Raw genomic sequence first — 60,948 nt, forward strand, 5'->3', positions numbered from 1 at the left:
TGGACAATGTCAGGTGTCAGGTGACCTTCGTTGATAAGATATTGATGGCCTAGAAGCATTGTGTCACCTTAGTCCGGTAGGTATGGAGGTGCAGCTTGATTCCCATATTCAATAGTGTTAATTGGGGAGTAGGGGGATTTAGAATATCTCTAATTTCAGGGTAAATACGACATTCTAAATGCTCTTACTGCTTCTACAGGCTCTTAATACATGGAGAACAGGACCCGTTCGGTCACAATTTTCCAACATTGTAAGGAATGCAACAAGAAAACAACGCTTGTATGGATTACCAAAGGTGAGGTCTCGGTGCACAAGCTATGAGTGTCTTCCATATACCCAAACTGTATAATAATCATAACTAGGCATCCGGCACCTCGAGGCATCCACATCCGGAAATTCTTTTCTTTGCTACAGGGTGATTGCAAAGGGAAAATCTTGTGCATTTTGACCCAAAGCCTTAGGCCCCATACACACAATGAGAATATCGCACGAACGATCGGCCGTTTTTTTTTTCGCCTGCTAGTCTCACATTGAAAGTGAAAAGGTTACTAAAGATACGAAAATTCTGTGAAAAAAAAGAAATTCGAAAGTGATGTCATGTATTTGTATTGTATTTTCAGATGACTACTGTACTGATTAAATGAAAATCGTACGATCTGGTATCATACGAGAAACATTTTTGCGCTTGTCCCTTCAGATATTGTCGTCCGAATTTTCGTGATCGGCTCTCAAAAGCTGTGTACTAACGATCCGATTATCGGACGATCGGTCCTCGTACGAAAATTTTCATATGATTTTCTTATAGTGTGTACGGGGCATTAGTCATAGCCAATGACTACGACTGGGGCTTAGCGCTGAAATGTGTAATCTTTTCTCTTTGTAATCACCCTGTAGCAAATAAAATAATTTTCGCATATTGATGCCTTGAGTTGCCTACTTTTTTTTTTCTTCTCAAAGAAGTTTTATTGAGAAAAACATAGGAAGAACATTTACAGGTTCCAGAGTAAAAACATTATTGAATATACAGAGATAAACTCCATCAAACACCAAATCCATAACACTGTATGTAAGTCCAGTAGCATTGTCTTTCAATGGTAGCCGAGGACAAAATACAATCAACTACACATACATACCAGAGATACAGCAATTTAAATATTTCACAATAGTCTGTCTAAAATTAGATCTGTTGGGGGCAACCCAGGTGTGTCCAACCCCGGGGACTATATATTGTTACATTTACTAGGACACCCTCTATGTTGGTAGATATATTTTTCAAGACGCAGCGTGTCACCTACTTGAGTAACCCACTTTTTCAGACTGGGTGTGTCTGCTGACTTCCAGTGTCTAAGAATTCGTTTCCGGGATTGAAAGAGAGCCCTAGCAATCATCTGTTTAGATAGGTTGAGTTGCCTACTTTGGCTATTGTGAGGAAAGGTCTGAGGAAAATTTGGAGAAACTGTAAGGGGTCAGATACCTTCTCCATAGAATTTTCTTGAAGACCTCCCAGTGGTCTATGTATCCAGACAAGGATAAGTTCACCTTAATGGCTGTCTCTCCATAAAATTCGATTTTAATTCCTCCTCCCATATACACATTGAGGGCAAATTGATTTGTCTTTAAAATTGTAGTTTACACATTGCAGTGCTGGCCGGCCTGATTATATAGGGAGGTGGAGTGCAGCACGGAAGTTTTATTTTGCAATTCATTGAATGAAAAAAAAACCCCCATAATGCAAGTAAGAGAATCTCAACCTTTCGGGACACAGTGGATGAGAGGTAAATCCTTTTGACCTATGTCTAGCAGAATGCTCCCTCTGAACAGGGTCTGTATCTAATACACCGGCTCTCATATGACTTGATTCTTTGTACACTAACAAAGGCACTTCAAAGGATGTGTTATCTACCAAGCACCCCAACACCAGCATCACATGGACCTCTCATTCTAATGCCTTGGAGCTTGACTCAGGAGGTAAGAGACCTCAGACCATCCACACAGGTTGACACATGCAACTTGACACATGGTTAGCATCCTACAGTACGGTGAGCGTTGTCACACCAGGTCAGGAATTGTGTTACTGGCTGGATCATCAGGTGAAAATAAGACTCGAAAAAAGTAGCACCCACCACATTCTAAAGCTGGCCATACATTATACAATTTTCTTATTCAATTTCCTTTAGATTTACCTTCAACTATGTAGTGCAATGACCTGCCTGACTGCATACAAATTGAAAGTGACTTCATATTATATGGTTTTGGTAAATCTAGAGGAAATTTGTACAAGAAAACTATACACTCACTGGCCACTTTATTAGGTATACCTTGCTAGTCCTGGGTTGGACCTCCTTTTGCCTTCAGAACTGCCTTAACCATTTCCATACCGGGCAATTTTACCCCTTCCTGCCCAGGCCAGTTTTCACGTTTCAGCGCTCTCACACTTTGAATGACAATTGCGCGGTCATACAACATTGTACCCAAACTAAAATTTTATCATTTTCTTCACACAACTAGAGCTTTCTTTTGGTGGTATTTAATCACCACTGGGGTTTTTATTTTTTGCTAAATTAACAAAAAAAGACCGAAAATTTTGAAAAAAAACACGTTTTTCTTTGTTTCTGTTATAAAAGTTTGTAAATAAATAAGTGTTCTTTATAAATTTAGGCCAAGATGTATTCTGGTACATGTCTTTGGTGAAAATAACCCAAATCAGGATGTATTTTTTAGTTTGTAGGAAAGTTATAGAGTTCACAAACTATGGGATAGATCTGAAAATTGATCAATCCTGAAGTACTGACAGCCAATCTAAATTCTTGAGGTCCAAGAATGTCAGAATAGTACAGATATCCCCCAAATGACCCCTTTTTGCAGAGTAGACAGTCCGACGTACTTCATAAGTTTTTTGAAGTTGTATTTTTTTTGTCATAATTTTTCGGAAAATTAAAAAATTAAAAAAATTATTTTCACTATTTTTTTTTACATACTGTCACCAGTGCAGTATAGCGTCATCATATAACTGGCATGGCGGTGATCAGGGACACTGACTGGTGACAGTATGAAAAAAAATATATATATTTTTTATTTTTTTATTATTTTTAATTTTTTATTACATTTTTTTTTTATTTTTTTTTAAGATTTTTTTTTTTATATTTTACTATGACCAAAGTAGTACAATGTTACCATAGTAACTTTGTACTACTTTGGGGAAGTGATCAGTATTTTTTTTTTTTTTACACAATTTGCTTATAGCAAAGAATTACTTTGCTATAAGCAAGCATTTACCTGAATGAAATCGATTCATTCTGGGTTTTCTTTTTTTGTGCTTAGCTTTGATTTGGCCACAGCTAATCACATGACATGTGCATGTGACCTGCTGTGACCATTCACAGCTAGGCACTAGTATACAATGGATGGCATGAATGAATCCATCCATTGTATACAACTGTCATGTGACCTGCTGTGATTGGTCACAGCAGGTCACATGGCACAGGTAACGGGGGCCGGTACTCAGATCTGTCATCGGCCGTGTCCGAGGTACACGGCCGGTGACAGATCGCGCCGCTGCGCGGCTCTGCAACCGCGCGAACTGCGCATGTGCGGGAGCAAGCCACATGGCGTGCACCCGGAATGGTGAAGCATTTTTGCCGCCGCCAAACGGCTATAGGCCGGGCAGCTAATGGTTAACTCTTCGTGGCATAGATTCAACAAGGTATTGGAAACATTCCTCAGAGATATTAATCTATATTGACATGAGTTACTGTTGCCTTTCTATCATCTCAAACCAGTCTGCCCATTCTCCTCTGACCTCTAACATCAACAAGGCATTTTCATCCAAACAACTGTCGCTCACGGGATATTTTCTATTTTTTTAACCATTCTCTGTAAACCCTAGAGATGGTTGTACATGAAAATTCCAGTAGATCAGCATTTTTTTAAATACTCAGACCAGCCCATCTGGCACCATGCCACATTCAAAGTCACTTAAATCTCCTTTCTTCCCCATTCTGATGCTCAGTTTGAACTTCAACAAATCATCTTCACCACGTCTAGATGCCTAAATGCATTGAGTTGCTGCCATGTGATTGGCTGATTAGCAATTTGTGTTACCAAGCAATTGAACAGGTGTACCTAATAAAGTGGCCAGTGAGTATATAATGTATAGGTAGCCTAGAGACTCAATGTTTGTTCTTGGGTTTAGACATGAGTATATAATGTATAGGTAGCCATAGATTCAATGTTTGTTCTTGGGTTTAGACATCTAAAGTACAAATGTTCCTTTTGTGCTGTATATCCTGGTCCAATTCTATCCGCCAACCTTTGGGAACACATTGTTAATTTAAAAGGTAAGCTAAATAAATTGAGTATTGGGCAAATCTCATCATTTCGGCTGAAAATGTTTGATTCTGAATATGTGCGTTCTGATATCTGATCTGCAGAGAATTGTGAAAGTCATGAACCCCCTGGCAATTACATTTCTTTAACTCAATCACCATTGCAGTTTAAATAGGAAAATTGGAAGCTCACAACACACCTATGCCATTCTTCAAATTTAAGGACTTACCTTTGAATGCAATGCCGGCATTATTGATCAGCACATCCAGCCCCCCGTACTTATCCTTTAGGAAGTCCCGCAGAGCCCGGATGCTGTTCAGGTCATTGATGTCCAGCTGGTGGAATAACGGGGACAATCCTTCCTTCTCCTTCAGCTCCTGCACAGCTTTTGCTCCCAGCTGAGTGTTCCTGGCTGTCAGATAGACATCCCCCTGGAACTGCTTACACAGAGCTCTGACTATGGCCAGGCCTATCCCTTTATTGCCTCCTGTGACCACTGCCACCCGCACTCCAGACATATTGGCAGTCACTGTGAAGGACAAAGCAAACTAATAGCACAGTGTCAACTGCATGTGATATTTAAGATGAAGGCTCCACCCCAGGCATGTAAGATAGGAAGATCAGATTCTGTTACTGTAACCAAGCACTACATAGACACTTCATGCAGCTTTATGGTAACACACTTGTACTGCCATCTAGTGCTGAAATAGTAAACTGTTGGAAATTACAGTAATGTTTTTCTCTTGATTATAAAATAATTTTTTGAACATGTTCTGATATAAATGTTCGAAAAAACATTATTTGTCCTTCTAAAGGGCCAGACTAACTATGGTTGGCAACATTCCTACTTCATTGCAAGAGACATGTTTGGAAGTTTAGTGATTATCAGTAGGGCTGAGGTTCAGGTTCGATGATACCATGAGTAAAGGCAAATCCTGCATGTTTACGATTTCCATTTCTGGCAAATTAAAGTGATTCTAAAGGCTTTTTAAAAAAAAAACAAAAAAAAAACATGTCTATACTTACCCGCTGTGTGCAGTGGTTTTGCAAAGAGCAGCCTACATTGTAAGCTCTAAGGAGCGGGGCCCTCTGTTTCCTCTTGTACCAAATTGTATTGTAACTGTTATGTATATTTTAATTAATGTGATTCTTGTGAGCTACTATGGTGTTGTCAGGGATGCGGGTGTGACCAGAAGTGTGTGGACTGACACAGGGAAACGCAAGCTTCAGATACGATAAATAATATAATTTATTGAGGCTAACAATACAAACATAAACGCAGTGCACCAAACCCCAAGCTAACACAAATACATACAACAAGGTGAAACAAACCCAAACCTAAACTGATACAGATACACAGGTACATACACATATAGAGCACAACGTAGTCAGGCAGGCCGGGTCGATAACTATCGGGCAGGTAGGTACAGGAGGAGCAGGCAGAGAGTAGTCGGGTCACGAGCCGGGTACAGCAACTAACGGACAGGTAGGTACAGGGGGTCAGGCAGAAAATGGTCAGGGTCACAAGCCAGGGATCAAACAGAAGTCAGCAGAGGTCAGGATCAGGCAGGGTCGGCAACAAGTCAGGCAGAAACAGGAACAGAAATGCAGGTTACAAGATACAGGGGCCCATGGAAAAACACACACCAAGGCACAGACTGCAGGTCTGGCCATCCCTTAAATATACCACCTGCAATCAGCCCCAGGTGATGGCTAATTGCCAAAGTGAACCTCTGGTTGTTGAGAGCACCCACTGGCCAGCCCTGGTACTGCAGCCCACAAGGCAGGTGAGTCCCACCACTATTGGCAAGTCCATTCCTGACAGGTGTATTTAAATAGAAGTGCAGCGCTAGATATAGTTAATAGATAAAATCATGAAATAATGTCCCATATATGTTAAAACATGTATAATATAATAAAACAGTTCATAAATAAATAATCCACTAGATGTAGCCGTATGCCAGGAGAAGCTTTGTCAGGAACATGTGATAAAAGTGCGCACTCACCGGATGCGCTATAATCAAGCGCGTGTAATCAATATCCACTCGGATCCTTAGAAAGGTGGAGAAGGTGAGCATCCATCTGGAGGTAAGTGATCCTCGTATTCTGTCTCAGTGGTATACGGTGAAGGCTTCTAGATCCAGAGATCCCCTTCAGGTTGAATGGGTGCATGTACTGGATACAGAGCTCCCTCACTCTGGTGGTGGTTAGTGGTGAGATGTCCTGGAATTCAATTAGGTCCAATGGGAGCCAAAAACGGTGCTCATAGAGTAGTAAGGTTAAAGACTTTATTCCAAAAAGGTACAGTATAAAACAGGGTAGTAAACACTCCCAATGTATAAATAATAGATGCAGAGTAGTACTGACCCTAAATAAAAATGGCCGCCGGGCCTCCTCGTGGCTTCGGGGTGGCTGTGACATCACACTCTTTTGGCTCCTCCTAAGGCCTTTTGTGCAATGCACATCATCAGAGGGGAGGTCAACATTATTTCATGATTTTATCTATTAACTATATCTAGCGCTGCACTTCTATTTAAGTTTCTATGTTGAAGGTTTGCTGAGATTACCTTGAGTGCACTAGCTGCAGGTTTTGGAGCGCTCACTTTCTATTGATTTATCTACTATGGTGTATTACTTTAGGTGAAATGTATTAGGACTCAGTCACTTGATATATTTTATTTAATTAATTCATTTAATATATGTATATTATTATTATACAGTATTTATAAAGCGCCGATATTTTGCTCAGCGCTGTACATTACAAAGGGGGACAGAACATGTGACAGAACAATAACAATACAATGCAAAACATGAGGGGATTGAGGGCCCTGCTCCTTGGAGCTTACAATCTAGGAATTCAATATACTGACACCACGGGTTTTTGTAAATGTTATTTATACCTTCATTTTGTAAAGCGCTGTGCAAACTGTTGGCGCTGTATAAATCCTGTATAATAATATAATAATTATAATAATCCACCTCTTCTTGGGTCCCACGCCAGCGCTCCTGGCCCCTTCCTCCTGTCAGGAGCCCCCCACAGCAAGCAGCTTTTTATGGGGGCACCCGCTGCTCCATTTATCCATTTACACAAGGAACCGTGGCTTGGCTTTGCCCCCCTCTCTCTTCTCATTGGCTCACTGGTTATGACTGACAGCAGTGGGAGCCAATGGCTTCTGGTTCTGTCTCAGCCAATGAGGAAAGGGAGTCCCGGGATAGCCGAGACTTCAGTGCACATCGCTGGATCGAGGTGGCTTAGGTGAGTATCAGGGGGGCTGCTGCACAGAGAAAGTTTTTTACATAGAATGCATGAAGGTAAAAAAACTTGAGCCTTTTGAACCACTTTAAAGAGTATGTTACCCCAACATTTCATATTCCTTATATGTGCCTGTTGTTCCATGTACTTGTATGCAAAAGTTTTCTGTTCTCTTTGTATTGCTTTCTCTGTGTGAAATCCCTGGTGTTCCTGCCAGTCCCTCTGCTTTCCCAATAAAAACTGACCACACTAGGCGGGAGAGCACAGTCTGGTCAGTTCTATAGCTTTGCTGGGAACTCAGCCTGTTGCCCTCCAGTGATCAAACGTCTGCTGACACCCCCCTCCTCCTGCACAGCCATTAACTGGGAAGATCAGTGCGCTGCTGTTTCTCCTCCACCACGCAGCCCAGAACTGAGGGTATGTGATCATTTATACTAAATTGTAAAAGGTATTTATATTGTTTTTTTTATACCTATACACACATTTTTTGCCTTTGTGTACAAGGTGAGGGATGACAATCACTTTAACGGTGAATTTTACCCAGCCAAATTCTTTGTATCCATAATGCATTCTAAGGGTCCTTGAACTTAAGTCACCTGGCCTAGAAAGGGAGTTAGAGGTTTCTACTGGTTAAAGTGTTACTACACCTACAACAGTAGAATCAGTCTGTATTTGCTGTAAAGCATGCTTGTTATACTCACTCAGGGAACCTTATGGGTTAATCCTCCACATTGTGTGTTTGATCCTGTCTTCTCTGATCCTCCCCTTCTAAACCTGTCCCCAATACATCTTCTGATAGAACAGAGCCTTGTGGCAAATTACACATGCTCAGTTTGGTGTTTATTGCTACAGAGTTTTTTTTTTCTTGGACTAGTGCACGTGATGAGCACTGTCCAGGGGTCCTGCAGCCTCATAAAGGAGAATGAAGACTCCTCCTACAGACTTTAACCAGTACTTGGCTGGACACTGATTGAAGTCATAATATTGCTTTAACTGATGATGAGAAAAGGTATTTAGCAGTTTATATTTACTAAAACAATTGCATTCCCATGTTCTGTGTGCTGTGGGAGACTAGATATAGTGGATGCAGGGTCCGGGGAGACCAGATATAGTGAATGCAGGGTCCTGGGAGACCAGATATAGTGAATTCAGGGTCCTGGGAGATCAGATATAGTGAATGCAGGGTCCGGGGAGACCAGATATAGTGAATGCAGGGTCCGGGGAGACCAGATATAGTGAATGCAGGGTCCAGGGAGACCAGATATAGTGGATGCAGGGTCCGGGGAGACCAGATATAGTGGATGCAGGGTCCGGGGAGACCAGATATAGTGAATGCAGGGTCCGGGGAGACCGGATATAGTGAATGCAGGGTCCGGGGAGACCAGATATAGTGGATGCAGGGTCCGGGGAGACCAGATATAGTGGATGCAGGGACCAGGGAGACCAGATATAGTGAATGCAGGGTCCGGGGAGACCAGATATAGTGGATGCAGGGTCCGGGGTTTAGTAACACTTTAAGTGTATCCTAGAGGTAGCATACAACACAAGAGACTATAAACACAGCACATTAAAAAAAAAAAAAAAAAAAAAAAAAAAAAAATTCTGGAGTTCTTTTTTAAAATTTAATTTGTATCTCCTGCAGATTTCTCAGAAAATCAGTGAGCCAATCACAGAACTGACATTTCTGGTGGCTTTCTGTACACCAACAAAGTATGGAATGCCTCCAGTTTGACATATTGGAAGGAAGCCGCATTAAACAGTTTCAGAAAATTACAGAAGTTGTAGATTGAAATTGAGTTTATAACCCAAAAGCACAAATGTATTACATTACAATTTACCAATTCTTACATGTGATCGATTACTTTTCTTATTTTGATTTTTTTCTTCTATTTTCATCTGGTGATCCTCCCAGAAAATCTGTTGTTTTTCAAAAGGACCAGCTGTTCTGCAGATCAGTTACAGAAATGAGACAAAGCATTTAACACTAGCAGGGGTGCTTACAATGATCAGTTTTTATTTATTTATGTAAAACCTTTATCCCAAAAGAAAAAACTGTTTGCTGTAATTGCTTATAAAGTGTGAGCTGGAGTTTGGCTTCATTTTGTTAATGTATATAAATCTGCTAGTACATCTAACATTCTCCTCCCACCAGACTGACCAGGCTGCTGTTCAAATGTGCCCAGTGTGCTCCTTCATCCAGAGAGGGTCACTCTAAGTGTTATCCTATGTGTCCATGCACACTATTTTAGGCTAGTAGCGTTTTTCAAGCTTCAGCATTTAGGAGCAGAAAAAAAATTGTTTTTGTAGAGTTTTTTGGAGCGTTTTTCCAGCAGAAAAAAAAAACACAGACCGCTCCTAAATGCTCTTAAACGTTACTAAACGCTACTAAAATTCTCCTAACAGCTTTTTTTTCCTATATGTATTGTGAAAAATGCTAATAAAATGCAAACGCTCCTAAACGCTTCTACGCTCTAGCTTAAAAAAATACTGGTGTGCAATGGAGCCTAATACAGGAGGAGTGTTACTGGCCAAATCACCAGAAGGAAAGAGAGAGGAAACAGAGAGGAAAACGTCTAATGAAAGAAAACTCATGCAGCCCCCACATCTAAGGATTGGTAAGCTGAAATATATTACATTCTTGGTTTTGGCTTTAATGCTGCTTTAACCACTTTATAGCCGATAGCCGAATGATAGAGGTCATATGACGTCTGAAAGGAATTGGCTCCTCTCGTTCCTTCCTGTAGCTACCGACTCCCGTCAGTCCCCTGGCCCTGATCAATGTCTGTCTACAGGCCTGGAGTCCCCTTTGAGATACAGGAAATTGCACACAGACACAAGGTGGTATCTCAGAAGGAACTGAATTTATTCTTCCGTGTTCAAACTTATATATGAAACTTAAAACAATACATGGAAATATAAGAACCAATCAATTGACAGGTATGCATTGACCAATCAGAATATTATATACGTCAGTAATGCCCAATCATTTAGCATTTATGTTAATTATTATTATATACGTCAAACATTAATATAGAAAGTAGACAACTTCCCTTTTAGCGCTGGCTATAGTTTATTAATACTCTTGCAACAGGAAAAAAGCCCACCGCAGACTTTCAGTCTTATGCTAGGTAGAGGAAAAAAGGAAGTTACATCTGAAGGGAAAAGAGGAACCTCAGACTCTTATCGAAAGTAAGAAACAGTCTTAAAACACAAATTCATCTTTAAGTACTGACATAAATCTCAAAATGGATTCTTATCTTAAAATGGCAGATCTCAGGTCAAGAGACAATATGGCGGTATGGTAATGCTGAAAGGCTAATTCCTTCAAACCCCCTCTTAGGTCACGCACGTGACCTTACACCTTTTTTACAGGTTGGTACCTGGGGCCCTTAGTAGGTCCTTTATCAAGATACTGATTCCACATGGTTCTAGTAATGGTGGCGTCAATAAGTTTCTGCATTAAACCTCGGATGCAGGGGATACAACAGCAACCACACAGAGTTAATACTGCAGCAGCCATTACTATAGAAATCAGCATAGTTTTCATCAGGGTTCCCCATCTACCAAACCAATTTTCAAAAAAACCAGCTAGTGGATTTTCTACTCCTGAGTTTTCAGCTAATTCTTCAGACAACATTTGGAGGCCTTGAAGAGCTCTAGTAATGCTTCCATCAGGAGCGGTGTTATTGGGGATAAAAGTACAGCAGTAGGAACCAAACATTTTACATACTCCTCCTTTCTCAGCTAATAACATATCAAGAGCAATGCGGTTTTGCCAAGCAGTAAGGGATGTTGCATCAAGTTGGGCAGAGACCCCCTTTAGAGCATCTCTAGTATAGTTAACAAACCTTTGTTGATTATAATAAATGTAATTAATCCAATCCACATTTTTGTTAGGCTGTACCCATATAGCAATAGAGGCAAACCCTGCAGCAATCTGGTCCTGAGCTTTAAACTCATCAGGGACTCCTCTTGGTACACCTATAGCATCTATGTAAACTCTATTATCAAAGGAACCACGGGGTGCATTTCTTTTATACCTTCTAGATCTGGATTTTTCCAAGATGGGCAAGCTTCTTATCCCATCTTCTACCTTGATCATAAAGAAAGGCATGAGAAGATGGGTCAGAGCGCAGCTTCCCTTCCATCTGCTGGGGAGTCTGGCTCTGAGTCTCATATCTCCACACAGCCACCACACATCTGACAGTTGCTGCCGGTGGTCCTGAAACCATTCCTTCCGGTAGCCTTCTGCGGAGGTGCGGATGGTCTTAACACAGTAATTAGGTGGGAATGTACCTAAATCTTTACCCTTAGCATCATCATGTTCAAAGCAGGTAAAATTTCCTGGTACCGGTTTAGAGGCCAAAGGTAAATTTCGTAATCCGGTAACAGGGAACTTCTTAACAAAATCAGAACATTCCTTCTCAGTGATGTTATCTTTATACATTCTAATTAGGCAGGACATATTAGTTTCTTCTTCTAACAAAGGAACTGTGGCAAGTAGGGGGCGGGGATTGGCACATGAAACACAGTCTCCCTGTCCCTTACTTTTAGTGGTCCATCTCACCCATTCAATCCATTCATTTTTGTCAGAGTAACCAGTTTCAATGCTTAATCTGTCTTCTGATTGCATCACTACTCCTGTCACCTCATTATCCAGTCGATTCCTAACTTTGGGGAATGAATTGTCTATGGTATTGACATGGACTCTTGGGGAGGGTTTTACCTGTAATATGAGGTTGGCCCAGGGGTCTGTTCCTGACACAGTTATTCCCAACCTATATTCCCCACTATCTCTGACCTGTGGGTTCCTTATTGTGAAAATGATATTCCCTTGGCCTTTTGCTATAGAGATTCTTTGATAGGTGCCTATGTCCTCTAGGGGAATTCTAGCTGATTGGGTCTCCCATTTATGAGGGTCTGTTGTCCACCATATATTCTCCCAGTAACCACAGGGCTTATTCCTCCCACACATGTACACATTATAAGGTCCAATATCATAAGTAACTTTAGTCGGGTCAAACACCTGGTTTTTAGTCAGAGTAAACACTATGGTCTGATTTACATCCTCAGTAGTCAAGACTGGTGTTTCCTGTAACCCCCATCCCTTATCTTGTACAAAGGACATTCTTCTCATCCTTCTCTTAGTGCGGGTTAGACTTCGTTTCTTTCTGACACTAGAATGTTGTGTACTATGGTTTTGTGTGTGCACTGGTTCTGCATTATCTGGGTCACTAGCTTGTATGGAGGTATTACATATACTCTTAATCACTCCATAATCATCTGGGTGATAAATACAGTTAGTTATTGTCCATACTGGGAGGAACACAGTCAGGGCTGCTAGTATGAGGAAGCAAAATGTCTGCCCAGAGTTCTGTGAGAGCATCAGAAAGGTCATCTTCTTCAAAGACTTTTACACCGGCTTCACTTCCTTTTTCTTCTTCTGTATCTGTGTCTTTGCCTTTGTCTTGCTTCTTAGGGGCTTGGTTCACCCTTTTTACACGGCTGGCATGGATCCAGGCCTTGGAATCCTCAGTCAGGACAGCGGTCCTGGTGACAGCGATCACAGAAGTGGGGGGCCCAAAGGGATACTCTTGCCTCCGATTCCTATGGAGGGCTTGTATCACCACACGGTCCCCGACTTGGAAAGAGTGAGTTGGTTCCTGTGAAGAAAGAGGAAAGGTGCGAGCAACATTTCTTTCAACCTTGTCCAAAGTTTCAATAAGTTTTCTCACATATTCCTCCTGAATCAATTCCAAATCCCCTCTTTCTACCATGAGTGGCTGTCTAGCCCAGGGAGTGGGAAAGGGCCTACCCATTAGAACCTCAAAGGGGGAGTAACCTGTCTTTTTAGAAGGAGTCATCCTTACCTCTGCCAAGACTGCAGGCAGTATTTTCTTCCAGTTTGCAAAGGTACCTCCAGTAGCCTTCCTAATTTTATCCTTGAGGGTCCTATTCATCCTTTCCACTATACCTGAGCTCTGAGGGTGGTAAGGAATGTGAAACTTCCACTCAATTTTGAGTGTTTTCACCAAATCCTGACATACCTTGGCCACAAATGCTGGACCGTTGTCAGAATTAATCTGGAGTGGACATCCCCACCTGGGAATAATTTCCCGTGTAAGGATCCTCACTACAGTTTGGGCATCTTCTTTTGTGGTTACAAAGCTTTCTACCCAGCGGCTAAACATGTCCACAATTACCAAAAGATATTCTTGTCTTTTTCCTTCCTTTGGCATGTGTGTAAAGTCTACCTGTAGGTGAGTAAAAGGTGTTGATGGGTATGTCAGGTGTTCATGTCTTGCCTTGTGAGGATTGTTTGGGTTATTCCTTATGCATGTAATGCATCTAGACACATATGATTTTACCAAAGAGGGAAGGCCAGGAATGAAAAAATCATTATCCAGCAGTTCACATGTAACCTGCCATCCCCTGTGACCTACTCCATGATACTGTGAGATGAACAGAGGTGCACTGGCCTTTGGAATGCATGGTCTCCCCTCTGTGACACAAAGTCCAGTTTGTGGACTCTTTGTCACACCAGCTGCATTCCACTGCTTAATATCTTCTGAGGTAGCATATGTCTGTAAATCCTGCAATGTTTGATCCAACAGTGGCATTTCAGGGGTGAGCATTGGCATCTGGATCATGGCAGGCTGGGTAAGGGCCGCCTCTTTTGCTACTTTGTCAGCTAAAGCATTTCCCTTTGCAATATCAGTTTGTTCATTTGTGTGTGCCCTACAGTGTAGGATAGCAAGGGATCTTGGCAGTTGTATGGCTTTGAGTAAAGCCTTCACCAGAGATGAATGTGAGATGGATTTTCCATCTGCTGCAATAAATCCTCTCTTTTCCCAAATTATTCCAAAATCGTGGCACACGCCAAACGCATATCTGGAATCTGTGTAAATATTTACATCCTGACCCTCAAAAAGCTGACATGCTCTTGTAAGGGCTATCAGTTCAGCGGCCTGAGCTGACTGGTATGGGATGGGTTTTGCTTCAAGTACTTTATCTGGCAACTGCACCACCGCATATCCTGCATGGTAAACAGTGTCAGTGGGTCTCGAGCAAGAGCCATCTACAAAAACATTCTGTGCCTCTGGAAGAGCCACAGAAGACATATCCTGTCTTGGGGAGGTGTCCTGATGAATCAATTCCAGGCAATCATGCTGTGGAACAACTTCATCCTGCTCTCCCTTTAAGCCTAATAAGGCATTTAAAATTGGAGCTGGACCTGAAGTGGGAGAGGTATATTTTATTCTCAACTTAGGGTTTGACAACAGTATAACCTCATATCCACTAAGTCTCTGGGCTGACATGTGTTGGGTATGTATATTCTTGAGTAGAATAGACACATTGTGGGTGGTATGTAAGGTGGTCTCATGTCCCAGAGTGAGTGACGTAGCCATTTGGACCACCATAGCGCTTGATGCTAGTGCTCTGAGACACGCAGGCATGCCTTGGACCTGTACTGGAACCATTTTTGAGAAAAAAGCAACAGGGCGGAGTTTTCCTCCATGCTCCTGGGCCAGGACCCCTGCCATAGTTTTACAATTTTCCCTAGCATACAGATGAAACATTTGATTATATGCGGGCAGACCAAGACCAGGGGCTATTACCATAGCATTTTTCAGATACACAAAAGCATTGCACATATCATCTGACCATTTCACAAGATCTGACATTTCTGAACCTGTGGCTTGTCTCAAAATGTTGTCATAGTAGGAACAGTCAGGTATCCATTGGCGGCAGTAACCAATCATACCAAGAAAGGTGAGCATGTCTTTCTTGGTCAATGGGCGGGGCAGACCCATAAGAGCCGCAGCTCTTTTGTGGCTGACTTTCCTTTCACCTTTTGTGAGAACAAAACCAAGGTATTCAACAGTTTTCTGACACCATTGTAGCTTTTTCTTAGACACTTTATGACCACATTCACATAACCAGTTCATGAGATCTACACTATCCCCTTGGCTGGCTGCCCGATTAACACTACAGAGAAGCAAATCATCTGCGTATTGAACCAATACTGAACCATGGCAAGGAGTCCATGGCTTTAAGGTAGCCTGGAGGACAACAGAGTAGACCACAGGCGAATCTACATACCCTTGCGGTAATTTACACCAAGTAAGGGTCTTTCTCCTGTAATGAAACGCAAAAATTGGGCGTGTCTCCTTGGCAACAGGGATTGAAAAAAATGCATTTGTCAGATCAATCACTGTGAAAAACTCAGCATCAGCTGGGATGGAGGAAATGAGTGTTGGTACATCAGGCACTATTGGGGCAATGGGAATCACAAGATCATTAATGGCCCTCAGGTCCTGCACAAATCTGTAAGAGCCGTCCGGCTTCTTAACTGGATTTATTGGGCTGTTGTATGGTGAAATCACCTCTTCAAGGACTCCTTCCTTGAGAAAGTGTTCCACCATGGGCGCTATTCCTTCCTCCTTTTCTTTTGACAAAGGGTATTGTTTGTGAAACACAGGTTGAGCCCATGGCTTCAGTGTGGCCTTATATGGAGTGCAGGAAATGAATCCCACATCCAAGGCACTTTTTGCCCAAACTTTGTCATTAATTGTTCCAGCAGGAAATGAGGGGTCTTCTTTAGTAATCATTGTCATGGCAGGGATGATTGGCATTTTGGCAGAATGAGCCACTATACCACCTCTCCTTGTGGATTTCAAGTTGATGTTCAACTCTCCCATGAGGTCTCTCCCTAACAAATTAACTGGACAATTGGGTATGATTCTAAATGAGTGATCTAGCAGAGTGATTCCCTGTATGGGGTCAAAAATTGGAAGAGGCGGTGTTTTATAAGTCTTGGTCAGTATCCCATTTATTCCCATAGAAGGTTCAGCATTCATTACCTCTCCCTTATAATAATCCTCACTCAGACTCGAACGAGTCGCGCCTGAGTCCAACAAGAATGGGGTTAATTTGCCCTGTATATGCAAGGATACAAGGGGTTGTTCCTTATAAGAGTGAGAGACAAGCGGGAATGCTGGGATACCACCTTCTGGGCACCTTCATTTATTTTGTGATTGTGTCTGCCAAGAGATAGGAAACCTCACATTCTGCTGTGGGAGGTCCCTTTGTGGTTGGCCTGGGGAGGGGCTATGCTGGGCGTGGTCCTGAGTTTCATATGGACATTGATTTCTCCAATGATCCTCAGCCCCACAGTTAAAACAACCCGTGTCCCGTCCCCTATTATTCCTCCCTCTTCCCCTAAACCGGCCTCTGCCTCGGTTATTGAAACCCCCCCTTCTCTTGTACGGTGGGTTTGTGTGGGGAAAGGGATCTTCCTGAAAATGAGTGGCCACCGCCTTGGGTATCTCTAGACATCCGGCAGCATCTTTCTCAGTCAATTTCAATTGAAATTGTTCTCTGGTACAAGTGGGCCATTCAGAAATCATCTGTTTTACAGTTAACATGACACTGGGTTTTAGATTGGACAGGAAAGTCTGAATCAGTAGACTATGCATGGTGTCTTGCAATGTCAGTCCTGCCTCTTGTGTCCATGTCTCATTAAATCTTTTCCAAAAATCTAACACAGTTTCTCCTGACTTTTGCTTGCAGGCTACTGCGGTAGGGAGGGAGGATCTAGATTGGAAAGCTCGTTCCATTTCTTCTGAGACCTCTCTCCACATATTGTCCCTACCATCTTCTGTGTTTAATTTATAATTTGTGGCAGTAATGTTGCCTGCTTCTAGGATGGATATGGTCCCAACATTACCCCAATTCCAGGGGGAAGTTTGTCCCAATATTCCATCGAGGATAAGGCGCATATCCTCTTGTGTGTAATTTCTACCTTTACATGCTTTCTTCAAATAGCTCACAGTAGCCGTTGAAGAAACAGTGGGTCTTGGACAATGTTTGACAATCCTATTTATGTCTTCTATCTCAATGGGTTTCTTTAATAGATTGTCTCCTATTGTCATGAAGGGCATCTGTTGTGTATTGGAATCAATACCATATTGGGTATTATGGCGTGTGTGTGATGGACTTAGCATGTCCACTATACCTAGACTATTAGCTGCTCTGAACAGCAGAGAGCCTGAACTAGCGGATTCATCAACAAGTGAGTCATCTGCTTCAGTAGTTGAAGAAACAGCTATTCCCCCTGTCGCTCCCTGTGTGGTAGGACTTTGAACCACACCCTGGGAGGGCGCGGGTGTTTGAACTGTACTAGGCTGTGTGGTAGAAATGTGAACAGCACTAGGTATTTGAGGGGTCTGTGGAAGTGTTGGTGCTGGAGGTGCAGTGGGGTGTTGGACTCCATAATGTCCGGCTAAAAAATCAATATCTTCTTCAGTAAGAGATGGATAAAGTTTTGTGGGCTGTGGGACAGATGGGACATATGGGGGAGGGAATGGCATGAGAGGGTGTGTGGGTCTGTCTATTTCTGACTCTAATGCATGTATTTTAGTGGCATCTACATTTCTAGCTTTGGCTTTATTTTGTTTCCCAGTTTGTCTATGATACCAGAGAGGGGCAAATTCTAACCAATTTTGTCCACCTTTGGTCATGTATTTCTGATCCCACACAGGATCTCCCTTATACCATGGAAAAGCCTGTTTATCCCCCAGACAGAGACCCCTAATCATATCCATATGAAAAATATTATTGCTCCCATCACGGGGGAACGGGTCAACACTTCCCATGAATTCACTCCAGTCTGCTAATTTATCCACCCAGGGGTTAACTAGATAGTAATCTGTCCCACAGATACGGGCTACATAATCTTTACATGTCTCACCAACATTTGGGGGAGGGAGTTTATCCTTACTTTGACCACTTCCCATTTTTACACTTACAAAGGTCTGTGTTACAAATCTGTCCTATAGGCTGTCCCAAAAAACAGGGGTCAACTTCCAAATGACAATTTACTTTATAAAAATGTCTGGACTTAAGATATTTATTGGGTCTTTCTCTAGTGGTTGACCAAAAGTGGAGATTATAACCTGGATATACAATACTTCTAATAATATCCTGACTCTGACTAACTCCCACTTTTCTAACAATAAGCCTACAACACAATTTGAACAAGACATTTACATAGGCACCCAACTCCGTGTCACCATGCTATCACCTTCTCTAGGTCATCAGCCAATAAGGCCTAGCTAAAGGGGTGGTGCGTCTTACAACGGAAGTTGACAATACCTTCAGTGACCTCTGGCCCATACACTTACCAACTGGGCACTTGTGTCACACAAACAAATTATCTTATACTTCTATGCGATAGGAAGAAAAGCAAAGAGTTGCAAGACAGAATTGATCAGCCCCGGACTTTTCCTGGTTTCTTCTCAGAGAAACTCTTTTCAGCCCCTTCTCATAAGAGACTGTGCAGTTCCCAAAACTGCTCCTGGTCTTTTCCAAAAGACCTTGTGCTTCCCACAGCACTTTGCGCCTGGCCACTAGCGTCTTTAGACGCGAAGCCCGGTGCTACCTAAGGGCATGAGATTTTAATCAGAGCCCTTCCGGCAAGACAGACTAATTGACAGAATGACAAAAAATCTTACCTACCGAAAAGGATGATTATCTCATCCCGGACACGAGCCCCCAATTGAAAGGAATTGGCTCCTCTCGTTCCTTCCTGTAGCTACCGACTCCCGTCAGTCCCCTGGCCCTGATCAATGTCTGTCTACAGGCCTGGAGTCCCCTTTGAGATACAGGAAATTGCACACAGACACAAGGTGGTATCTCAGAAGGAACTGAATTTATTCTTCCGTGTTCAAACTTATATATGAAACTTAAAACAATACATGGAAATATAAGAACCAATCAATTGACAGGTATGCATTGACCAATCAGAATATTATATACGTCAGTAATGCCCAATCATTTAGCATTTATGTTAATTATTATTATATACGTCAAACATTAATATAGAAAGTAGACAACTTCCCTTTTAGCGCTGGCTATAGTTTATTAATACTCTTGCAACAGGAAAAAAGCCCACCGCAGACTTTCAGTCTTATGCTAGGTAGAGGAAAAAAGGAAGTTACATCTGAAGGGAAAAGAGGAACCTCAGACTCTTATCGAAAGTAAGAAACAGTCTTAAAACACAAATTCATCTTTAAGTACTGACATAAATCTCAAAATGGATTCTTATCTTAAAATGGCAGATCTCAGGTCAAGAGACAATATGGCGGTATGGTAATGCTGAAAGGCTAATTCCTTCAACGTCCTCCCAGAACGCACCCCGCAGCCGCCCCCAGCGGCACGTACTCAAATCTATCTGTGATCGCTGTGCCCTTTAGACACAGCTGATCACATGACATGATAAAAGGCCAATCACAGCAGCCTTTTACCACCTGATCAGTTGTGTCCAATGACAGCTGACCACTATGTAAATACACTACCAGTTATCGGCAGTACTTTCCTCATGCTGTCACAGTGTAACCATCAACTGTCAAAGCAGACATCTGCACTGATAATCAGGGCACTGCCCATCAGTGCTGCCCAGCAGTTTCCAACAATGCTGCCCAGCATTGCCACGTCAGTGCCCCCAGTCCGTGCCCTTCAGTGCTACCTATTAGTGCCCATCAGTGCTGCCTATCAGTGCCCATCAGTGCCACATATCAGTTCAGCATCATCAGTGCCTCCTCATCAATGGACACCAGTGCTGCCTCATCAGTGCTGCTTCATCAGTGCAGCCCATCAGTGCTACCTATTAGTGCCCATCAGCGCTGCCTATCAGTGCCACATATCAGTTCAGCATCATCAGTGCCTCCTCATCAATGGACACCAGTGCTGCCTCATCAGTGCTGCTTCATCAGTGCAGCCCATCAGTGCTGCCTATCAGTGCCCATCAGTGCTGCCCATCAGTGCCACATATCAGTTCAGCATCATCAGTGCCTCCTCATCAGTGGACACCAGTGCTGCCTCATCAGTGCTACCTATTAGTGCCCATCAGCGCTGCCTATCAGTGCCACATATCAGTTCAGCATCATCAGTGCCTCCTCATCAATGGACACCAGTGCTGCCTCATCAGTGCAGCCCATCAGTGCTACCTATTAGTGCCTATCAGTGCCACATATCAGTTCAGCATCATCAGTGCCTCCTCATCAATGGACACCAGTGCTGCCTCATCAGTGCAGCCTATCAGTGCCCATCAGTGCTGCCTATCATTGCAGCCTCATCAATGCACATCAGTGAAGGAGAAAAATTACCTGTTTGCAAAATTTTGTAATAGAAACAAAGAAAACTTTTTTAAATTATAGTACAAAAAATAAAAAACCCAGTGGTGATTAACCACTTCAAGTCCGGACACTTTCACCCCCTTCTTGTCCAGACCAATTTTCAGCTTTCAGTGCTGTCACACTTTGAATGACAATTGTGCGGTCATGCAACACTGTACCCATATGAATTTTTTAGCATTTTTTATTTAAACTTTAATTTGGGTGGTATTTATTCACCACTGGGATATTTATTTTTTTGCTATATAAATGAAAAAGTTCAAACATTTTGAAAACAAAAAGTGTATTTCTTATAAAATTTTGCAAATAAATAATCTCTCTTCATAAAGTTTGGCCAAAATGTATTCAGCTATCTTTTTAGTAACAAAAAAAATAACCCAAATTAGTTTAGTTTATAACCAAAAATTATAATTTTTCAAACTTTTTTTTACATTTTTATTTTTTTTTATATTATTATTTGTTTTTTTTTTAATCATACTGTCACCCTAGCAGTACAGTGTCACCATAGTGACACTGTACTACTTGTGGGGGGTGATTAAGTTTTTTTTTTTTTTTTGTTTTTACACTGATTGGTTTTACACATAAAGGCTGTAAAAGCAATACTTTCTCCTTTTCTCTAGCTGCATTCTTGCAGCCATTGAGAAACACTGTGAGAGCTGTGATTGGTTACAGCTTGTCACATGGTACAAGGCTGTTGTGAATAGTGACACAACATGTGACCTCTGTGATCATTCACAGATTTCACTAGTAGAAAGTAATGATGTAAGGAAGTGACATCTTGCTTACTACTATTCATGTGATCACTGATTGGCCAATCAGTGATCACATGATCGGGACCTCACACAGAGGTCCTGTACAGCGATCGGTGCTCCCAGGGAGCACGCATAGACAGAGAATGCAGGAGGACGTTTATAAATGGCCACCCGCTCCTGCACTGCGACCATCCGTCCGTTTATGTACATGGGCTGGATGGGAAGTGGTTAAATACCACCAAAAGAAAGCTCTATTTGTGTGAAAAAAAAAGATAAACATTTCATATGGGTACAGTGCAGGGGCAGACTAACCATTTGGAAACTCGGGGACTGCCCGAGGGCCTGGGGTCAGTAGGGGGCCCCATGAGATGCCCCTGGTACCTTTTTCATAGGCTTTTTTAGAGTTTGGGCAAGGACACAGGGGCCCCATGAGCTGTCAGTCCGCCCCCAGTACATTGTTGCATGACCGCACAATTGTCATTCAAAGTGTGACAGCGCTGAAAGCTGAAACTTGTCCTGGGCAGGAAGGGGGTAAAAGTGTAAAAGTGCCCGGTAGGCAAGTGGTTTTAAATTCCAATCTGTAGACATAATACAGGTATATGTTGTATTTTTTAATGAAAGTGGAGTCTTTCTTTAAGTACAATAGTTTCTTTGAGGACAGAAAATGACATATTTGGGTGGATTTTCTGTTTATATACTGAACACCAATACACTTATTGTTCTTTTGTTCGTATTGAGTGAAGTAAAACCTCCACATCATCTTGCTCCTAAAGTGTATTTACAATATTGATGGAGTATCAGATATCATCTCAGTTCTGGACTGTGAGTACCCTAATTGAAAGATCATCACATGTGTTGGGTGCTATCAATTTAATAACATTAGATAACATGTGAATTGAGTTTTTTTGCAGCATTGTGAACACAGGAGGTCGGCTGCTCAGCACACGCACCCCTCAGAGAAAGCTTTACATTTTCTCAATGAATGCAAAGTGATCAGTGATTGGATGAGGTGGAGAGGAAGGGGGGTTACGTCACTGCAATAAAAACTTGACAAGGAGTCTAAACCTTCCCTACTTTAACCAAAGTGAAAAAAAAAGGTTCTGCCTAGAGATACCTATTAAACAGCACTGGATAGCATATATTTTAAGTTTCCTGGTTGGTTAGGTACTGCCTCTGGGAGTCATGCTGCCCTAGGCTGTGGCCTAGTGAGGAATCCAGCCCTGGATGTCACTTTATACCAGGAATTGTGTTATTTGCAGGATTACCAGGTAAAGGAAAACCAAGCTGACAGATGAAAACTAATGCAACCACCACATCTAAGGACTGGTAAGCTGTAATAGATTACATTTTTGTTTGTTGGGTTACATAGTTAAGTTCATAACAGATTTTTACATGTGCTTTAAGGCAGAATGGGCCCTAGACAAGGAGGCCCTCCACCAGCTCTTTTATTGGCATTGATAAAGATTGCAAGAAACACCATCGCATCTGTCTGTAGCGGCATGTAGGTCCCATGTGAAATGACAAGCAGGTGCACAGGTTTGGCCAGTTGCCAATTCCACCCCCCCCCCCCACCATCATTTACTGCTGGAACATGAAGGATGTAGCAAGTCCCCCCATAGACGTTCATTGGGCTCTAGGCTCCCAAGGTTGCCCCGTAGCTCTGGGTCCTGGTACCAGTGCAGGAATGACAGGGGCCTAGAGAAATAGACCTCATCAGAAAATCTGGTGCCCCTGGATTTTGAAAGAAGGAGTCGGATACAACCTTGAGCTGCAGATTGTATGTGAACTTGTCTTGCTGGTTTTTAGCAGACAGATTTTTTTGTCCTTGAATAATGATGCAGCAGATTTTACAACAAAGCTTGAGGATAAGAAATTGCAGAGTCATGGCCATCCTGCAGAATGCAGAAGTTTGCTTAATTCATTGTTAGTGGCAACATAGTAAATGTTCACCTGGAGCTGTCATTACATACATACATACCCAGTAAAGTTAGTCTGATTAGTTGTCCAGAACCAATCGGGTTTCAGCTTTCAGATTTGTAGAACTGAAAATTCTTTGACTTGCTGCTCTCTGAACTATTTAAAACTGGCTTGAGCGATTAAATTACTGGTGAATGTATCAGGGGCAGACTGACAACTCATGGGGCCCCCGGGCAATAAGGGATCATGGGGCCCCTGTGTCCTTGCCCAAACTCAAAAAAGCCTATGAAAAAGGTAACAGGGGCATCTCATGGGGCCAACTGACCCCGGGCCCTCGGGCAGTGCCCGAGTTTCCAAATGGTCAGTCCACCACGGAATGTATTAGTTTAGCTCCACGAAATCTCTGCTGCAAGGAACCCCCATGAGGCCACATGTGCTGAACTGTGCTGCTGCTGCAGTGTGTTGCTTGGTGCCATGCCCACCGGTGTCCAGTGTCTCGATTTTTCTACTTCATAGGGCTGGGACCCAGACTGTCCACCGAAAGCTTTAGGCATAGGCCCAAGGCCTTGTAGGCTACTTTTCACCTGAATTAATTCTACGGCTGTGCCCTATGGAAAAAAAAAAAACGATGGGCTATGAATAAGGTTTTTTTACCGAAACGCGTAAGTGATGTAACTTGCACACTGTACCCTTTATGAATAAAAAACTTTTATCGGGAGAACCAGTTGCCAGCTCTTCACCTTTTACTCTCATTCTGTTTGAAGGGCCAGGAAGACACTGTGAGCTTTGGAGCACCGTTGGTCTACCTCCAGGGGAAATCAACCTAGGCGCACACTTTCAATTGTGAAAAAAAAAAAACCTGTCTTGGCCACTGTTAGGCTTCTTCCAGCAGCTGCCTCTGCAAGTATTTACAAGCCTGCCTCGCCGCTGGCTATCCCAGCTTCAGTCGATCCTGAATACGGCTGCCAGACTGATTCACCTTTCCAACCGCTCCGTCTCCGCCACCCCCCTCTGCCAATCCCTCCACTTGCTTCCGATTGCACAACGGATCAAATTCAAAATCCTAACACTGACGTACAAAGCTGTCCACCATACTGCCCCGAACTACATCACTGACCTAATATCCAAGTACCGCCCAGCACGCACACTCCGCTCCTCACAAGACCTCCTTCTCTCTAGTTCCCTGGTCTCCTCCTCCCATACCCGCCTCCAGGACTTCTCCAGGGTGTCACCTATCCTCTGGAACTCCCTGCCCCAACCCATCAGATTATCACCTACTCTCCTCTCCTTTAGGCGCACCCTGAAAACCCACCTCTTCAGGGAAGCCTACCCCACCCCCCGCTAACTTGCCGACCTCCCCCACTCTTCCTACCACTCCATCCCCCACAGCTATCTCCTCCTGTACCACTATCCCCTCCCTCCTAGATTGTAAGCTCGAAAGAGCAGGGCCCTCAATCCCCTCATGTTTTGCATTGTATTGGTATTGTTCTGTCACCCTTTGTAATGTACAGCGCTGAGCGAACCATTGGCGCTTTATAAATACTGTATAATAATAATAATAACAACCTCATACGGAGCAAAGAAAACGGTTTATTTTACAGGAATAAAATAAAAAGAAAAACATAGCTGCAAGTTTTAAGGTAACAATTGTGACCTGGCCTTTTGAATTTGTCCATCTTCTATCAACTTATATTTCTTTGTTGCCTGTGGTCATTTCTTACCTTTACATCAGAGTCCCCCCTTATATAACAGCCCTCCCTGTGGATCAGAACCCTCTACTTCCCCGTAGAGAAGAGATACCCTTTAGATCAGAGTCCCTCTTTAGATCAACCCCCCCTTTAATCAGAATCCCCCCATAGATAACAGCCCCCTCCCCTCCAGATCAGGAGTCTCAGAATTCCCCCTTGCACCTGGAGTCCCCTTTTAGATCATACTCTTCCCTCAAATTAGAGTCTTGCCTTGCAGATCAGAATCTTTCCCTGTATAACAGTTCCACGTTAGATCAGCATCCCCCTTAGATTAGAGTACCTCCAAAGAGCAGAGTCCCTGTTTAGATCAGAATCCCCCCTTAGAGTCGGGAGAGGGCGCTGGAGTCAGGGTGTGGACCTGTTCTTCACAGAGTAAGTTTCATCTTGGTGTGCATGCATGCCATTAGGTGCTAGGATGCCAGCAGTCCTAGCAACCAATAACAGCAGAGAAAATGGCTGTAGGGAAGAAGTGGAGAGCATTGGCAAAGTACACTACCAGGAATCCTCAATAGGTGCCATGCACACATTGTACCCTTTGAGGCTATGCCACTGTGTTCTCAAGGGAAGCCCCAAGAAGTAGACCGCATGTTCTAAAGTCAAGCAGGCTCAAGAGCATATGTATGTAATACTCATTGGTAAGAAGGTCCTCCAGGGGAGCAGTCCAGCGTGTCCTCCATAAATATTTATTTTTCCTTTATTTCTACCATGTTTACCTATGCCATTGGTGTAAAATACTCTCCCATCCAAAAATTGCTAAAAAAAAAAAAATAAAAAAAAAAAATGATCCCCTGAAACATTATGACCACCCGCTATCATCTGTCTACACATGAACTAGACCTTAGAAGGTATGCTGTGGTATCTAGCACCAAACTGGAAGCAGCAGATCCTTTAAGTCCTGGAAGTTGAGAGGTGGGACCTCCATGGTCTTGATTGATACTCATCATGCTCCAGTTCTCTTTATACACCTTGACTACTGAGTACACACATGGTTCCATATGATTATTTGGTCATGCACACGTATTCTCCATGTTTGTGAAGTCCATTTGGAGCCATGACACTGTGACATAATGATGTATTGTCATTCCTCATGTTTGCCTAGCTTTACTAAAACACTGGGGTTGGTTGATTTACTAAAGGCAAATAGACTGCGCACTTTCCAAATGCAGTTGCACTCATTTTCCCCAGAGCTTAGTGAATGTCGTGAAGCTTCATTTTGTAAAAAAAATACCCAATAAGCTGCAAAAAAATAGAAAAAAAACCCCCAAAAAAACAACAAAATGTTTGCTTGCAAGATTGGATGATGAAAATCAGCAGAGCTTCATCACATTCATTACTCTCTGGGCTAAAATGAGTGCATCTGCAATTGCAAAGTGCACAGTCTATTTGCCTTTAATAAATCAATCCCATAGTGTAAGCATTATTAATGCAATAGCAGAACCAGAGGCGGACTGACCATTGGAACACTCGGGCACAGCCCGAGGGCCCAGGGTCAGTAGGGGCCCCATGAGATGCCCCTGGTACCTTTCATTTGCTTTTTCATAGGCTTTTTTGGGTGTTGGTGAGGACACAGGGGCCCCATGATCCCCTATTGCCCGGGGGCCCCATGAGTTGTCAGTCTGCCCCTGAGCAGAGCACATAAAATGAATGACAAACTTATACGAAAATCTCCATTTCTCATTAGGCCGTTAAAGGAATGTATATTCACACATGCCATTTTGTTATAATATTTTTATATTTTTTGTCAGGTTCTACATTTATATTTTAAATTGGTAATGAATATTGATAATATATTTCACTGAGTTTGTCTGCAAAACAGTATTTTATGACATTTATTCTTGTTTATGAAATATGTAATATAAGCCACAGTTTTAACAAATTATTTATTACTACAAAAAAAAAGTATAGGAAAGGCAGGTTAATTCACATCAACATCAATAAGTGCTTTCAGTGACTGAAGAGGTTCTCACAGAGAGGGGCTGTTCAGTGATACACAGCTCTAAACTCATTACCTTCCATGGAAGAGCCAAGAGCGAGGGCTGTGTGAAGGTCTGAGCCTTTGTCTGAAATCAATTGTACTGAGCTGGGTCAAATGTCAGGAGTGGTCCCATACCAGATATTCCTGGAAAAAGGAATATCTAAGCAGCCTTTCTCAACATTTTTACCCCAGAGAAACCCCCAAATAATTTTAAGGTTTTGGGGAACACTTACTGAAATCAACTAATCTGGGTCAATGGGAAAAATACCTCATCATATTGGTAGTCATTAGGATGAATAAAAACCTTACAATGGTCATTAAAATACCACCCTTACCGATCGCGTTAGAAGGTCATTGGTGTAATGTTGCTGGCTTTGCCAAATGGCATTGGCTCATTCAAAAAGGAGGTCAATCAGCCACAGCTCAAGGAACCCCTAGCAACCTCTGGAGGAGAATGGCTGATCTACAGCAATATCTCCCCAATCAACCAGGTGGTTTCAGCATTGATAGATTTCTGATAAGAGATCAGACCTCACAAAGCTTGACATGCACTTTTCATATTGCAATTGAAAATGCCCAATCCAACCTGATGGATTTTTTTTTTTTTTTTAAATAAACAAAAATGATAGCACAATCATATGCGAAATTTCGGTTTTTCGATCAACAGAATGTTCGGTTTTTGACTATGGCCTGCCTAATGCCTCATACACACGATGAGAATATCGGACAAATGATCATCCTTTTTTTGCATGCTAGTCTCCATATCGAAAATGAAAAGGGTACTAAATTTACAAAAATTCTCATATGAAAGAGAAGAATTTCGAAAGCGATGTCATGTATTGTATTGTATTTTTGGACGACTACTGAACTGATTAAACAAAAATCATATGATCTGGTATCACACAAGAAAGATTTTCGCTCTTCGGATATTGTCGCATGAATACTCGTAATCGACTCTCGAAAGCTGTATACCAAAGATCAGATTTTTGGACGATTTTCTTATAGTGTGTACGGGCTTTAAGTTAATGAGTTGAAGGCTGTTTATCACTTAACTATCCTCCATCTGTAAGAAGAAAAGGACTGTTCCAAAGAACTTCTTTTAAGGCCTACAGAGATTATGAAGACGTGGTCACATGGTCAGATATGTTTGGAACTGGCATCTACCATGCCAACACTTTCTTCTCACTGACCAGCTCTCCATATGGTGAATCAACAGACTCTGGAAGAAGAGCAAGATAGACCGGGGTCTCGGCACCTTCATCAGGAGACTTGGTTGCATTGGGACCAGCCATATCAGTCCTCACCCAGCCTGGGCAGCAGGCGTTGAGGATGATTCCTTCTCCTTTTCTGGTCTCTTTCAGCTTGCGTGCCTGGATCCTGGACAGCACGGTCACTCCTATTTTAGACATCCCGTAAGCAGTGTTTGCCCAACCTTTCTCTTGATGGACTCCGTTCTTGGCATCTTCTACAAATTTCTCCATAAGCTTCACCAGTTCCCCCTCAGTGATGGTATCACTGCGGAATTTTTCCTGAAACTCTCGGCTGCACTGCGCCAGAGCCCTGGGGCTCACCATACTGGACACATTTACCACTCGCCCTATCAAAAGAAAATAAACAAGGGACATTATAGCGTGTTATCAGAGGAGACTCACAGCCAGTTTTGTAAAGTTACTTCCTGTCCTTGGGTGACAACGCTCACTCGCTGTACTGTACTGTACTGTATCTGTGAGGAAGCAATGTTGTTACCCTAGGACAAAGGCAACAGAACACCCCTTCCCCGTCATCTGTATCAGATGGGGGGAGGTGTTCTGTAGTCCACAGAGGGAAATTTATCAGCTCAATAAGCAGGATCAAACAGGCATTTTTCACTTATTGATCAGATATAACAAATTGCTATTAGTATATATTAGAAGTTCCAGAAAGGTAGCAAACATGTTAAATTTGCTGAAGAGTTACCATACACTTTAAAGTGAACCTCTCACACAACTATGCAATTCAAATACATGATTAAAAGATAAGTTTTTCTAAAAAAAAAAAAAAAAAAAAAAATGCACATTTATCATCATTTTTTAATTTTTCTTAGGAGCCTGTAAAGCATTGCACTCACGATCAGCAGATGACGGGTGTAATCACAGGCTCCTGCACACTGTCCGTGTATCTGTCTGCTAGTACCTTGTATGGAGCTCCACAATGAAAGGAAGACTCAGTGAACCACTAAACTAACTCACTAGCGCCTGGGTAATTAATTGGGAACGACAAGTCATCAGCCGCTAAGGGCGGTGGTACTTGTAGTTCATACATTCACAGATGGATGAATGACATGGCCTTGTGAGGGGAACCCCACCTGGCCGTGTTCTTTTCAAATTGTGACAGCGGGTGCGGGTGATCCCTGATCCACTGTCACACTGATCGGAAGGGGGAGGAGGGAAAATTGGCGACAGGTTGCAGGAGTGAGAAAATGTTACATGTTCAACCCTAAAAACAGGTGGAACATGTAACATGTTCCCAAAGGGGAACTTAGCCTTTAAATAAAACACACTTAGAGGCAACCTTAAAGCAGAGCTCCAGTCAAAATGTAAAAAAAAAAATGAAAGTCAACAGCTACAAAAACTGTAGCTGCTGGCTTTTAAAAAAACATACACCTACCTGTCCCTGGATCCAGCGGTGTCCTCACCGCAGCCGGTTTCACCGGTCGTCCTCTCTTCCCGGCTCCAGAATCCTAATTGTGGGCAACTGGCTGTGACAGCTTGCATCTTCGCAATTAGGTGCCCACTGTGCATGTGCACCTCATGAACGGTCCTGTAGTCTGCTAGGACCTGTCACCTGTCCCAGAAGACTACAGGGAGGGGGGGAAAAACTTCTGTTTCCGGTCGCCTAGGCGATCACAGAGGAAGTGGAAGCGGGTACCTGTCAAAATCAGGTACCCACTCCCCAAAGGTGCCAATCCTTAAAAGGCCTCAAAGCGGAACTTCCCCTATTGGGTGGAGCTCTGCTTTAAGTGAAAATGTCAAAACAACCAGCATTTCCAGATTTAAAGTATAACTAAAGGCAAAACCTTTTCTTTTTTTTGTAGTGGAGAGGGGTTAGAACACCAGTCAGTTTTTATTGCCATCTGTGTCTCTGTTAGGGAGCTACACCCTCTTTATCTGTCTTTTCCAATAATTTTATTAGATTTTCCAATAGAAATGTAACAAAAGAATTTGATTATTACATCTGTAGAAAATAGCCTTCATGTATGGCGTATGGATGTGTACATCAACAAATTAGCCAAAAAAGGCGACATATTATCAACAATAATTATTCTCTATAAACATAGTCCCTCTCTATTTGTCTTTTTACTGTTATCATTGAAAGTCAAAATAGAAGAAAATCCCAAATTGTTGGTTTACCCAGAACAGTAGTGAGAGGGAAAATCTTCCAATGGGGACACTAGTTCTGGTGACAACCAGAGATTTCCTCACTTTGGAGGGATTTCCTACCACTTCCTGTTTTAGTTCTGGGACAGGAAGTGAAGGGAAATCTCCCCCAATGGGGACACAAATGGAAAAATAAATTGACAGAGGTTATAACCCTCCCTTACTCTATACAAAATGAAGCACAAGTTTTGCCTTTTGTTCTTCTTTCAGGGCAGCTGAAAGGATCAGCAGTAATGATTCTTCCCATAATCGGCAAGTATGAGTACCGATACTTGTGTTCAAGTACTCACCGATAGCAATTACTGATACCGTTCGGGTCCTTTCACACGGAGCGGACCTGTTTATCGGATCCGCTAGCTCAGTGGGGGATCTCTCTGCTGAGCAAGCGGATGACAAGTCCCTATCCCCTCCACTGCTGTAGAGCAGACACAAAGCTGCTTGCTCTCCTCAATGGATGGTCAGATGAAAAAATGGACCGCCTGTCTGTTTCCATCCAACCCGATCCGATTGGACAGAAGGGGAATTGGATCCCCATCCTTCCCTTTTTTGTGGGTCAGATTGGATGTCGGCGGGTGTAAACGGACACATGCCCGTTTACACCCGCCCAGGGGCGGACTGACCATTCGAGCACTTGGGCACTGCCCGAGGGCCCAGGGTCAGTAGGGGGCCCCATGAGATGCCCCTAGTACCTTTCATTGGCTTTTTCATAGGCTTTTTTGGGTGTGGGTAAGGACACAGGGGCCCCATGATCCCCTATTGCCCGGGGGCCCCATGAGTTGTCAGTCCGCCCCTGCACTCACCGCTCCATAGAGGAGGATGGAGGTTCTGATCGGGTCCGCCTGAAAAACAGGCAGGCGGACGCGATTGGAATGTTCATGTGAAAGAGGCCTTCCAGTGCAAACTTAGCCCACACAAAATGAATGGGCTCAAATCACCCTGCAAAGACTTGCATGTGATTTGAACAGGAATGAGGTGAGACTCCTGTCCAAATTGAATGCGGTTTCCCCCGCTCCTGTTTGACCCCAGATTGAAGTCACTATGACAAGCCTAGGTTCACACAGGAGTGGTGTAAAAAACTCTGAGGAAGGGCGTTCGACTCCCGAAGAGCGTTCACATTTTAGCTGAGGAAGAATGCTGTCCACGATTGGCACCTTTGACTTCTTGTCTCTGTTTTTATGACCTTTATGGCTTGTGATTATGTTTATGCACCTTTTTAATAAATGTATAGTTTTTGCATTAATGCATGAGGAGAGTGCACCGTTTTGTTTTTTTCTGAGAATATTATCTATGTCAGGACAGACATGATCCACACAGACCTATGCCAGCCATACATACATAGACTTCTCAAATAGATTCTGCTTAGAGATTGTTTAGGCCCCTTTCACACGGGCATTCCGTTTTTCATCATCCAAGAAAAAATGGATCAGTTCACATTAGTTTTGCATCAGTTTATATCTGTTTTTTCATCCGTTTACATCCATCTTCATCCATTTTTTGAATGTTTACATCTGTTTTTTTTTTTAAATGGAAGAAAAATAGGGTTTTCTTCCATGAAAAAAATGGATGTTATCGGATGTGGACATTAACGGATGTAAACAGACGATTGTCTGTTTACATCTGCTTAGTCCATAGAAATACATGGGTGTCCGTTTTTCATCCGTAAACGGACAGATGAAAAATAGACATATGGAACGCCCGTGTGAAAGGGACCTTAGTGTGGATCTCCTCTGCCATCTATTGTATTCAAGCCGCCAAGACACCCATAGCTGCTTGAACACTCGAACAGTGACTGCTTTTGATTGGCCAACAATTTTCAACGCAGCTCCTTCAATTTTTCAGTAGTAGTTTGAAAAGCTGGGTGGGGCCAACAGGGCCACCTATCAGCTGATTTGGTAGGAATCAGGTGACATTTTTCCTGTTTAATGCCAGCTTCATATCTGCGACAAATGGCCCAAATTGCAGCCGATTTGGATGAAATTAGGCCCTAGGTCACCTTGCAAGCACCACCTAACCTGACCAAAGACGATTTAAAGATCGACTGAGCCAAGTGGAAAATTATCAGCTATGGCTGCTGAATATAAAATAGTTGGAAATGGAGATTTCTCCATCTATGCCGTTTAGCATGAATGGGGGAAAATCAACTGAACAAGAGAAAATGGAGCCATGTATGGCTAGCTTTAAACTTGGGAGTGCATTTAAAAAGAAGCGGTGTGGTCACTTTATAAGTGCCATTCCCTACACAGTGTGTGGACAGGCTTAGGAGTCAATGCAGTAGCGCTGTTATATAGAAAATAATCAATGTATGAGTATAGACAGAGGGGAAGGGGGCAGGTGGAGTTCTGTAGTTCACAAGGCAGACCTGACACCGCCGGCTGGGATTTCAGAACAGAAGGAGCTCTGTGCTGTCAGTCCAAACAGGAAATCAGCATTTCTGGCAAATCAATTATTTTTCTGTACTTAAAGTCTTTTTAGAAGGATTAAACATGGGGAAAAGAGCATATATTGCAGAGTTGTATTGAATAGGTTGTTTAAAGCGTTTTTCAGGGCAAAATAATAAAACATTTTTTAAAGGATAAGTTCGCCTTTGGGAACATGTTACATATTGCACCCATTTTTAGGGTGGAACATGTAACTAGTGATGGGCTGAACACCCCCGTTTGGTTCGCGGTAATACCAAACAGAGGGGACAATTCAGTAAGCGGTATCTTACCGCATCTGCAATAAGATACTGTACAGCTACTAAAAACAGCTGAATGTAAAAAGAATTGCCAGCAATAAAAAAAATAAAAATAAATAAAATATATGCATGGGGTCCCCCCCCAGACCCCTTCGGTTCCAGAATGGATTTTAAAGGGAACACCCACATCAAATTTTCTTTAAAAAATGGCGTGGTCCCCTCCAAAATCCATACCAGATCCTTATCTGAGCATGCAGCCCGGCAAGTCAGGAAAGGGGGGGGTGCGTGTTGATGGGGACAAGGGCCTCTTCCCCACAACTGTTGCCAGTGGTTGTGGGGGCCTGCGGGTGGGGGAGGGGGGCTTATGGAAATCTGGAAGCCCCTTTAACAAGGGGGCCCCCAGATCCTGCCCCCCCATGTGAATAACTATGGGGTACATGGTACCACTACCCATTCACAAAAAAAAAAAAAAAAACGTGTAGTGGAAAAATGACAGGAGACATTCTTTGACAAGTCCTTTATTAAAAACAAAAATTTAAAATAAGTCCCCTGAAGTACATCCAATGTCAATCACGATGCCCACGCCGACCCAAAAAACCCGCAAACGCTCCACTCTCAACACTGGCTCCCACCGGCTAAAAGCTGCGACGGGATAACAGTTCCTAAATAGTGTGATGATGTCACAATGGGGCGGGTGTCACCCCCGCCCCCCTTGTGACGTCATCATGTGCTGTGATTGGCCAAAGCATTGTACCTGACCTGTGGTCGGGTGCATTGCATTGGCCAATCACAATGACCTGTCAGGGTGCAGTGCATTGTGGGGTGCAGTGGACGAACATACAGCCCAACACTACATGTAACACGTTCCCACTCCTGCAGCTCTCCCCCTGATCCCCCTCCCCGTGACAATGGACCAGGGATCTTCTACCTGTATCCACTGTCACAATTTGAAAAGAACACAGAAGTGCAGAGTTCTGTGAATGAATGCCTACAAGTATCATCAGCCTTTGTGGCTGATGCAGGGTTGCCACCTCATCCCTTTAAAACTGAGCACATATTAATTATACAGGTTCTGGGGCTGATTAAGGTGCTAATTAAACTCACTTAGTGCCTTATCTGCATTAAATCAGCCTCAGAACCTGTGTCATAAATATGTGCTCAGTTTTAACGGAATGAGGTGGCAACCCTAGGCTGACGGCTTGAAGTTTTCTTGTAGTACTGACTGTACAGCTGGTGAACTCTCTTGAGCTTTCTGGACTGAAGTAACTACCTGCCCGTATCGAAGGTACGGGCAGACAGCTACACTGAGTCTGCAGAGGAGCCTGACATTGCATCCGTGATGATGATGATCTGCTGATCACGGGTGCAATGCTCTCCAGGTTCCCAAGAAAAAAAAAAAAAAAAAAGTTAATGCACATTTTTTTTACCTTCAAAAAAATTTGCATTCATTATTATTTATTTATTTATTTTTTTGTAAGGTAAACCTATCCTTTAAATAGCCCTTTATCATCCCATAGACTTTACACAAAAACTTACCATGGGGTTTAATGAGAGGGAGAAGCTCATGGCAGACGTCAAGAGTGGCAAAAAAGTTGGTTTTAAGAGTAACCTCAGCCTGGGTGCCAAATGGGGTCGTATCGGCAACTGGGAAAAAAACAAACAAAAAAAAACAGATTTGTTAGGCATTTCCCTGCAAGTAGCTTACATTTCAGCAAATTTAAAAAAAAAAACATTTAAAATAAACAGAACTAAAATAAAAAATGAGAGAAGGTAGAGTTCATGTAGTAGCATTTACAATCACTTTAAACAGAATCACAGTATTTTTCGCCCCATAAGACACACTTTTTTCCCCCCAAAATAGGGAGGAAAATGTCAGTGCGCCTTATGGAGCAAATGTAAAGCGGCCGGTCTGGTATTTCTGCCACCACCATGTCAGAATATCAGGCCGGCCACTCAGCTCAGCTCAGAAGAGCTGCAGGACCTTACCTGTTCCTCGCTCCAGCGGTGCAGTCTTCCCGCGGCGGCTTCTATGACAACCGGGTGCCCACTGCGCATGCGCGAGAAGCGCTGCGCTTTGTGAATGGTCAGGTGTCTTCTGGGACAGAAGGCTCCAGGCCATTCACAAAGAGCAGCGCTTCTCGCGCATGCGCAGTGGACACCTGGCTTTCACAGAAGCCGCCGCGGGAAGAAGAAGGAAGGACAACTCCGCGGAAGTGGGAGCGAGTACCTGTCAAATTCAGGTACCCGCTCCCCCTCCCTCCCCAAAGGTCCGCAGTCTCCGGTCATCCCCTGTACTGTGTCCGCAGTCTCCGGTCAGCCCCTGTACTGTGTCCGCAGTCTCCGGTCAGCCCCTGTACTGTGTCCGCAGTCTCCGGTCAGCCCCTGTACTGTGTCCGCAGTCTCCGGTCAGCCCCTGTACTGTGTCCGCAGTCTCCGGTCAGCCCCTGTACTGTGTCCGCAGTCTCCGGTCAGCCCCTGTACTGTGTCCGCAGTCTCCGGTCAGCCCCTGTACTGTGTCCGCAGTCTCCGGTCAGCCCCTGTACTGTGTCCGCAGTCTCCGGTCAGCCCCTGTACTGTGTCCGCAGTCTCCGGTCATCCCCTGTACTGTGTCCGCAGTCTCCGGTCATCCCCTGTACTGTGTCCGCAGTCTCCGGTCATCCCCTGTACTGTGTCCGCAGTCTCCGGTCATCCCCTGTACTGTGTCCGCAGTCTCCGGTCATCCCCTGTACTGTGTCCGCAGTCTCCGGTCATCCCCTGTACTGTGTCCGCAGTCTCCGGTCATCCCCTGTACTGTGTCCGCAGTCTCCGGTCATCCCCTGTACTGTGTCCGCAGTCTCCGGTCATCCCCTGTACTGTGTCCGCAGTCTCCGGTCATCCCCTGTACTGTGTCCGCAGTCTCCGGTCATCCCCTGTACTATGTCCGCAGTCTCCGGTCATCCCCTGTACTGTGTCCGCAGTCTCCGGTCATCCCCTGTACTGTGTCCGCAGTCTCTGGTCATCCCCTGTACTGTGTCCGCAGTCTCTGGTCATCCCCTGTACTATGTCCGCAGTCCCTGGTCATCTCCTGTACTGTGTCCGCAGTCTCTGGTCATCCCCTGTACTATGTCCGCAGTCCATTGGTTCTGAATATTTTTTTTCTTGTTTTTCTCCTCTAAAACCTAGGTGCGTCTTATGGAGCGAAAAATACGGTAACTGGTTTAGTGTCACATTGTATGTTGATGGCCTAAAATCTGTCCCCTAAGCCCCGGTTCACACTGGTGCAACTTATGTGATTTGACAGTTCCGAATGGCATAGCAAGTCGCACCCTATTGTCAGCAATGGAATCATTCAAATCGGTGCAATTCTGACTAGTTCTTGCACTATTTTTGGTGATTCAGGTGCGACTTGTATTGACATCTGTGCATGAAATCGCTTAGATGTCAGGCCAGCTGCATATGAATTGCATCGGGTCCGCGGCTTTGAAATCGTGCTACTTCAAGTGAAGAAGCATGGGTTTAAATGTCACATTTAGTGAGAACCAGGGCTAATTTTACTTTGTAAGCAATGCTGAAAAAAACCCCAAAAAACCTGCCTATAGAGCAGGGGCGGACTGACCATTTGGAAACTTGGGCACTGCCCGAGGGCCCAGGGTCAGTAGGGGGCCCCATGAGATGCCCCTGGTACCTTTTTCATAGGCTTTTTTGAGTTTGGGCAAGGACACAGGGGCCCCATGATCCCCTATTGCCCGGGGGCCCCATAAGTTTTCAGTCCGCCCCTGCTATAGAGTCCTATGTATAAACCTGCTCCAAACAAGCAATTAAAATTGTAACAATTTTTTAAAAATTATTTTATAGTATGCTATATGAATGGAAATGAACATAGTAAAGACAGAAAATCTGTGCATCCCTGTGCAGAACACGGCCCTGCATCTAACTGCCTAAGGAGAAATTTAATAGGAATTTAAGCATCTCCTCCTCCATAGTGAGCTGAGCCTTTTGGATGTTTCCAAATAAAACCGTTTATTCTTCCCCCCCCATCTAGAAATGCAGTGTCACCCTGACTGTGTGCTGCACCAGAACCTGAAAATCTTGTTTCCTTGTGGAATTCTGGACTTGGTTATAGTTGATGCTACAACATGCTTCAAATAAACCATTTCATGATGTTGTAGCATCAACACAGCCAAAAATGTTAGAATAAAAGCTGCAAGCATTCCACTGCTGAACAAGAAGTAGAATTCTATGACCATGAAGCAGAACTCTGAATTGAATCTGTATTTTTAGCAGATGAAAATATAAATTCATTATGCATTGACCCCTAATTCACGCAGTTCAATGCAATATCACATAGGCATTAATGTGTTATTGCTTACGGCAACCCATTCAATGCACCACAATTTATTACATATGACACATGCCCTGCTGAGTCACATTCAGAGCTTTCTAATCAGCGGGGAAACCTCAGCAATGTTACCGCTTCCCCACAGACAGCAAGAGTACTTTTCTGCAGCTGCTGGCAGAAGACAGGCTTTTTCTACTAAGGCCCCATGTACACGGGACACTTCTGAACGATGGAAACTGACTGCTGGAAAACGTAGGTTTAAAAAAGTCTGTTTAGCATTTACAAGCGTTTTTTAAAGATAAGCACAGGAGAACCTCCCAAATGCCCAGAATGCAGTGAAAAGTGGTAAATTATTAACTATTTCAGCCTGTTTCAGAGAAATACAGAGAGTAGAAGCAGAGACAGCAGTATGTGTTGAGATTAGCTTAGGAGTTAGTTGCTCATTAACATTTCTTTTGTTACCAAGGGTGGGAAAGGTGTCTGGTGGATTGAGTCAGTAAGGCCACCTGGCAAGGGGTCTTCATGAGGAATTTGAGCTGTGAATTGGCATTAACATATCTTTTGTTTCCAACAGTGGGAGAGGTCTGAGGTGTGGATTGGTCATTACAATGTGTGACAAGCTTGGTGGGAACATCCTGTGTTCAGTGTTTTGTCCATTTGAGTACCTTGAAAACGCTTTGCATGCATTTTCCATGATGAAAAAAAGGCTCTGGACAGCATCGGGAACTGGAAGAGTTAAAAAAAAAAATTCAAATACAAACGCATTTAGCGTTTGAAACGCTGAAAAAAATCAACTGCTGAACGCAAGTTTTCTGCATTCAAACAAACCACTGTAAACGCAAAATGCCTGTAAATGACTGTAAACGATGATGTGTACATGGACACATAGGAAAACATTAGGGAGAGTTCAGGGGCTGCTGGAAAAAAAACGCTGAACAGCTCCTAAACGTGAGTTTAATGAGCTGCAGTGTACATGAGCCCTAAGAAAGAAACAACTGTAAATCACTTAACACCTGATTTGACCTGAACACCAGCAAAAAAAAGTTTTTGTCCATTTGTAATGAACAAAAAAAAAAAAAAGAAAAAAGAATGAACACTAGTGAAATGTGTGCAATTATGTAATATTCTTACATTTTGTACCACCACCTCCTCCCTTTAGATTGTAAGCTCCATGAGCAGGGCCCTCTTCCTTCTGTATTGAACTGTATTGTAATTGTACTGCCCCTTTATATTGTAAAGCGCTGTGTAAACTGTTGGCGCTATACAAATCCTGAATAATAATAATTTATTCCCCCCGTGTACAGTACAGTCAGCACCAAACAGCCACTGATGAAATTTACAGTTCCAGCTGGAGTACAATGAATGCAAGGTGTTCTGTGATTGGAGAAGGTTGTGACATTCATCTACCCCTCTTCCAATCGCAGACTGCCTTCCATTCCCTGAAAAAAATGAAAAATGCATTTGGAAGAGACCAACTTGTAAGCGAGCAACCTGCTATGACTAGAAGTCATCCGGTTCATCACATCTATCAGGGTAATATCCTCAAGGTAAACTTCACATTATTCCAGGTCAGGAACTCGGGCAATCGCACACGTTCCCGACACGCAAGAGAAGCATGCTGCTCTTTAGCAGATGCGGAGGTACCATTAATTCTTAGTAGCGCTCCCATGCATTGGCAAACCACCTGCGTTTCTCACGTGCACCAAACCACACAATTAAAAAAAAAAAAAAAAAAAAAAAGACCTGAAACATTGGGACTAGGCCTTCAAGACTCTCCTCACCAACCCTCGCAATTGTTTAATTTCCACAAAAAGTATTCTCTTGGGGCTGTACCGACCCAACTACCTGCACAAGGTGCTCCAGAGACCCAGGCAATCTCATCAATTTTCTGCGGAGCTGTCTGGAACTATTTGGATACTGGACCACCATACTCCCAATTGTTGAATGCATTGTACTCATCACAACTTCCACAAGACCCTAAAATTGGTATACTGGGCATACATGTAGTTCCTCGGACTCTACAGCTGTGACACAAGGCTGTTTTTGAAGCTGAGAAACTGAAGCACAGAAATGGACCTCACAGCTCCTTCAACATTCACCCAATGGCAAAACGGTGAAAATTACATGTTGGAAAGAGAAAAAAAAAAAAAAAATGATGCCCTCAAAAAGTTCTTTAAACTATGGACATCTTGGTTGTCCTCCCCCATTTTGGCCTCCTCATACAATTCCTTGGTTAGGTTGCTACAATAATCCTGCCAACCCTGTACAGTTTCCGAAATCCATGAGATTAATAATGCCACCTAGGTTTTTATTGTAAATTTCAATATGACGGCACTCTACGTAATACCAGATTATTCTGTCATTAGTCTCCACTGCCATCTCTCTGTAAAAGAATTTGTGCTCCGTCTATGTGTTCTTTATTTCACTCGAGGAAATAGTAACTGGTTTTGAATGTGTGTTTTGTTACACTTTTGTTACCATGTCTGTTTGTGTAAAATCTGGAAAAACTGAACTGACTTCTAATAAAAATGTTAAAAAAACTCAGCCCCTGCTTCTGACCCTTCCAGGAGTTTAGGTGACATCTCCACGCCTCACTACTGTCTCCTGACATAGCTGGGTACTCAAAATCCCACAAAATTTCCCTCCTGCCCAACACAGGATTGCATCCTTGGAGAATTTCAAAGGCCCTGGAGGCAGCAGTGAGAAAGATATTTTATCTATTTTTTGTCAAATCTTTATTTTTGATTTTTAACTAATTCTAGGGTAGGGGTGTAGGCAGGTGCAGTCTTTCTCCATTGTAGGTGGAGCTTGACTGGAGCGGTGCGGCAACCTAGAGAGGAAGTCAGGAGAAACCTGGTTTTTTTATGGTTTCCTGGTCCCTGAAGGCATTGATCCGGTTGGCTACACTACATACAGGTGACCAAGGTTGGCCATCTTGGGACAGTAGAGTCTTAACAAGTCCCTGCTCCAAGGTTTTGGCGTGCATTTGCAAGGTGGTTAGAGTAGGAAAAGAGCACCCATCGGGAATGGATTGTCCAAGCCGCATTCCGCCCTCTGAAGACAGACACTGTCGGTGCATCTTTACCCACTGCATCTCTGCATTGAACAGAACTGTCAGTGTTACCCAGAGTGGCGTTCTCCCGCTGGGGTTGTTTGAAGTTGAGCATTCTCTGCAATACAAGTTTTGAGTTATCTGCAACTGGACTCTATGTCATTACTGCCGCCACACCATGCTGCCCCTACCCACAGAGGTCTTACAGCAAAGCTTTAAGCTGACCTTCTAAAATGAAGAAGTACAAAAAAAAAAATGTATACTAGACATACAGCATGGCAGAAGCCAAACCTTGAACAGAAGTAAAAGGTAATGATTAACAGAAGGAAGCTTTTTTCAGAAAAATATGCTAGCTTTGCAGACATATATACTAGATGGATAGTGCAGCTCTAAAGCCTGGTTTACATGATGAGAATATCAGACGATTTTTTTTTTTTTTGCATGTTAGTCTCATATGAAAAATAAAGAGGTTACTTAAGTTACAAAAGTTCTTGTACGACAGAATACAATTTCAGAAGGGATGTAATGTATTGTATTCTTTCACTTCCAAGCATTCACAGCCTTGGTCACTTGATATTTTTTTACGGAAGAATACTATACTGATTAAAGAAAATCGTTCACTCTGGTATCCTCTGAGAAAAACTGTCGTGCTTGTTCCTTCGGATAATTTCGCATGAACTGCTGTGGTTGGCTCTCAAAACCTGTGTACCAATGATCAGATTACCAGATGGTGGATCCGAAAGCTGTATTTTCTTTAGATATTAGTAACTAGGCATAAGCCAAGGTGACTTTCCAAAGACGTGAAGGATTCCAGAAGCAATATCACTGTTGAAGCAAACAATCTTATGTAAAGGATAACGAGTCTTACATCATGGGAAAGATCAGGTAAGGCATTTTTAAGTTCTCACAGCAGACCATTATAGGGTTGACAGGTGGACGTACAGACGATATTCAATCTAGGGTTGTCACATTTCTTAGAAAACAATACTGGCCACAAGAGAAGTAGCTTGGGTGTGGCTGGGACAATGCATATAAAATCACAGTAAGAATACTTCAAATTTTTTACAACTAACTTTAAAACGGTTTAAAACAAAAACCAGAAATGTATTACATTGCAGCTTACCAGTATGCGGTGGCTGCATTTATTTCTTTTTTTTATGCTTTTGTTCTTTTATTTTTCTCCTGGTGATCAAGCCAGTAAGTCTATTATTTTTCAACAGCTCTGAGCCTGTTCCTCTGTACAGGCCGTCTTTTTCAGAGCTGCAGGAAAAGTGTATGGACTATGAGGCTGCTCAACTCAGGAGTACCTTCAAGCGAGAGCTATAGATTGCACAAATCCGCATAGTTTTGCCACAAAATTAGTGCTCCTTTAGGATGAGTGTAATGGGGACTGACAACCTGCCTGTCAGGGAACGAGAAGATCGCCACGACGCATGAATCTGCACATGCGTAGGATTCCGACAAGACAGAGGCAGGCGGGCACTAGGACCCAGGCGCGCCTGTGACCAATGACAGTGCTGGCAGGTACTAGGACCCAGGCGCGCCTGTCAGTGCCGGGCGGGCTATTTAAGCCAGCTCTTGCAATGCTCACATTGCCGTATGGTCTTATTCCTGTGTTTCTGTTCCTAGTACCTGAGATTGCCTTTGTTGCCGAACCTGCCTGACCCGGATTATCGTGATTCTCTCCTGCCCTGATCCCTGGCTTGTCTGAACATTCTTCTGCTTTCTCCTGTTTACCTGACCTCCTGTTGCTGAACCTGGCCTGTGACCCGTTTATCCTTTTGACTGCTGATCTGTACCGTCTGCCTCCGCTGTTACCGACCTGGCCTGTCTGACTACGTTACACGCTACCTCTTCACATCTGGCTCTCACTTGTACCTACCACTGGCAAATCCACCTCTACCACAGCTGGTTGAACTCGGGGGTCGCGACCTGGTCTCAGGCTGCTTCAAGTCCATCCCCACCATCAGGGGCTCTGGTGAAACAGCAGACTGGGGCTTAGATTCCGCGCCCTGAGGGATTCCGGCCTGTGGGTTGCTAGAGGCTACTGCCAGTCGGTCCTTAACACTGCCACTACATCTGCCGAATGGGATTTCACTGGTCTGATGTGAGTGATGTTTCTTCTGATAGTTGCTGCAGTTTTTCTTGCTTTTTTCTCATTTATTTTTTCGTGTATTATTTAATCATTAGCCGCCCGGCCAATGGCCGTTTGGCGGCTTCAAATGCGCTCCTGTATTCCGGGTGCACGCCATTTGGCGTGCTCCCGCACATGCGCAGTTTGCGCTAATGCAGAGCGGCGCAGCAGAGCGATCTGTCACCGGCCGTGCACCTCGGACACGGCCGATGACAGATCCGAATACCGACTCCCGTAGCTGGTACCATGTGACCTGCTGTGACCAATCACAGCAGGTCACATGATAGTTGTATACAATGGATGGCTTCATTCATGATGCCATCCATTGTATACTAGTGCCTAGCTGTGAATGGTCACAGCTAATCACATGCACATGTCATGTGATTAGCTGTGACCAAATCACAGCTAAGCACAAAAAAAAAAAAGAAAAGCTGAATGAATCGATTTCATTCAGCTAAATGCTTGCTTATAGCAAAGTAATTCTTTGCTATAAGCAAACAGTGTAAAAAAAAAAAAAAAATACTGATCACTTCCCCAAAGTAGTACAATGTTACTATGGTAACATTGTACTACTTTGGTCATAGTAAAATATGAAAAAGAAATCTTAAAAAAAATAAAAAAAAAATGTAATAAAAAATTAAATATAATAAAAAAATAAAAAAGAATATATATTTTTTTTTTTCATACTGTCACCAGTCAGTGTCCCTGTTCACCGCCATGCCAGTTATATGATGACGCTGTACTGCACTGGTGACAGTATGTAAAAAAAAAAAATAGTGAAAATAATTATGAAGTACGTTGGACTGTCTACTCTGCAAAAAGGGGTAATTTGGGGATATCTGTACTGTTCTGACATTCTTGGACCTCAAGAAATTAGATTGGCTGTCAGTACTTCAGAATTGATCAATATTCAGATCTATACCATAGTTTGTGAACTCTATAACTTTCCCACAAACTAAATAATACATCCTAATTTGGGTTATTTTCACCAAAGACATGTAGCAGAATACATCTTGGCCTAAATTTATGAAGAACAATTATTTATTTGTAAACTTTTATAACAGAAACAAAGAAAAATGTGGGTTTTTTTCAAAATTTTTGGTCTTTTTTTGTTAATTTAGCAAAAAATAAAAACCCCAGCGGTGATTAAATACCACCAAAAGAAAGCTCTAGTTGTGTGAAGAAAATGATAAAATTTTAGTTTGGGTACAGTGTTGTATGACCACGCAATTGTCATTCAAAGTGTGAGAGCGCTGAAACCTGAAAAATGGCCTGGGCAGGAAGGTGTAAAATCGCACGGTATTGAAACGGTTAAAAAAGATTTTTGCATACAGAATATACTTACACATTTAGCAAGCAATGTGCACTACAGTTCTTCAACATGCCCTAAATCTCTCTTGAACAACGGTCTGTACATTTTCTAAACCATCGCTCAGGTGGCTTTCTCTGGATTGGTATGACAGAGGTCAATGCCACCTCCACTAGGCCCATGTCACCTTAGTGATCCTGTAGCTGGTGAGCATTTACTGGGAGCTGGACCACTAGGCAGGATACAGTGGGGCAAGGAAACCCGCACTTGCTTGCATGTGTTGCTCCCTCTGTGCCTGGATGAGCAAGGCACTGTTCTATCGCTGGCAACTCACAAATGGAAAGACTTTTGCAACTGGCTCTTTAACATAAGCGGCACTCAAACGAATTGTGGCTCATCCACCTATCTTTGCCCCTCCCCCCCATATTCATCCACTTTTACCCCCCCCCAGCTACCTCATAACCAAGGCCTAATACAGGCTCCTGATTGATCAGGAGAACTTTGGTCAAATTACCAAAGCCAGTTGTAGGCACACAACTCTAAAAGGAAGTTGTTCAACATGCCATAAATCTCTCTTGAACAATGGTCTGTATATTTACCAAACTGTCGTTCAGGTGGATTGGTATGGCAGAGGTCAATGCCACCTCCACTAGGCCCATGTCACCTTAATGATCCTGTAGCTGGTGAGCATCTACTGGGAGCTGGACCATTAGGCAGTGGGGCAAGGAAACTCGCACTTGCTTGCATGTGTTGCTCCCTCTTTGCCTGGATGAGCAAGGCACTGCTCTCTTGCTGGCAACTCACCAAGAAGAAGACTTTACCAACTGGCTCTGTAAGTGCTCGTTTACATAAGCGGCACTCAAGCGTATTATGGGTCCTCCACCTATCTTTGCCCCCCATCCTCATTCACCTTTACCCCCCCCCCCCACCTCATAAACAAGGCCTAATACAGGTTCCTGCTTGATCAGGAGAACTTTGGTCAAATTACCAAAGCCAGCTGTAGGCACACAACCTATAGGAACCCTCCTCTGCTGGACTACCCCCTTTATAGAGCACAGTTTCGTATTTTACTGGTCCTTACCCAGATTAGATTATTGTAAAAAGAGGGTTTATATACTAAGTGAAGCCCTCCTCACCGGCCTACCCCAGTGCAGGCTCTCCCCGCTTCAGACCATCCTGAACTCAGCGGCTAGACTCATCCACCTCACCAGCCGCTCCACCTCTGCCACCCCCCTCTGCCTCTCCCTCCACTGGCTCCCTATTGCCCAACGCATCAAATTCAAACTACTCACTCTGACCTACAAAGCCATTCACAACACTGCCCCTAACTACCTCACCAACCTGATTCCCAGGTACCACCCTACCCGTACCCTTCGCTCTTCACAGGACCTCCTATCTTGCTCCCTGGTCTCCTCCTCCCACGCACGACTGCAAGACTTTTCCGGGTCCTCCCCCATCCTCTGGAACTCACTACCCCAATCCATCAGACTGTCACCTTCCCTCCTCACCTTCAGGCGCTCCCTGAAAATCCAGCTCTTCAGGGAAGCCTACCCCACCCTCACCTAACAGCCGTTCTCCTTCATTCCTCCTACCACTCCATCCCCCACAGCCACTTCTTCCTGTACCACTACCCCCTCCCTCCTAGATTGTAAACTCGAAAGAGTAGGGCCCTCGAACCCCTCGTGTGCTGTTTGTAGTTGCTGTACTGTTTCTTGTATTGTCCCCCCCTCTATTGTACAGCGCTGAGCAAACCCTTTGGCGCTATATAAACTCGATGTAATAATAATAATAAAGCAGGTTCACTTTGCAAAATAACTTTTTTTTTTAGCTTAGTGAAGGAGGTGAAGCTGTGTTCACTTCAAGCACTGAATCTGTTGGTTGAATTTGATAGACTATTGTCTTCTTTCAGCCTAACTATGTACAGTGGGGCAAAAAAGTATTTAGTCAGCTATCAATTGTGCAACTTCTCCCACTTCAAAAGATGAGAGAGGCCTGTAATTGGCATCATAGGTAGACCTCAACTATGAGAGACAAAATGAGAAAAAAAATCCAGACAATCACATTGGCTGATTTGGAAAGAATTTATTTGCAAATTATGGTGGAAAATAAGTATTTGGTCACCTACAAACAAGCAAGATTTCTGGCTCTCACAGACCTGTACCTTCTTCTTTAAGAGGCTCCTCTGTCCTGCACTCATTACCTGTATCAATGGCACCTGTTTGAACTTGTTATCAGTATAAAAAGACACCTGTCCACAACCTCAAACAGTCACACTCCAAACTCCACTATGGTGAAGACCAAAGAGCTGTTGAAGGACACCAGAAACAAAATTGTAGACCTGCACCAGGCTGGGAAGACTGAATCTGCAATAGGCAAGCAGCATTGTGTGAACAAATCAACTGTGGGAGCAATAATTAGAAAATGGAAGACATACAAGACCACTGATAATTTCCCTCGATCTGGGGCTCCATGCAAGCTCTCACCCCGTGGGGTCAAAATGATCACAAGAAAGGTGAGCAAAAATCCCAGGACCACACACGGGGCACCTAGTGAATGACCAGCAGAGAGCTGGGACCAACGTAACAAAGGCTACCATCAGTAACACACTACGCCGCCAGGGACTCAGATCCTGCAGTGCCAGACGTGTCCCCCTGCTTAAGCCAGTACATGTCCGGGCCCCTCTGAAGTTTGCTAGAGAGCATTTGGATGATCCAGAAGAGGATTGGGAGAATGTCATATGGTCAGATGAAACCAAAATAGAACTGTTTGGTAGAAACACAACTCGTCGCGTTTGGAGGAGAGAGAATGCCGAGTTGCATCCAAAGAACACCATACCTACTGTGAAGCATGGGTGTGGCAACATCATGCTTTGGGGCTGTTTCTCCGCAAAGGGACCAGGACGACTGATCCATGTACATGTCAAGGTCCTACCTTTTTACCAGAGGTTATGTTACTGCATGTGCTGGCATCCATCTTGGATCTCTGCAGAGCATGGTGGGAATGTTTTATGCCTTCAGGTCTCTGAAGTCCATCCCCCAGAGGGGTGTGGCTGATGACATATAAGCCTGTGTTCCGCACATGCTCTTTGCACTTGTGTCTTTGTGTTGCTGTTACTCTGTTCTAACTCTCGTGACTCTCCTGGAATCTGACTCGGCCTGTGACCTGACCATTCTGTGTGTTCTCCTTTGATCTGACCCTCCGTTGCTGAACCCGGCTCGTGACCTGTGATTCTCGTCTGCTGTCCTGTACCGTTTTTGTCTCGTTATTGTTGACCCGGCCTGTCTGACTACTCTATTGTCTTTACCACTAGCTACACGCCATTGGCGGCGGCCATTACCGCAGCGGGGGTGCCTCAGGGGCCGCGACCTGGTTCCTGGCTGCGTCAAGTCCATCCCCACCATCAGGGGCCCTGGTGAAGGGCAGCCTGGGACTTAGACTCCGCGCCCTGAGGGACTTCGGTCTGTGGGTGGTGGTTGTCGTCAGCCTGTGCGTTACATTGATATTAGGCCTGCCTGTCCGTTTCCCAGCTCCGGCCCTGGCAGTACAGGACAGAATGAATGGGGCCATGTATCGTGAGATTTTGAGTGCAAACCTCCTTCCATCAGCAAGGGCATTGAAGATGAAACGTGGCTGGGTCTTCCAACATGATAATGATCCCAAACATACCGCCCGGGCAATGAAGGAGTGGCTTCGTAAGAAGCATTTCAAGGTCCTGGAGTGGCCTAGCCAGTCTCCAGATCTCAACCTCATAGAAAACCTTTGGAGGGAGTTGAAAGTCCGTGTTGCCCAGCGACAGCCCCAAAACATCACTGCTCTAGAGGAGATCTGCATGGAGGAATGGGCCAACATACCAGCAACAGTGTGTGCCAACCTTGTGAAGACTTACAGGAAACGTTTGACCTCTGTCATTGCCAACAAAGGATATATAACAAAGTATTGAGATGAACTTTTGATATTGACCAAATACTTATTTTCCACCATAATTTGCAAATAAATTCTTTCCAAATCAGCCAATGTGATTGTCTGGATTTTTTTTCTTATTTTGTCTCTCATAGTTGAGGTCTACCTATGATGCCAATTACAGGCCTCTCTCATCTTTTTAAGTGGGAGAACTTGCACAATTGGTGGCTGACTAAATACTTTTTAGCCCCATTGTAACTATGTTCAAGAGAATTAAAGCCGACTGTGGCTAATGGTAAAGTGAACCCTTGCCAAGCCCAAAACTCCATTCCAATTCTCCCCTGAGGACTTTGGCATGAACGATGGACTCAGCTAGAAGATGTGGCTTTAAAAGGTAGTGGTGGTGTCAGGTGGGGTGGTGCCGAGCCAGGTGGGCATTGGCGATCCAAGAAGAATACCGCTTAAATGTAGTGTAACAGATTTGCTGCTTTCTATAATCAAATTTTGTGGCCCCGGATAAGCATCACTTCTATACACAATAAGAAGATTTAGGGCAATTCTTGCAGTCTCAGAATATTGCTTGCATTGCATTGGTCTACTTTCCTAGCATTCACTGAATGTTCAAGTTTTCTTTAAAACTGTCTCATTTGATTGCTTGCTCTACGTAGGAAACTTTACTAAACATTAAAGCAACATTTTTCTTGTAACTGTTGTAATATGCTTTGTTTTTAAAAGGCAGACTTGCAGTAAGCAAAGGCAATCTCCAAATACCCGCAGTTCAGTGGAGAATACCTTTAACCTGATTCTATTAATATGTGCCAGGAGTTAATGTGTTCCTAATGGAGAACTGGCACTTAGCCAGTGAAAAAAACATGGCAGGCTTGAGGTCTAAAAAGGCACTACACTGCCACTAAAGTAGCTGATTATTTACTATGTGAATCTGAGGAAGAACAATAAATCATTGCCGAATTCTAATATTCCTAAACCAAAATCTCGTCACTATAGGTATTGTATATGCAATACCTGGGGGCAGTACAGTGGCTAAATGGTTAGCACCTAAGCCTTGGCAGTACCAGTGTCGCTGGTTCAAATCCCAACCCTGGCACCACCTGCCTGGAGTTTGCATGTTCTCCCTGTAACTGGGTGGGTTTCCTCCGAGTACTCCGGTTTCCTCCCACACTCCAAAGACATGCTGGTAGGTTAATTGGCTCCTGTCTAAATTATCCCTAGTATGTATATGTATGAATGTGAGTTAGGGACCTTAGATTGTACGCCCCTTGAGGGTTAGGGACTGATGTGAATGTACAATATATATGTAAAGCGCTGCGTAAAGTGACAGTGCTATATAAGTACCTGAAATAAATAATTATACACTTTGCTTCCTGCAGTTCAATGGCCATTCCATACATTTTTATTAATTTTAGACATTTTGATCCTTTATCCAGGTAGTGGACACGTTATGAGGAGTAGCTACATTAATCGATTTTTTAAATTAATAGCCAATTCTTACATTTTTCTTTTTATGAACGTTTTATTAAGTATGCTTCATGTCTATATAATTTGATAAGGAATAGGTTTGGACATTTTTATTATCATTCTGTATATTGCTAATGATTATCAATGTACAGTATTATTTATTACATTATTAATTGTAATGTTTAACTGGTTTGGGCATGTCTTATTTAGTATATACATACATTGCTTTTATTATTTTAGCCCCCCACTTGTCCCGCTGCCCCTCTCCCGTGACACTTCCCCCTCCTGTCCTACTGCCCCCACCGGTCCCGCTGCCCCCCTCCCATGACACTTCCCCCTCCTGTCCTACTGCTCCCACCGGTCCCGCTACCCCCCTCCCATGACACTTCCCCCTCCTGTCCTACTGCCCCCACCGGTCCCACTACCCCCCTCCCATGACACTTCCCCCTCCTGTCCTACTGCCCCCACTGGTCCCGCTGCCCCCCTCCCATGACACTTCCCCCTCCTGTCCTACTGCCCCCACCGGTCCCGCTGCCCCCCTCCCATGACACTTCCCCCTACTGTCCAGCTGCCCCCCTCCTGTGAGGTGGCTCCCTTCCTGTCACGCTGCGCGCCGACCAGGTTCCTAACTTTTTTAGTTGGATCTTAGATACAAAGCAAATTTGTCAAGCCCTGCACTAGGCAGCCTCAAGCTGCACCAGTCCAGTGCTTTCTTCCATTCAAACTTGATACCTGCAGTTTATTGGCAGAACTCTAAGATGTAAGGGTTTAGGGCAGCCTTTCACAACCTTTTTACTCTGTTGGAACCCTTGAAATAACATGTTGGTCTTGGGGAACTCCTGGTTCAGAGGGAAGAATGCTCCTCACATTGGCAAATTGTGGGAAAAATGCTCCCCTTACAGCGGTGATCAGAATGCAACCCTTACAGACAGCTAAAAACAACATTGGTGTCATACTGTGGCAGCACAGGGGCTAAATGGTTAGCACTTCCGCCTGGCAGGACTAGGGTCATTGGTTCAAATCCCCACCACGGCACTACCTGCCTGGAGTTTGCATGTGCTCCCTGTGCCTGCGTGGGTTTTCTCCAGGTACTCCGGTTTCCTTCCACACTCCAAAGACATGCTGGTAGGTTAATTGGATCCTGTCTAAATTGGCCCAAGTATGTGTATGAATGAATGCGAGTTAGGGACCTTAGATTGTACACCCCTTGAGGGTTAGGGACTGATATGAATGTACAATATATAAATATATATGTAAAGCGCTGCGTAAATTGACAGCACTATATAAGTACCTGAAATAAAGTATTATTATTATTATACAGTATTTATAAAGCACCAATAGTTCGCTCAGCGCTGTACATTACAAAGGGAGACAGAACATGTGACAGAACAATACCAATACAATACAAAACATGAGGGGATTGAGGGCCCTGCTCTTTCAAGCTTACAATCTAGGAGGGAGGGGATGGTGGCACAGGAGGAGATAGCTGTGGGGGATGGAGTGGTAGGGAGAGTGGAGGAGGTCGGCAAGTTAGCAGGGGGTGGGGTAGGCTTCCCTGAAGAGGTGGGTTTTCAGGGTGCGCCTAAAGGAGAGGAGAGTAGGTGATAATCTGATGGGTTGGGGCAGGGAGTTCCAGAGGATGGGTGACACCCTGGAGAAGTCCTGGAGGCGGGCATTGGAGGAGGAGACCAGGGAACTAGAGAGAAGGAGGTCTTGTGAGGAGCGGAGTGTGCGTGCTGGGCGGTACTTGGGTATTAGGTCAGTGATATAGTATGGGGCAGTATGGTGGACAGCTTTGTACGTCAGTGTTAGGATTTTGAATTTGATAAATAAATAAAAAAAACTGCTGGCTCTGCCAAGTGGTGTTGACCAGGAATGGGAGGTCAGTCAGCCAAAGCTCAAGGAACCCCAAGCAACCTCTAAAGTAACCTTAGGGTTCCACAAAACCCTTGTTGAGAATGGCTGGTTTATAGGATCCTGAGAGGTGTCACAACTTACTTTCTGGCTAATATAAAACAGATTAATCCCTCCACAGGATCTGGATTAGCAGAGCATACAGTCTAATGGCAGTTCTATATGAATGCACACCATACAGATTACAATTGTCCATTCTGGTTTTAAAGGTTCGTTTTGGCATGGATAATCCAGGGCTGCTTGTCATTGGTTCAGGTTGTGGGTGGTTTTGGAACTTATCCCAGCATAGGATGGTCCAATCCTTTTTGCATTCACTGGGTATGTTTAAATTTAAATGCGCTTCATGAGGGTCTGGAAAAACTGTGAGCTAGCAGGAGGGTGGAGGCTCTAGATGTGGATTCGGAGGACATGTGGGGATACCCTATGCAAAAATTGGTCTCAGCAAAATCAGACTAATCCAATTGAAGATACTCCATAGAGTCTATATCACACCTTAAAGACTGCATAGGATTTACCCAAATTTCCCAGTCATGTTCTGGTGCTGTCCGGTCGACCTACATACATGTTATTTGGCTGTGCCCAATGGTCCAATCCTTTTGGAAGAATGTCTGAGTGTACACATAGACCAGGGTGGATAAAAATCAATAAAAAAAATCCGATTTTTTTTTTTTTTTTATTTTATTTAAATCGGATTTTTTGGAATAAAATGCTTTTTGAAGAAAATATATTACCATCCAAAGGTTATTCCATCATGAAATAAAGATTAGTTTTTTAATTATGTAGAATAAGGCTGTATATGTTTAATTTTTTTGGTAAATAAATTCCATGAAATAAAATTTATTTATTTAAATCAAGCCTTACTGACTAGTGATTTAAATCAAATCCACCCTGACATAAACACATACATAATCACATTCCTGTTCAAATCGCATGCTAATCTCTGTGGTGCAATTTTTATTGATGCAAATTGCACCGCAAAGTATAGGTTTTCGGTATTGGGAGCATTTTCAGGAGTATGAGTACTCGTGAAAGTACTCGGTATCAGCACAAATACCAGTATTGGTGCATCCTTAGTTTTAGGGGTCGTGTATAAGGGTTATGGAAGGGCCCAATTCTAAAGCAGTGGAATGGCCATGGGTTTAAAAAAATAAAAAAAGCCCACACACACACAAAAAAACAAAAAAAAAAAAACAAAACACAACAACAACAAAGCACTGCACGTTTATGAAGCACTGCAAGGCCTGAGCACTATTCAAATGAAATGAAAAAGAAAGAAAATCCAGCAGCAGTGTTGGAACAAAGTCCTCTGGCACCAAAGGCGGCAATGCCAAAGTGTACCCCTCCTTCCCCACAAGCTAAGTTAGGTAAAGCTTACACATCTACATGTACAGCTGAACGGGGTGGTGGGAAGTGTTCTGACACGTTTAAACCACTGCGATTTAGTCATAATGCACAAGGTAAAACAGTGCCAGGTTTCCATTAATGTTACCAAAGTTCATTCTTCTATCCGTTTTGTTCCATTTATAAAAGGCACTAAGCAAAGTTCCTGCTAAAAACCTTTTTAATTTGGCACTACAAAAAAATGAAATAAGTCCACCTGCAAAAAGGAAAAAAACTAAACAAAAAAAAAACTTTAAAATAAAAAAAAAAAAAAACTTAAAAAAAAAAATTGAGGGAGTGAACAAACACTAATAATGAATTAAAAATATATAGGATGAAACCAGCCTATATCCCCACGCTCAAGAAATGATGAAAATATTGGTATGCAAAACACTCTCAGAGGAAGTCGGTTATGACGTAACACGTCAGGGCGTGACCATCCGTGACGTCAGCACGCACGCCGGGACCACATGGTAAGAATTCCTAGGTTTCCTAGATTGTAAGCTTGAAAGAGCAGGGCCCTCGAACCCCTCGTGTATTGTACTGTTACTGTATTGTCTCATGTACCGTCCCCCCACTTTATTGTACAGCGCTGAGCAAACCTATTGGTGCTATATAAACACTATATAATAATAATAATAATAATAATAGGAACACGTGATTGTTGTTTTAGGATCTTAGTTACCAGTGTGCGGTGAGACTGTCACTAGCTGCTGTGGTCGGCGGCCATTTTATTGGAAGTATATATACAATGTGCATTACTATGCTACTCAATGTGAGTGCTTTTCTTAAGGGGGGTTTTCTATGGCAATAAATTATTGTTTTTACGGTATCACGCTATGTGGCTGTTTTATTTTGCCCACATATGGAATTGATATTTCTCAATCTGAATGAAGAGATTGGAGTATGAGATACAAATAATCAATTGATTGGAGATTGTTTTGGGCTGCTGGCTGATTATCAAGTTTGAGATTTCACAACCATTCATTATTAAAACGATCCTGAATACGGCTGCCAGACTCATTCACCTTTCCAACCTCTCCTATTACGCCACCCCCCTCTGCCAATCCCTCCACTGGCTTCCGAATGTGCAACGGATCAAATTCAAAATCCTAACACTGACGTACAAAGCTGTCCACCATACTGCCCCGAACTACATCACTGACCTAATATCCAAGTACCACCCAACACGCACACTCCGCTCCTCACAAGACCTCCTTCTCTCTAGTTCCCTAGTCTCCTCCTCCCATGCCCGCCTCCAGGACTTCTCCAGGGTGTCACCCATCCTCTGGAACTCCCTGCCCCAACCCATCAGATTATCACCTACTCTCCTCTCCTTTAGGCGCACCCTGAAAACCCATCTCTTCAGGGAAGCCTACCCCACCCCCTGCTAACTTGCCGACCTCCTCCACTCTCCCTACCACTCTATCCCCCACAGCTATCTCCTCCTGTGCCACCATCCCCTCCCTCCTAGATTGTAAGCTCGAAAGAGCAGGGCCCTCGATCCCCTCATGTTTTGCATTGTATTGGTATTGTTCTGTCACATGTTCTGTCCCCCTTTGTAATGTACAGCGCTGAGCGAACCATTGGCGCTTTATAAATACTGTATAATAATAATAATAATAATAATAAAGGAGATTGATTGAATTCTTACTGATTTTCCGCTTCTGGTGAGTGTTGAATCTAATGGGGTGTTAATCACTGCAGGATTGCTTGGATGGTGGATCACTTTATCTTAAAGAGACACTTACCACTGGAATGAATTGAACTTTTCACATTATTTTAGTTTATAATTTTTTTTTTTTGGTGGACGTTTTTTCTTTCCTTTATCCTTTTATACCAATTGGACATTTGCTCAGCGCTTTACAATATAACAAGAGACAATACAGCAACAATACAGTTCAATACAAGAGGGTTAGGAGGACCTAATCCTTGGAGCTTACAATCTAGCATAAAAGATACAAGCACAACATTTCTTGTACAAAGCACTTTGATAAAATTAGCAAATATTAAAAATTACCCCCTCCCAAAAAAAAACAAAAAACAAAAAAACACCCACATCATTTTTATTTGCAACTTTCAGCTGATCTGGTGACATTCTGTGACACAACACGTGAGCACCATTCAGTCCTGGAGTAGCTAACGTGCACCCCCTAGGGGGCGTTAAAATGACTGGCTGAATGGCAGAATGATGGCAGTGTCCCTCTGTTCAAGGGGTTGCAGTAAGTCGGGAATACTGCTTGAGTGCGGAATGTGCAAGTAGAGATTAGCAATTTTTAAAAAAATTTTCTACTTTAAGAATTAATTGGGTAACTTTTTTCTTTTCAAGAAAACAGAGCTGTCACATTGACACTCAGCCCTGCAGAGTACACAGGAAGCATTAGGTTCCAATTGCCAAAAAACAATAAATTGGAAACGTTTGAGGACAGAAATACAGAAAGTACCATTACGGACTATGTTATAAAGCTGCAGGCCCCAGGCAGATCATCCTGACCCTGGATTTAACCACATGCCACCCAGCCACTGTATAAATACGGCGGCAGGGCGGCATGGCTGGGCAAAAGCACATTTTAAAACGTGTGTTTTGTAAACAGGTAGAGGGCGCGCGCGAGGCGCGCCGCCGCCCTACCTGTCCCGCCGATCACAGCCACGGATGTCAGTCGCCAGGTCACAGCTGGTTGTTACCGGCTATGTCCCGGCGATCATCGCTGACAGAGCATAGCTGCAGTAGCTGTGCTTTCTGTCAGTTCCCTGACAGCTCCAGGACACGCTGATCGGGACAGAAGAGTTTCTCTCTCCTGATCAGCGGTGTTCCCTGCAGTACACAACTCCGCCCCCTAGTAAAACACTCCCCTCACACAGTTAACCCTTTCCCTGAAAAATAAACTTAACCCCTTCCTCCCCAGTGCCATTAGTACAGTGTCAGTGTTTTTTGTTTTGCACTGATCACTGTATTGGTGTCACTGGGGATGTCAGTGACCCCAAGTCAGTACCCCCCAATGTCAGAATGTCCGCCGCAGTCCCACAATAAGTCGCTGATCGCCGCCATAAGTCACTGATCGCCGCCATAAGTCACTGATCGCCGCCATTATTAGTATAAAAAAAAAAAAACGTAAAAATCCCAGTATCTTTCTCACCATTTGTAAACGCTATAACTTTCACGTAAACCAATTAATTTACACGTATTGGGTTTTTTTTTTTTTAGCAAAGACATGTCGCAGAATGCATTTTGGCAGAAATTTATGACTAAATCCATGCAGGACTTACCTGGGAATGCAATGCCGGCATTATTGACCAGCACATCCAGCCCCCCGTACTTGTCCTTCATGAAGTCCCGCAGAGCCCGGATGCTGTTCAGGTCATTGATGTCCAGCTGATGGAAGAGTGCAGACAATCCTTCCTTTTCCTTCAGATCCTGAACAGCTTCTTCTCCAAAATTATTGTTCCTGGCTGTCAGATAGACATCCCCCTCGAACTGCTTACACAGAGCTCTGACTATGGCCAGGCCTATCCCTTTATTGCCTCCTGTGACCACTGCCACCCGCACTCCAGACATATCAGCAGTCAATGGGTGCAGTCCTTAAGGCGGTATATAGTCTATGACAATGTGATATCTTCTGCCAGGGGCTGATACTGGCAGAGAAGCTCTATGATTGCCCAGCTCCACCCAGCAAAACAATTATGCACTCAGCCAAAAAATAGATGGGCGTCTGCAAACGGCTTCTGTCTCTGTTAGCATTCTGTTTCTGTCATCTAGTGGTAACAAGTAGAACTACTGGAAGTCATTGAGAGAACATAGTTACATAGTTAGTCTGGCTGAAAAAAAGACAAAAGTCCATCCAGTTCAACCATAAAAAAAAAAAATAATCCTATACCCACAGTTGATCCAGAGGTAGGCAAAAACACCCAGCAAAGCATGATCCAATTTGCTCCTGCAAAAATTCCTTCCTGATCCCCCGACACTGGTGAAAAAAAACACATTATGCCAGCCCCCTGGTTAACTCCACCTCCAACTGTCATGCTTTAGTTTTGTGAGCAAGAAGTATAGAAGGCAAACAACAGAGGGATATGCCCCTCAGAAACAAAATTTTACAGTAAATACAAATATCTTATATTCTTTATCATCCATTGAGAGACACAGAAAGTAGACTATCTTCTACTAATGGGTTGTCCAAAATGAGGGGCATGAAACAGAAACAAAGAGACCCAGCAACATAGAAATCAGACCACGCATAGTATGGCAGAAACCAACATTGGAAAGGAATGCTGGATGGATAAAGGCCAACCTAAAGAGAGGCCATGACTAAGGAGGGGACACGGAGACCGAACGTGTGTTACAGACCATTACTGAAATCATAAGGTGGGCAAAAAACTATACCTAGACCTAGAGCAATGGACCTAAAAGGCTAAGTTCACTTTTATGTTTTCTACATTCCAGCTGCCCTATGTACTGTACCAATTTACCATTAATGTACCTCTGTTGCAGAAAAATGAAAGCTACCTTTGATTTTGAGAACAAGGCCTTACCTTAGCCCTTGCTGAATTTGTTAGAGAGCTTCATCACTTGCTGATATGTAGAGTTAGGACAGAAAAACCAGCAAACCCTGGTTCACACAGAATGCGACTTAGAAATTGTGCGACTTCACTTGTACAGCACTACCCCCTTAGGAGTTGCTGAGCATTTGGGTCCCCGTATAGTCCTGCACAGCCAGGCAACATGCATTTTCATGAACTTGCATCAAGGAGTCAGTAACCAGTCCTTGAGCTTGTTTTTTTTGTTTCTATTAAAAGGTGTTAATAATTTGGATGGGGTAAGGGATGTATGGGATGCCAATAGAACAGAGAAACAGAGGACAACCTCCTGGAACTATTTAAAAGTCGTCAAAGCAACACAGTCTCTTTTGAAGAGCTAGCCAGCATCTCCTGTAGTACCACAGCAGACCCCAGATAAATCCTCTTCCTTACCCAGTTGTCTGGAGGAATCTCCGAGTAGGGGATCCGGAGTCTGCCATAAATCAAGTGAAACAGTCCTGGGTGGCAGGCTAATCCAGCTCCCCACTAAGAGTGCCTCCTTCCCCTTTCTGGCCCAGGGGGGTGCAGGTTTACTCACTCAGTCCTTCTCCTGTGCAGCTTGTGGGTTAGTGGCTGCTATCAGGCCTTCTAGCTGGGCCGCTCCTTCCCTGTTACACAGGTGGTCCTTGCTCTGGGGGCCGGTGAAGGTCTGAGCTTTCCTTCTTCCAAGCTCCATCACCTGTAGGTGAGCCCCTCTCCATCCTGGCCCCCTCCCAGGGTTCTGCCTTCAGCCTCACATCCTCTCTGCCTTCCACCTGAACGCTCCTGCTGCTGAGCAGGCTCTCTCACTTTTAAGGGCTGTCCTGGCCCCTTGCTAAGCCTCCTGTTGGGGATTGGCCAGGATCCCTCAAAAGTACAGATCAGCCACTCCCCAGATCCACCCACTGCTTCTAGACTTTTCTCCAAAGTTCTAGAGCAGGGGGAAATTCCAGAGGGCTGGTCTGCAGAGCCTCTAAGCTATGACCATAATTTGACCCCTGCTAGCTATCACACTCAGGCTGCTATTCAGCCCACTCAGCTCACTAACAAAAAGGAGTCTAGCTCCCCCAAGCTGACTAGAAGGGTGCTACACTTGGAATCTCAGAAATGTCAAAGTTGCATGTCAATGTGACTTCAGGTGCAACTTTGCAGATATCTGTGTGACTTAATGCACAGATATCTATGCAAGTTGCACCTGAAATCGGGAAAAGTACTGCAGGAACTACTTTTCAAATCTGTAAAATCACACCGATTAGAACTTTTTAAAAATGTTTTTGTCTCTTTTTTCACCCAGAGATCTGGACAGTAACACATCTCCTAATTTAGAGCACCCATCACTCCAGCTAACACTTTCTAAGCAGTTACAGCAACAGTTTTGTTTTCCTTTTTGGATAAAGGTTTTACATAAACAAATAAAAGCTCATTGTAAGCACCCCTCAGTGTTAATTGGTTTACCTCAACCCTCCAACTACTACATCTGCAGGACAGCTTGTTTTGTTGAAAAACAACAGATTTACTGGCTGGTTCACCAGGTGAAAATTGGTAAGCTGCAATACAATAAATGTTTGCTTTTGGGTTTAAGGCTGGCCATACACTATACAATTTTCTACCCAATTTCCTTTAGAGTTACCTTCAACTGTGTAGTGCAGGGGCCTGTCTAATTGGATACAACAAAGTGTTGTTTGAGTTTGACCTCCTATTATATGGTTTTTGGTAAATCTAAAGCAAAAATCTCAAGAAAATTGTATAATCTATGGCCAGCCTAATACTGCTTAATTACATTGTATGTCACATTTATCCCTGCCCAATGATATTCATCCCTTCTATTCATGGGGGGGGGGGTTATTCACTAAAACTGGTGCAGCTGTGCATGGCAGCCGTACGCTATACTATTTTCTGTTCAATTTCCTTTAGATTTATCTTCAACTGTGTAGTGCAACAGCCCGCCTAATTGGATACAATTGAAAGTGTTGTTAAGGTTTGACCTCCTATTATATGGTTTTTGGTAAATCTAAAGAAAATTGTATAATGTATGGCCAGCCTAACTTCAGCTTGTTCAATTAAGCCTTGACAATAAGGCTCCATGCACTCGGGACATTTTGATAACACTGGTAACCTTAGCTGTGTAAAGTCATGTTAAAAACGTGAGTTTTCCAGCTTCTTTTAGCGTTTTTGCATTAGCATTTGGTGGTGTTTTGCCGTGTTTGCATTTTCATTCGTTTGCATTAGCCGCGTTTTTCAGCATTAGAGCGTTTTTGCAGCTAAAAAAAAACTCCTCTAGAAACCCACTAGTCCTGGGGTTTCTTTTCCAGCCAAAAAACCGTTGATTCCAGTCTATGTGTGTATGGACACATAGGAGAACACGCCGGGGATGGACACACATAGGAGAACACGCCGGGGATGGACACACATAGGAGAACACGCCGGGGATGGACACACATAGGAGAACACGCCGGGGATGGACACACATAGGAGAACACGCCGGGGATGGACACGTAGGAGAACACGCCGGGGATGGACACGTAGGAGAACATGCTGGGGGGTTTACTGGATGTAGAAGGAAATTTCTATAGTCAAAAGCAGCCACTGTAAGAACGTCACTGTAACAACCTGGAAGCTGATTGGTTTCCAAGCAGAGCTGCACCATACTCTCTGGTTTTAGTAAATCCCCCCAGGGGCGGACTGACAACTCATGGGGCCCCCGGGCAATAGGGGATCATGGGGCCCGTGTCCTTGCCCAAACTCCAAAAAGCCTATGAAAAAGGTACCAGGGGCATCTCATGGGGCCCCCTACTGACCCCGGGCCCTCGGGCAGTGCCTGAGTTTCCAAATGGTCAGTCCGCCCCTGAATCCCCCCCATGGTGTCAGATCCATGCAGGACTCACCTTTGAATGCAATGCCGGCATTATTGATCAGCACATCCAGCCCTCCGTACTTGTCCTTCATGAAGTCCCGCAGAGCCCGGATGCTGTTCAGGTCATTGATGTCCAGCTGGTGGAATAACGGGGACAATCCTTCCTTCTCCTTCAGCTCCTGCACAGCTTTTGCTCCCAGCTGAGTGTTCCTGGCTGTCAGATAGACATCCCCCTGGAACTGCTTACACAGAGCTCTGACTATGGCCAGGCCTATCCCTTTATTGCCTCCTGTGACCACTGCCACCCGCACTCCAGACATACTGACAGTCACTGGGTGCAAGAGATGCTAGCTTCTGCCAGGGGCTGATGTTGGAGGGGAACCTCTGATTGCTTAGCTCCTCCCAGCAGAACAAGCATGCACCCAGCCAGACACTAGAGGCAGGCCTGCACCTGGCAGCTTCTGTCCCCCAATAGCAGCTTGCTCCTGCCATCTAGTGGAGACAAAGAGAACTGCTACACGTCATGGCAAGGACCAGTTTAAGGCTGGCCATACACTATACAATTTTCTGACAATTTTCTGTCCAATTTCTTCCTAATTTCTTTTAGATTTACCTTCAACTATGTAGTGCAAGTGTTTGGCTAACTGGATACAATTGAAAGTGTCGTTTAGATTTATTATTATTATTTATTTCAGGTACTTATATAGCGCCATCAATTTTCTCAGCGCTTTACATATATATTGTACATTCACATCAGTCCCTAACCCTCAAGGGGCGTAAAATCTAAGGTACCTAACTCT

General features: G+C 43.6%; 2 protein-coding genes across 4 annotated transcripts in view; both read right to left on the reverse strand.

The window, feature by feature from the left end:
* LOC149461688 (carbonyl reductase [NADPH] 1-like) overlaps nt 1-4,970 on the reverse strand; it is a 16,683-nt gene extending 11,713 nt beyond the window's left edge. Inside the window, exon 1 of one of the 2 annotated variants that reach the window (XM_089677930.1) lies at nt 4,556-4,970. In XM_089677930.1, coding sequence (XP_089534056.1) covers nt 4,556-4,844 — 289 coding nt within the window. In that variant the 5' untranslated portion in view covers nt 4,845-4,970. The remainder of the gene's footprint in view (nt 1-4,555) is intronic. The other variant, XM_089677929.1, reaches the window with a different exon arrangement.
* A 21,935-nt stretch (nt 4,971-26,905) lies between these two features.
* On the reverse strand, nt 26,906-60,571 carry LOC149461689 (carbonyl reductase [NADPH] 1-like). Of its 2 annotated transcripts, none has more exons than XM_089677931.1 (3): nt 60,180-60,571; nt 34,797-34,904; nt 26,906-28,764 (listed from the first exon to the last, which is right to left on the reverse strand). In XM_089677931.1, the coding sequence occupies exons 1-3, from the start codon at nt 60,466-60,468 to the stop codon at nt 28,328-28,330; spliced, it is 834 nt and encodes a 277-aa protein (XP_089534057.1). In that variant the 5' UTR covers nt 60,469-60,571; the 3' UTR covers nt 26,906-28,327. The 2 variants fall into 2 exon arrangements, with proteins under 2 accessions (XP_089534057.1, XP_089534058.1); XM_089677932.1 differs by lacking the exon at nt 60,180-60,571 and adding an exon at nt 56,011-56,430.
* Between the last annotated feature and the right edge of the window lie 377 nt (nt 60,572-60,948).

This window comes from Staurois parvus, unplaced genomic scaffold, assembly GCF_062004578.1.
Source record: "Staurois parvus isolate SC_StPar_1 unplaced genomic scaffold, SC_StPar_1.0 ptg000195l, whole genome shotgun sequence".
Taxonomy (NCBI): Eukaryota; Metazoa; Chordata; class Amphibia; order Anura; family Ranidae; genus Staurois; species Staurois parvus.

Coding starts and splice junctions, on each gene's coding strand:
- LOC149461689 (XM_089677931.1), bottom strand. CDS start 60,468: ATGTCTGGAGTGCGGGTGGCAGTGGTCACAGGAGGCAATAAAGGGATA. Junction 34,905..60,179: donor TGCCGGCATTGCATTCAAAG/GTGAGTCCTGCA, acceptor TTTTTTTCCCAG/TTGCCGATACGACCCCATTT. Junction 28,765..34,796: donor CCCTCTCATTAAACCCCATG/GTAAGTTTTTGT, acceptor TTCTTTTGATAG/GGCGAGTGGTAAATGTGTCC.